At 40.2% G+C, this 72,089-nt stretch overlaps 1 protein-coding gene and 1 long non-coding RNA gene across 2 annotated transcripts; both read right to left on the bottom strand.

Moving 5' to 3' along the window:
• Positions 1–8,434: 8,434 nt before the first annotated feature.
• Positions 8,435–11,664, bottom strand: LOC128609493 (uncharacterized). Its single transcript, XR_008386235.1, has 3 exons — positions 11,118–11,664; positions 10,903–10,958; positions 8,435–9,710 (listed from the first exon to the last, which is right to left on the bottom strand). It is a non-coding gene; the product is annotated as an uncharacterized LOC128609493 (long non-coding RNA).
• A 26,187-nt stretch (positions 11,665–37,851) lies between these two features.
• Positions 37,852–51,543, bottom strand: LOC128610653 (uncharacterized). The gene is made up of 11 exons (XM_053630072.1): positions 51,375–51,543; positions 49,104–49,289; positions 48,196–48,387; positions 47,876–47,934; positions 46,592–46,739; positions 44,233–44,337; positions 44,024–44,062; positions 43,826–43,900; positions 42,157–42,234; positions 41,950–42,005; positions 37,852–39,044 (listed from the first exon to the last, which is right to left on the bottom strand). Exons 1-10 carry the CDS (start codon positions 51,541–51,543, stop codon positions 41,950–41,952), a joined length of 1,107 nt encoding a protein of 368 aa, XP_053486047.1. The 3' UTR covers positions 37,852–39,044.
• Between the last annotated feature and the right edge of the window lie 20,546 nt (positions 51,544–72,089).

Below are 72,089 nucleotides of genomic sequence, written 5' to 3'. Positions count from 1 at the left end.
CATAACTTTATTCAACTCCTGAACTTGTACAGTTCCTCTGCTACTTCACTCAGGTTCATGATTGATCTCAACAAGACATCCAGTGGACCTTCTGTAAAGCTTTTTATCTCGTTTGATTGAATAAGCAAGCTAACTCTTTTAAAAGAACGAGGTCTTTCCTAAATCAAGAAACATTTCTATTCTGTCAGATTTACTTCAGGTTTTGGGTTTGATGCATTCCATAAAGATCAGAAAAGTTCACTGGACATGATGTCAGAACCTCCTATGAAGCTGGGAGGCAGGGCTTCTGCTAGTCACAAAATGGGGTTCTTAAATGTACAACCTAGATGTGATCAGTGAAAGGGATTCTAAGATTTAGATTTTTCCAATAAATCTGTGTGTATTTTCATCCATTATATTTGGATAATAATAATAATAATATTAATAATAATAATAATAATAATAATAATAATAATAATAATTCCTTAGATCAGTGTAAGGCTTTTCTAGGCACTCAAAGTGTTTTGTATTGTATGGGGGGGGGGTGTTACCTCCTCAACCTCTACCAGTGTGTAGCATCCACCTGGATACACCAGAACACCCAATACACCCAGAACACCCAGAACAGCCAGCTATTGGTGGAGAGGAGAGTGATGTATCCAATTCAGGGATGGGGATTATTAGGGGGCCATGATGGGGGCCAATGGGGGAATTTCACCAGGACACCAGGGTTATACAGAAAAATAAGTGTTCTGGGATTTTTAATGACCATAGGACCTTGGTTTAATGTCTCATCCCAAAGACTGTGCATTAGGACCCACACTGAGCACCCCACAGAGTGAGCACCCCATGCTCTCTTTGCTGCTTCCAGCAGCAAGCTTAGTTTTCCCCAGAGAGTCTTCCATGAAGGTAATGGCCAAACTCACCCCTGCTTAACTGCAGTGGGAAACCAGACGAGATCTACAAGGGGATATGGCTCGAGCAAATGATAAGATAACAATCTGTAAAGCTTCATGTGAAAGTAGGAGGTGTTTTTCTGGAGATGAACAAGTACTGAGTAATGCTGATGACAGGTACTGAATAAATAGGCTTGAGAAATAAAATGCTATTGAAATCTAAAAAAGTTTTAAATGAAAACAAATTAAATGGAAAAAGTGAAAAGAGTCTGATATGTACTCTGGTAAAAGTCTGGAAAAGCATCACAAAAGAAGGAATTAATAATTTGGTGATGTCACTGAGCTGCAGGCTTGATGAAGTTATTGCAAGCAAGAGATATGCAACCAAATATTAAGTGTTATTTACTTCAGTTTACTTCAACTTATCTGTTCCTACACTTTTGCTCACCTAAAAATTGTTTGGTCTGATACAAAAGGTTCTATGTTTTATGATGTTTAACACCAAGATGTAAATACCAAGAAATAAAAACTCTAAACTCTTGTCTCATATCCATCTTTTGATATTAAATCCAAAGGTCTACAGGTGTACAGCAGAAACAAATGAATTGGCCTTGCTGTTCCAATAGTTTCAGAGGGGACTGTATGTACTAATCCCATAAACAAGTGTTTAGATCTTTTATATTTATTAATCCCCATAGTTAATGTGTGTTTAGATCTTTTATATTTATTAATCCCCATCACTAATTCATGTTTAGGTCTTTAATGTATGCTGCAGTGACATCTAACATTATGTTTTCAATTCAATTTAATTCAATTTTATTTGTATAGCACTTTTTACAATAGACATTGTCTCAAAGCAGCTTTACAGAAATATCAACACGGTATACAGATATTAAAGGTGTGAATTTATCCCAACTGAGCAAGCCACTGAGTGGCGACGGTGGCAAGGAAAAACTCCCTAAGATGTTTTAAGAGGAAGAAACCTTGAGAGGAACCCGACTCAGAAGGGAACCCATCATCATCTGGGTAACAACACATAGTGTGAAAAAGTTCATTATGGATTCATATGAAGTCTGTATGGCGTTAGGAGCAGCCGTAGTCCCAGCAATCTGGAATTAGAGAAGATTTGAGCTCCATCCAGAGGCAGAAAGGATCTGGATCTCTAGTATCTCCATAAATTCGTGTGGGGCTCGGCAAAAAGAGAGGGGGAGAACAAAGATTATTATGACTGCGAAGTAGTAAAATAGAATCTAGTCAGGGTAGGCTTGAGTAAACAAATACGTTTTAAGCCTAGACTTAAACACTGAGACTGTGTCTGAGTCCCGAACACTAATAGGAAGACTGTTCCATAACTGTGGGGCTCTATAAGCGAAGGATCTTCCCCCTGCTGTAGCCTTCACTATTCGAGGTACCGTCAAATAGCCTGCATCTTTTGATCTAAGTAGGCGTGGCGGATCATATAAAACCAAAAGGTCGCTTAGATATTGTGGCGCGAGACCGTTTAGTGCTTTATAGGTTAATAAAAGTATTTTATAGTTAATGCGAGATTTTATTGGGAGCCAATGCAGTACTGATAATATTGGTGTGATATGGTCGTATCTTCTAGTTCTAGTTAGGACTCTAGCAGCTGCATTCTGGACTAACTGGAGCTTATTTATATTCCTACTGGAACATCCAGACAGTAAGGCATTACAGTAATCTAATCTAGAGGTGACGAATGCATGAACTAGTATTTCCGCATCATGTAGTGACAATATGTTTCTTATCTTAGAAATATTTCTGAGATGAAAGAAAGCTATCCTAGTAATATTATCTACATGAGCATCAGATGATAATATTATCTACATGAGCATCAGATGATCAGATGATATCACATGATGAAACAGAAAGACCATCCAGAGTAACCATGTGATCAGAAAGATTACTTCTAGCTACACGTGGGCCTAATAAAAGTATTTCTGTTTTATCAGAATTAAGTAAAAGGAAGTTAGTCAACATCCAACGTCTAATGTCCTTTACACAAAGTGTTTATCTTTTATTTTTAGCTCAGCTCACTGAGTGCTGTTGGTGTTTACCACAGAAACTAGAGTGAGAACATGCATGTGTGGCTGTTTTAATTTTGGCTTTACTGAGAATGTGAATGGCAGCATTTCCTCATTTCTCACACAGCTCAACTAGAATAGAAACCAAACCACAATAATGTTTCATGTCTTAACTGCTAATCATTTAAAATGAAAGTCGCATATCTGCTGAAGAACAAATAAACTCTTTGTATAATAACGTCAATTAATCACATTCATTACTAGATATGAATGTTTTTTTTTTAAAATGTAAATCAGATCTGAAATGACTGACGTGAGATAATGCGCAGTTGTGTACAGTTTTCAGATAAGACTACATAATGAATCAGGAAGTCTTAAACTGTATCACTGCTGCCATTTAAATGAAAACATTCATAGATTAGCATCTGTACATCTGAGCTCGGCTATGCTGTGTGAACCTACTGGCTCTACAAGGTACTGCAAGTAAAAACATGATATACAGTGCCCTCCACTAATATTGGCACCTTTGGTAAATATGAGCAAAGAAGGCTGTGAAAAATTGCATTTATTGTTTAACCTTTTGATATTTTGTTAAAAAAAAAATCACAAAAATTCTCATGGATATCAAACAATTGTAAACAAAACACAGGTTTATCCAAAATATTTATTTTTTAAATATAGGTGTGTAACAATTATTGGCACGCTTTTAGTCTATACTTCCCTTAGCCAAGATAACAGCTCTGAGTTTTCTCCTATAGTGTCTGATGAGGTTGGAGAATACATGGCAAGGGATCTGAGGACGTTCCTCTATACAGAATCTCTCCAGATCCTTCAAATTTTGCGGCCCACGTTAGTGGACTCTCCTCTTCAGTTCACCGCACAGGTTTTCTATGGGTTTCAAGTCAGGGGACTGGGATGGTCATGGCAGGGCAGTCAGGTTTTCATTTAATATCTGTTGATACTTGATAGAGTCCATGATGCCATGTATCCTAACTAAATGTCCAGGTCCTCTGACAGAAAAACAGCCCCAAAACATTAAAGAGCCACCACCATATTTAACCGTGGGCATGAGGTACTTTTCCATAAGTCTACCTCCCTGTGTGTGCCAAAACCACCTCTGGTTTTATTACCAAAAAGCTCTATTTTGGTTTCATCTGACCATAGAACCCGATCCCATTTGAAGTTCCAGTAGTGTCTGGCAAACTGAAGACGCTTGAGTTTGTTTTTGGATGAGAGTAGAGAATTTTTTCTTGAAACCCTTCCAAACAACTCGTGGTGATGTAGGTGACTTCAGATTGTAGTTTTGGAGACTTTCTGACCCCAAAGATGCAACTAACTTCTGCAGTTCTCCAGCTGTGATCCTTGGAGATTTTTTGGCCACTCGAACCGTCCTCTTCACAGTGCGTTGAGACGATACAGACACACGTCCTCTTCCAGGTTGATTCATAACATTTCCAGTTTACTGGAACTTATTAATTATTGCTCAGATGGTGGAAATGGGCATTTTCAATGCTTGTGCTATTTTCTTATAGACACTTCCCATTTTGTGATGGTCCACAACCTTTTGCCGCACATCCCAGCTATGTTGCTTGGTCTTACCAATTGTTATGAATGACTAATTGAATTTGGCCTATGTGTTACCTCATATTTATCTTGGTTGAACAATTTCCTGTTCGTAGTCACCCAGGTGTACTAAAAATGTAAAATATAAATGGGAATACACTTCACATATCATTTTCTTACATGAATTCATAAGGGTGGCAATAATTGTTGCACACCTATATTTAACACAGATATATTTTGGATAAACCTGTGCTGTGTTTGCAATTCTTTGATATCCATGAGAGCAGAGTATTTTCGTGATTTTAGTTTTTTAACAAAAGATCAAAAGGTTGAAAAATAAAGACAATTGTTCACAGCCTTCTTTGTTCATATTTACCAAGGCTGCCAATATTAATGGAGGGCACTGTAACTGCAATGAATGTGGCTTTACTGAGGTACTGAGCTTCAAATATGAACCGAGAGTTATCATTATGTTTTTTATTAAATATACTATATACTCATGAAATCATAGTAAATGTGTATGATGTCTAATAATCTAACCCAGGGGTGCCCACACTTTTTTGACTTGTGAGCTACTTGTAACATGACCAGTCAAAGAGATCTACCTACGCTAAAAATGCGAAACATATATTTACTCATATATATACTGAGTATACTTCAAATATGTATACACACACAATATATGTTCATGTACCTTGCATAACTGCATGAGCCCTTATGGCACACTACAATCCAGTACATTTTTGGTCATTACCTTACTCTGATGACTTGCACTGAATAGAATCAGCCAGGGTTGCATAGTCCGGACAGTAGCTGCTGGTAGCCAGCCTCAAGCAGGCCTCCAAATGATGATCAGTCATTGTGGAACGGTATTTGGACTTAATAATTTTCATGTGGGAAAAGGCTGACTCACATAAATAAGTAGAGCCAAATAATGCAGTCAAGGAGGTTGCACATTTCCTCATGTTTGGGTACTTTTCCCCTGTGAGGAAGTTCCAAAACTGTCCATGAGCCCCGGACTTCAGCTGAATGTCAGTCTGTAGTTTCAAAATCTCATCCTCCACTTCAGACGAGTTCAGGTGAAACAGCGTTGCAATTTTCGATGCGAGTGAATCAACCTCAACATTGTCCCTGAATGGGTAGCACATGAATGTAGCGACTGGCTCCAGTAAAGCAAAGTCTTGAAAGCGTCTGTCAAACTCTGACCGACAGCTGTCAATCTGCTCCGTGTAGCGTGCAATGTTCAACTGCGCACAAGCCGCAATTCCGCTGCGTCTCCAGATCTGACGCGAGGTTTTGGAAGTTCCCAGAATCATGGCGCTGCAGCTTTGAGGACAGAAGTTCCATTTTCCGTTTAAAGGCATTAACTGAGCCGATCATATTGACCACGGTTTTGTCTTTTCCTTGCAGCTCCGAATTAAGCTCATTTAACATGTTGGTCAGATCGTTTAAAAATGCTGGACTTGGGTCCAGCAGCCACTGATCATCATTGAGTTGGGTGCATTCTGCATGTTTAACAGCAAAAAGAAACTCGCTTATCTCCGGACAGAGCTCTCGAAATCTCTGCAGGAATTTACCCCTACTAAGCCATCTCACGTCAGTGTGTAGCAGGAGCTCAGAGTGGTCGCAGTCTGCCTTCTCCAGATGCGCACGAACAGCCGTATTTGAAGTGATCTAGCACGTATAGAACAGGCGATCTTTGTTGCCACATCCACGATCTCTTTCATGTTTAGCATTTTTGCTAAATAATCCACTCTTAGCCCGATTAAGACATACTTTGATTAAGAAACTACCATGTAAACAGCTATTTTTACTTACCTTAATCTAATTAAGGTCACACTCGAATTAAGCTCTAATCGAATTAAGACAGGTGGAGTACTGCTGTTTTAGTCGCATTACGGACGAGTATTACAGACATGTAAACACCTTAATCACATTATGAACGTCGTGTGAGAGTTTTCACCGCATTTTGCGACAGGACACGATCACACACGGCAGTTTTACGTTTTACGGCGAACAAGAGAGTTCGGCCGCGTCCCAAACCGCATACTTTCTTACTATAGGCCTGTAATGTATCTCGGCTACTATATAGACGGTAAGTACGCGGTTTGAGACGCAGCCCACGGCTTCAAGCAGTTGTCTATTAGCACGTATAGCATGACGATACGTGAAATTCTGGAGGGACGTCGGACGGCGTGTCGCGGTGACGTATTGACGTGTGACGTTAATGTAATTATGTTCTAAAACATGTAAAACGGGAACAAGACAGGAGTATTCTAAAAGCGATTCACGTAAACACCTTAATCACATTATTATCTTACTCAGAGTAAGGTCAATAATTAGATTACTGCTGTCCATGTAAAAGTAGTCAGTATCGTAGTTTTTATGAACAGTCCTAAAGTGCCGCTCCACATTTCCCTTTTTCGGAATAGCAATGGTAGCTTGGCAGATCAGACAAACGCACTTCGAATATGACATCGTGAAAAAAAATCATCCTCCCATTCCGCATGGAAGTGATAAGTCTTCGGTTTCTTGCTTGATCCCGCTACCTCACTCATTTTGTACCCCTTCTTCAGTAGGAATAAATTGGAAAGTTAACTCAGTGATTTCGCTCGATAGCCTTTAGCGCTGGCGCGTTTGATCGCACACGCATGGTGAGAGAAAAGACGAGATCTCAGACTGGCTGCCCTCTACATCATCGCTAACATCTATTTTTTTGAATGGGGATCTACCAGCACTTCCTTTGCGATCGACCGGACGTATTGGGCACCCCTGATCTAACCCTTTTATTTATTACAGTATTTGGTGAAATGAACTTGACTGGTTTATATCTGTGTGAAGCTGCTTCATTCACAATAATATTATATTCTCTTTTTCTTATTTCATTATTCATTACAAGTCATCTGGACCTCCCATAGAAGTTTGTGTGACAGAAGACAAAACAGCACTCACACTCCGCCCATCTAGTTAACTTCACACCATCTCCCCACACACGCAGTAGTTTAGTCATTGTCTAGACTGCACACTTGGGTCTGCGCTACAGCTCCATTTCACACACACACACACACACACACACAGGTTTTTATCACATATTACTTCTCCCTGCTGATCCACATCCCCAATAATCATACGACACACACCAGATAAGTTTAAAACAGAACATCTTTATTTACGTGTCTGTATATTTGTATAGTCTGTCTTTGTTTGTGCTGTAGATTGTCCGTCTTCCGGGTCCAGTCCGCCGAGACTACAGCAAGAGGGAGGAGATAAACTCCTGTCCTATTTCTGCACCAGTGTTTATGTGTCTGGGGGAAAAGGGGGACTTTTATTGAAATGAACATGAGGAAGGTGGTTAATATGTGTGTATGTTCACATTATGATCATATTATATGTTTATATCTATATGTTTATGATGATGTATACTTATCTTTATGTGTGAGGTTGTTGTGTTCATACTTACCTGATATTTATTCTTTATAATGGTTCATGCCGAATGGGCGGAGCTTCAGCTTAATAAGCGGGCTGCTTCCCTACATGCGGGGGCTGATGGAAAGTCCGATTCATTTCCACGAACCGGTTCTTTCGGACAGTTTGTTTCAATGAACCGGTTCATCGGTTCCTTTACGTCATCAGACAATGGCGTCACTACATATATCTTTTCTAACAACTCAGTGTCATGTTGCATCAATGAAACCTTCAGATAAAGTCATTTGTGTGAACGCATATTGCTGATTATTGCCTTTTATTCACTTAAGTTAAAGGTGTTTGTGGTCATTAACCATTAGTATTTCCAAAAAAAAAAAAACAACAAAAAAAACAAAAACAAATTAAAAACAAATGTAAAATGTACATTTTCAAAGACATAGAATTTAATAATGCGTTGACTTTTCTGAAATGAATTATACCCAGAAGATGGCACTGTTGTAATCTTTTGACAAGTGCGTAAAGGTAATAAAATGACCCCTTTATACAGAAAACACGTGTTTTTTTTTTTTTGGTGTTGTTTGATTGTTTTGTCTTTAAATTTGCAATATCTTACAGTAGACTTTATTCACAGTCTGTGTGATGCAGGATTGATAAAATATTTCCTCATCTGAAATTTTTCATGCGCTCTGTTTAGCTTTAGCCACTTTTTAAACATAATATTAATGAGAAACAGAGCTGATGATTTCTACTGCAATGCAGGTATTTTTCTTGTAGAGTACAACAATAATGATGCATGAGAATGAATTTATGCATTGTTTCATAGGACGTCATCACTTGTAAAGCAACTGGAGGTTAATCAGTGAATAACGCCCCTTAATAAAATACAGCTGCTTTGTATACATGTATATTTTAATGCAGGGTATCATTTGTGTGACCTAAAAGTACAACTGTAATTGCTGAAATGCTTACAAATTTAAACCAAAGAAAAAAAAATACATTCAAATACCAAGTAAATAAATTGAGAGATTGCACTGTACTGAGCACCTCTAACTTTACATATACTGATACTGCTTATGTCCACATGGATGGAGATGAGTACAAACGTTTGCTGGAGATAAAACTGTACACTCTATGCACATGACTTTTCTAACAGGCTTGTTACAGTGCAATAAAAATACATTAAAATAATAGTTTCTGGAAGACGTGTGACATTACAGACACATTTGGTGCACACAGTTTAGGGCTTGTGATAGATATTCATCTTGTTGTGGTTTGTGATATCTGCATGCATTTATTTAAAGTGTTGCTTAATACAATGAAACCATGAAATGATATTTGTTATGATGAAATGATACATGATCTTTTTAACTGTAGGCTGCAGATTGTGGTTGTACCGTGTGGTGGAAAATACATCAGTGTATCTCTGTATGTGATCGTAACGACTTTCAGTTCTGTAGGTGTGAACTGCACACAGATGACATGATGAAGCCCCTCACATGAGTGAAAAAACATTTTCAAGAATAAAAGTTCAGTCACATTGACTTATTACTCTTACTATTACTACTAAATCCTTTTGCTTTACAACCAGTCCTAATAGTGGCACAAGCAATCAATAAAATACACCCTGTAAATACTTCTTAATGCTGTCCATACACACGTTCTTAATCCCCCCCACACACATTTTAAACCAAATAAGTGCAAAGAACCTGTACAAAACAATCTCACTCCAATTTTACTGTCACTGCACACATGATGAACTTCTCTCTCTCTCGTCTGTTCAGTTGTGTATTCACTCCTCCAGCACCTGTAAATGAACATTTACAGCTGTTTTAGATTTTAGTTCCTGAAATAGTTAAACTTGTGTTTTAAGCCAACAGCAAATCATTAAGGAACATTTAAAAGGCAATGTAAATTTATATTTCAGTATATACAGTAATTATTAAATATAAAGCAGTAAATAGTGATGGCTTATTTAAGGAGAAACTGTCACGTATGTTATTACACTGCAATATTTGCACTTCTTATAGTAGAATTTCTCTTAACTTCACTGACACTATAGGAGTGTCAGTGTACTATACGAGGAGGAAATTTCATGAAAATGCATCAAAGATGTGATTTTAAACCACTTTATCTTTTATTAACAGAAATGTTACTAGGGTATTTTCCAAAAAAATTGGATTGGCAGTAGAGTCAACAATTGATGATTGTTTGATGTCGTCTTGAACAAGAGACACGGGCTTGTTTAATCCACACACTGTATTCCACAGTAGCTAATGATACATCAGCAAAAACGAGTCTTTGTGAATGTAAAATTATAGGGCCAGGTAGTGGTGGGAGATATATACATATAGTACAAATAAAAAGTGTATTAAATCCAGTTTCTACTGTGAAAAACTGTGAAAGCAGCTGATTTATTTGTCATAATATGCATTATACGTTCAGCTGTGGGATCTGGTTGCCATAGGGTTGTTTATTTTTTTTCTATAGACTGAGGTTTATTTGCTTTCCTAAATTTGTTTAGAAGTTTTCTTTAAAAGTAAAGTTCAACCCCAGGAAATGAAAGTACTAGAGGACTCTCTCACTTTGTTTACTGAGTGTTTGAGCTGTGTGAGGAACCAGAATGCACATCTCTATTTTCTACTGCTAAGAGCTATAGAGCATTTCTACAGTTGACTCACTTCTGCTGTGATTACATCATGATACCCAGCAGCTGGTAAGGCTTGCAGCAACAGGAAGAGAGGATGCTGGAGCTGCTTTTTGACATTATTTGCTATTAGAATTGCTTTAGGTGTAGTAATTTAGGAAGTTGTTAGGAATCTAACTGAGGCTGTAGCATTTATATTACACTATTTATATTTATAACTGTTTATAACTCCGAATGAACTCCTACTGAGCAAGGCACAAAACTTGAACTAGGGTTTCTATACAATTCTAAGATCTCTCTAAGTATTTCTATCTCAATTTGAGATTTGTAAATAGAACAGATTTTGTCTTACCTATGTGCTCTGCTTCAGCTGTGAGTAAACAGTTCCATACTCTACACTGACCTTCACTAGATGTAAACAAGAAACGCCGAATTAATGTCCACAATCAACTGCAACTAATCTAAATAGCTAAACAGTCAATAATGAAATGAATTGGTTAATAAATTAGAAAACAATAAAAAGTAATGTACATGCAGATTTATATAAATATGTACAGATAGCTTTACCTTGATTTTTCTTTGATTTTTCTGTGGCTTGATTTCAAGCTCAGTGTAAATCACATCGCTGGGTCCAGCATCATCATCTGCAGTGACAGTGAACAGAACAAAACAAACACAGCTACAGCTTTAACCTGAATCAACCTGTGTAAAAAAATCAGTGTGGGGTTACAGGTATATGATGGGATGTAGCTGAACACAAATGTGGAGCTTATAGTCACTTCTACATGTTCCATCCATCTTCTATACTGCTTATCCTCTTCAGGGTCAAGGGGGAACCTGGAGCCTATCCCAGGAAGCATCGGGCACCAGGCAGGATACACCCTGGACAGGATGCCAATCCATCACCTTTTACATGTTATGGTTTTGAAATACATGTGTTCTCTTTGCATTTTTTTGTTGAAAAATGCTAACTTTATATGCACATTAACTGAAGCTTGATATGTATAGCATTAAAACCACTGACAGGTGAAGGGAGCATTGATTATTTCGTCACAATGACATCAAGGGGTGGGAAATATATGGCAGCAAGTGAACAATTAGTTCTTGAAGTCGATGTGTTGAAAGCAGGAAAAATGGGCAAATGTAAGGATCTGAGTGACTTTGACAAGGACCAAATTGCGATGGCTAGATGACTGGGTCCGAAGGACAGGTCTTGTGGTGTGTTCCCGGAATGCGGTGGTAAGGAGTAGAGATTGACCGATAATCGGTTTAAACGATAATTTTCTGATGCATGTGGGAAGGGAAGGCTAGCTCGTCTGATCTGATCCCACAGAAGAACTACTGTAGTGAAAAACTAATGCTGGCTGTGATAGAAAGGTGTCAGAACACACAGTGCATCACAGCTTGCTGCGTATGGGGCTGCATACTCACAGACCAATCACAGTGTCATGGAAGAAGGTGGGATAAATTACTTTTTCTTTTAGATCATGGGGACGGCCGGGTGCGTGTACGTTGTTTACTTAGGGAAAAGATGACACCAGGATGCAGTATGGAATGAAGGCAAGCCAGCAAAGGTAGTGTGATGTGTTGGCCAATGTTCTGCTGTGAAACCTTGAGTTCTGGCATTCATGTGGATGTTATTGTTGTATCCATGGAAGCAGAGTATTTTTGTGAATTTTGTAACAAAAGATCAAAAAGTTATCATATTTACCAAGGGTGCCAATATTAGCGGAGGGCACTAATATATATATATATATGTATATATATATATATATATATATATATATATATATATATATATATATACATATATATATATACATATGAGTGCTGCCAGCATTGCTATATATATATATATATATGATGCATGCAGATTTTTAGTATAGTAGATGATTGAATGTACTGTAGACTGTAAGTGTTTTTATATATAAAATGTGAAGTTGCAGTATAAAAATACTCCACTTTTATTCTTGTATGACTCCTTTTTCTTCATGACCTGTGCATAAATGGCCCCACTGGGTTCAGCTGCAGAGTCACCTAATCACAGTGAAATGTGATAGTCACTACAGGAGATGTATTTACTGTATGGTGTTAATCTGAGATTTATTCCTTCTAGTGTAAGTGGAAATATTTGACATGAAATAAAGAAATCTCTCTCACTTTTACTTGCGTTCACAGTGGCATAAATGTGCACATCTACAGAAAAGAGTGCAAATAAAGAATAAACAGGAGAAATTTTCAGACAATTTTGAAAATAATTCCACTGAAATTAACATTGTTAAATTAGCTTGTTAGTAAGAACACAATCTTATATTGAATTACTGTATACATAAGGAAAGTATTCATTATGTGACACATTGTCTGACCGGTCTGAAGTGGAGTGTGTCTTGATTGAGAATCCTCGGCTCCTGACTGACTCGGGTTCTGGCCTGGTGTCTGATTGCTGTTCTGCTGTATGTCTCTGTCCTTTCCTATATGAGAAGACAGAAATTCTTCATTTGCTCAATTTATAAATCATACAAACTTTATTTTAGAGAACGCTTATACGTTAGTGTATAGATAAAATGTACCAGTAAATAAAGAGCAATTACAAGCTATTAAATGTGTAAGCAACAATTTGTCTCATTTATCAAGCTGGATATGAACACATTTATTTGTAAATCATTCACAGGAGCGTTTACATACATAATGTGTTATTCATGAATATCCAGTTAGTTTAGAAAACAATAGTGTATCCTATAAGAGCTCTTGGGTGTGGGCTAATTCACTTATAAGGAGAATCACTAATGTGAACCAATTAGGAGAAGAATAATGGTGCCCCATATTGCAACACATTGTGGTTGTCACTAAATGTAAATCTGCTGTGTCATAAATGCACTTGATGCAATTTACAGCTGATTGGAATTTATCAACATACATGAGTATGAAGAAAATCAGTGATACTAAAACTTGTGTAAATCTAGTGAGAATTATTTTTTGTTTAGTTTGGCCTATGAAAACATTTAGACACAAGTTGATAATGATTAATAAACGAGGACCAAATTATGTAATTGCAAGTACAATGTGTAATAATTAGTATTTTATTCATATTTTTTATTACCTTGTAACTATTTCTTATTTAATAGAAGCTATGTACAGTAGTTGTGTGTTAAATCATGTGTAATGAGAGTAATCATTAAAAAAAGTATTAGATACAGTGGGGGAAATAAGTATTGAACGTGTCAACATTTTTGTTCAGTAAATATATTTCCAATGAGGCTATTCACATTAAATTTTCAACAGACATACAGTGAGGGAAAAAAGTATTTGATCCCCTGCTGATTTTGTACGTTTGCCCCCTGACAAAGAAATGATCATTCTATAATTTTAATGGTAGATTCATTTGAACAGTGAGAGACAGAATAACAACAAGAAAATCCAGAAAAACGCATGTCAAAAATGTTATAAATTGATTTGCATTTTAATGAGGGAAATAAGTATTTGACCCCTCTGCAAAACATGACTTAGTACTTGGTGGCAAAATCCTTGTTGGCATTCACAGAGGTCAGACGTTTCTTGTAGCTGGCCACCAGGTTTGCACACATCTCAGGAGGGATTTTGTCCCACTCCTCTTTGCAGATCTTCTCCAAGTCATTAAGGTTTCGAGGCTGACGTTTGGCAACTCGAACCTTCAGCTCCCTCCACAGATTTTCTATGGGATTAAGGTCTGGAGACTGGCTAGGCCACTCCAGGACCTTAATGTGCTTCTTCTTGAGCCACTCCTTTGTTGCCTTGGCCGTGTGTTTTGGGTCATTGTCATGCTGGAATACCCCTCCACGACCCATTTTCAATGCCCTGGCTGAGGGAAGGAGGTTCTCACCCGAGATTTGAGGATCCATCGTCCCTTTGATGCGGTGAAGTTGTCCTGTCCCCTTAGCAGAAAAACACCCCAAAGCATAATGTTTCCACCTCCATGTTTGACGGTGGGGATGGTGTTCTTGGGGTCATAGGCGGCATTCCTCCTACTACAAACACGGCTAGTTGAGTTGATGCCAAAGAACTCCATTTTGGTCTCATCTGACCACAACACTTTCACCCAGATCCTCCGAATCATTCAGATATTCACTGGCAAACTTCAGACGGGCATGTATATGTGCTTTCTTGAGCAGCGGACCTTGCGGGCGCTGCAGGATTTCAGTCCTTCACGGCGTAGTGTGTTACCAATTGTTTTCTTGGTGACTATGGTCCCAGCTGCCTTGAGATCATTGACAAGATCCTCCTGTGTAGTTCTGGGCTGATTCCTCACTGTTCTCATGATCATTGCAACTCCACGAGGTGAGATCTTGCATGGAGCCCCAGGCCAAGGGAGATTGACAGTTCTTTTGTGTTTCTTCCATTTGCGAATAATCGCACCAACTGTTGTCACCTTCTCACCTTAGCTGCTTGGCAATGGTCTTGTAGCCCATTCCAGACTTGTGTAGGTCTACAGTCTTGTCCCTGACATCCTTGGAGAGCTCTTTGGTCTTGGCCATGGTGGAGAGTTTGGAATCTGATTGATTGATTGCTTCTGTGGACAGGTGTCTTTTATACAGGTAACGAGCTGAGATTAGGAGCACTCCCTTTAAGATTGTGCTCCTAATCTCAGCTCGTTACATGTATAAAAGACACCTGGGAGCCAGAAATCTTTCTGATTGAGAGGGGGTCAAATACTTATTTCCCTCATTAAAATGCAAATCAATTTATAAAATTTTTGACATGCGTTTGTCTGGATTTTCTTGTAGTTATTCTGTCTCTCACTGTTCAAATAAATCTACCATTAAAATTATAGACTGATCATTTCTTTGTCAGTGGGCAAACGTACAAAATCAGCAGGGGATCAAATACTTTTTTCCCTCACTGTAAGTATTAACTCAAGAAATCCAGAAATATAAAGAATTACATTAAAGTAGAGAACATTAAAGTCCATAAATGAAGTTATGTGTAATAAAGTGGAATAACACAGGAAAATAGTATTGAACACACTAACTGAAATGTATTTAATACTTAGTGGAGGAGCCTTTGTTTGTAATGACAGCTTCAAGCTGCTTCCTGTATGAAGAAATTAATCGGCCAAAGTATTCGGGTGTGATTTTGGCCCGTTCTTCTAAACATAACTAAACACTGTAAATACCAGTCATATACCATTTTGTTAACATGTTTGTTATTTCCATGTTCGTGTAGCTTATACTATTTCATGTTTTGTACACCATGCTTTGTAGAAGTACTGATTATATTATAAGCAATTTAGTGAAAACTAGTTATCAGACCTTTGTTGGATTTGTGCCACCAATGCAGGATCAGTAAAAGGATGATGAACAGAAAGGCCAAACTCAGTCCCACAGCCACAAATACTATAACAGTATTGTATGTTGAACCTGAGACAGAGGAAAGAAAAAGACACAAATGATAAAAAACCCGCTGTCACAAATAATAGCCCAATTTCTAATTCTCCATTTCTGTCCAAACTGTTTTAAAGAGTGTTTAGCAGCAATCTCTCTGAGCCTTTCTAATCAGATCCACATTCTCTACTGAGACTGCTCTTCAAGGAGTCAATCATAATCTACTCCTTTCTGCTGATGCTGGTGCCTTTCCTCGATCAGTATTTCTAGCTTGGATCATATTTCCTTTTTTCTCCTGCCCCTGACACACAAAGTATCCCTCAATGATCAATCCTTGGCCCTCTCCTTTTAACTACAGGTACAGTATATGCATCCACTTGCTCAGATCACTCAAAAACATCTGAGTTTCCACTGTTAAGCAGATAACACTGATTTATCTCATCATGAGCTATGTCTTCCATATCATTAACTGTATAAATTCATGATCTAGAATAATGGATGGACTCCAACGTTCTTAAATTGAACTCTGAAAAAACAGATATTTTATTTGCACCCAAAACTCATTTGTTTTAAAATTCCAGATATTCAGTAGATATTGATGGCATTAACGTTAAACCTTCTACAAATGTTCACAATTTATTCATAATTTTTGACAACACAGTTTCATTTGAACTCTGTATTAGGTCACTCACAACAATCTCTTTATCAGCTCTGCATGACCCTTACTTAGTTTGAAAGAACTCTTGCTTCAGGATTTCATCATTTCACAGTTACATTTTTGAAGATCTCTTCATTCCCATTTCTGGTATAACTCCTAATCGACTACAACATGTTTGAAAATATGTTTGTTGGAGTCTTTACTCATACCAAACACACATTAAATGTGTACACTATCATGAACACTGGTTACCCATCTCACAGAGAATCAAATAAACAAACTCTTAATTCTAACACACATGGCCTCGCTGTAACACTCTACACCCTGGAGTCTTAGATCCACCAGTACTGATCTACAAGTGGTTCCTAATGAGCAGACTGACAAGAATGGGCAGAATATTTAATGCCATAATCCACCCCCAGGCCTTTAACTGCACATCCATGAACTCAAAACACATGTTTTGTACCAACAGCTTTCCTTTTTTTTCTTCCTGCTAGTAATTTTCCTACTGTTTTTTTTTTTTTTTTACAGTCCGTTTGAGTGTTAGGTGCTACAGAAATTGAATGTATTTGTGTTCTCCTTCTTCCTCTTATTATTATTATTATTATTATTAGTAGTAGTAGTAGTAGTAGTAGTAGTAGTAGCAGTAGTCACAGTCTCTCCTTTGAACACATATTTATCAGGCTTTATGGTCACCACAGATATAGGAATCTCTACAGAAACAATTTTAACATCCCAGATACAAACACACTTCAATAATATACGGTTCTACTTCTATTAACTGCTATATACCTAAGTGATTAGTGATGATGCAGTTTATACGTATGTAATAATATCTCAAATCTGTTAAGAAGTGCCAGTGTTTTGCAGTGATTTGTAAACTTTTCACTCACCAGTAACATTTACCCAGAGTGCATCACTGTAGTGTGTGTAGTAGACTGGGTTTCCTCTTCCAGCTCTGCACCTGTACTGACCTCCATCAGAGTCTCTAACGGAGCTGATGTTGTAGTAGTCTGTTTCAGTCTCAGTCTCAGTGCTCTGAGTGGGTTTGATCCAGTAAAACTTCCATGCAGCAGACTGCAGCTTCAGTGTACAGGACAGAGTCACTGAGTTTCCTTTCAGTACAGCTCCTTCACGACTTGACGTGAGTTCAGGTTTAGGTTTTTCTGCAGTTGGAGATGAAACACACAGTTCAGGATGTTAACTGTTCATGTTCTGCTGTCAGAGTGTTTAACACACTAATCACTACTACAGACAAACACACTATTACTGATACACTGTAAAGACTCCTGTCATAGTGAAATTATTCATGAATATCTATCAAAATATTTTGTGGTATTTATGAAAGTAATTTAGCTTTTGTGAGAGTAGATTTAATGTGAAGTACATTGTTCTCTTAGTCAAGAAAAAGTGTAAAGACAAAATGTACTGCATTATGTTTGACTGTTATTTAAAACATCCTTCAATATAAAATGTTTGAACCAGCAGAATGCATTTTATTATTTGATTTTACACTTAATGCAGTAATAATAAAAGAAGAGATATTTTGCCATTAATATTATTTATTATTGGATAAACCTGGGACATTTTCATTTTCAGCATTTTGCAGCACATTGAGTCAGCAAATAAATAAAAATCACATCTTTAGTCTTCATCGACTGCATTTCACATCATCTCAAAGTCCAACATCTTTACTGCATATCACACTTTGTGTGCATATTGTGCAGCTCTATGACTATAATTATGAACAAAATAAATTGTTCCTAATTGAACAAACACACTGAAGTTTAAAAGGTTTTTCATTTTTTCAAAATGTACTTTATGCATAAATACACACTCTTAATGAATTCATCTTCATAAGTGTGTTCACTATTACGAATGTTGAACACAGTGAATGTACAACTACACCATTCATCATTACTAGACACAGGATAAGTAACTAAATGTTGTTTTTTTTCCGGATCTGTGACATTTTAAATAAATCTTGTGAACTTAATCCACACTGCATGTAGTGATGTGATGCTGAAGTTAATAAATATTGGTGTGAGGAAGAGATTAACACACACACACACACACACACACACACACCTGACACAGTGAGTGTAACAGTGTTACTGGTCTCTGAGGTCTGAGAGTCGCTTCTTCTCCGTCCGCTGCAGGTGTATTTAGCGCTCTGAGACTCTACAGGAGTGAATGAATATTTCCTGCTCTTAGTGTAGGAGAATATTTGGACACCATCTTTATTCCAGTTGTACATCCACTCAGTGTCTGCATGTCCTCGTATTTCACATGTGAAAGTGACTTCCTGTCCACTGAATATCTGTCCATCAGGCTGCAGAGTCAGAACGGCTTTTGGTCTCTCTGTACAGTTACAACAAATACATCAAATCCGTCAAACACACCCTTCTCTGACCATCTGATATTTAATCAGTGTGTTTTGTAATGATTATGTGTCTCAGTGCATGTTACAGGAGTGTAAGATCAGACATGTACCTATCACTGAGAGGATCACTTCATTACTCCATGGCGTTGACCATCCATCAATAGACACGTAACAGCTGTATTTGTGACTCTGATCTACTTTTATAGTGTAGTAATTTTCAGCAGATCTGTGACTATAACCACCATCTTTGTACCAGTTGTACGGTCCACTTCCTCCTGAAATCCTACATGTGAGTGTAACCGTCTCTCCTCTGAATACTTGAGGTGAATTCGGCTCCACAGACAGAACTGGTTTAATCTCTGCTGGAAAAGTCAAAAAGCAAACACACACTGTCAATGTAAACAACTTACATTCTGCATGACAATGTACAAACAATCTTCTCCACCTTAATACAAATCCAACATGTACACAACATAGGCAATAAAATATGTATAAATCACCTTGAGCTTGTCCGACTCGGATAAGTGAAATAAGCACTAAAAAGGGAAGAGGAACAGAGAATATGATGTAACGCTGACTTGTTTCTTTTCTTTAAGAAGACAAATGAGAACAATGTCATATACTGCAAAAAATCTATATTTAGTTTCACTTCAGCTATAAGAAATGCAATATATCGACCTGTTTCAATAATGAATGGTGTTTAGAAAAAGCTATTTTCACTCAGGTCACTATGCTGCTCATTACTGTCTCATGTTTAATCTGATCCACATCTGCTAATCTGAAACTGGATTACACACTTCCTTCTCTGTGTATCACATGAGAAAGGTGCTCCTGTGCACTAAAGCTGTGGTGTAATACATACAGCCTGCAGGACGATGTCATATATGAGGAAAAACCTGATCTCAGTAGCACACACAGGCTAATAAACACACACAGGCTAATAAACACATTCAGACTAGGATTGTGCAATGTACGGAAAAATTTCTCTCCCAGAAACATCTGTGAGGATGACTGTCGAGTGTAAAACTGAAAACTGGCATGGCTTTTAAAGTTCAAAGATGTTCTCTTAAAGCTAAGACAATATAGAAGGTTCATTCAGTCTTCACTTTCTTCTGAAACAGGTGATCCTATCACAGAGCAGGACAGAGTCAAAAGGGAAATGAAGATCTGCAAGGCTGGATTACATGGTCAAAGTAGAAGTAGAAGATCTTGCTGTTGCAGATTCGGCAATCATCAGATTTTCTCAACAAGAAACGCACAAGGGAGAGATTGCTGCCTTGCAAAATGGAAGATCTGGAGTAAAGAGCAGCTGTGATATTCATAACCTTCATCCAGTGTTGATGGATGGTGTGCTCAAAGTTGGTGGAGGACTTAGTAGAGCAGCGATGCCAGAAGAGATGAAACGTCCTGTTATCTTGTCAAAGGAACACCATGTATCCAAACTCATCTGGCCACATGTTCATAAAAACTAGGTCATGCTGGAGGAAACCACATGTCAACACTTCAAAAATAGGTAATGAGTTATAAATGCAAACTCTGCCTGTAGAAATAAATTTTCAGAATGCGTTGTTTGTCAACGTCTACAGGGCAAGATGGGAGAACAAACAATGGCTGAGACTCATGCATTAAAGTTTGATAATGGCACAAATTTCATTGGAGCAGAAAGAGAGCTCCAGACAGCTTTGAACACACTGGATCGTGACTAAATCCTGCGTACATGTTTCTATCTGAGGGACTCAAATGGACTTTACTCCTCCTGCTGCATCGCATCACGGTGGCGTGTGGGAGCGGCTCATTCATCTGGTAAAGAAGGTCCTGTACTCCACTCTCCAACAACAATCGTTGGATGATGAGAATTTTCACACCATCCTTTGTGAAATTGAAGCTATTCTTAATGACCTCCCCATCACAAAGCTTCTGATGATTTAAACAACTTGGAAGCTCTTACGCCCAATCACATTTTACAGCTGAGATCAAAACCACTTCATGGCTTTTTAAAGACAGTGATCTGTACATAAACACCTAAAGAGCGACAAGTCCAATACTTGTCTGATCTTTTTGGAAAAGGTGGGTCAGAGAATACCTTCCACTGCAGAATCAGAAGGTCATCCGGGTATTTCTCGCCTACTGTTTTATGAATACTGAGAATTCTGACATGCTACTACTTTGGTGTACAGCTTTTCACCTACTGTGTAGTAGGGTAGTAGGGATATTCAGCCTATGGTAGTACACCAAAAATAATAGCACTGGACACTGTGCTATCCCATAATGCAGTGGTTTTCAACCAGGGGCTCCACTGGGGAGGTGGGAAGAGATCGGAAGGGAGGCGTAAAAAAACACAGACAGGGCATCAGTTGTGTACTTTGTGTATTTTATTGATTTTCAAATAGAATGAGTATAAATGAAAAACTCAGTGTTTTCTCTCCCTCTGTATTTTCTCTTTGCTGGGGAGAGGTGTAGTTTAGCTGCCTTTTATCTAGCTGTCACTGCAGACCAGTGTTGCCAACTTAGCGACTTTTCAGACCCCTTTAGCGACATTCTTTTTGCAAAAAAATAAGCAACTAGTGACAAATTTAGCGACTTTTTGAACAAACCTTAGCAACTTTACAATTGTGGCCAGTACTGTCCTGCAAGCGCGAGGACTTGCTTTCCCACCTCACTCACACCTCCCTCTGAATCTGCTCTGTTCAGTGAGGGGCCGAGAGCTGGAGATTTAACAATGTCATGGATAACGAGACATGCCCTTCTTCCCAATGTGAATGTTTTTAGAATGTAAGACGAGGGGAATGCAACATGTTTTACATAGTTCTCTTGTTCGAAGTATTCATAGTGTTCAGGAACACTTTATATCATTCATGTTCAATACCTGTCCATTATATAGCTTTATAAATGTCATAAAAGTTATGAATAGTAATAAAAAAAGTATAAAAACACGAAAGCAAAAATAAAATAATCTATCTATTGTAAGGGATTTAGCCCAGGGAAGGGCGGAGCACAGACCCACAAGAGACAGGTTTTAGTCAAAATGGGGGTTTTATTTGTCTTTGTGGGAGCTGTCTGTAGTGAGGAGGTGAGTGTGTGTGAGTGTGAGGGGTTTTGTGGGGGTGTGGCTGGCGTTGTGACGTTCTCGAGGGCGTGTCGGGGTTCCCGAGAGGTGTGTGTGCGTTTCCCGTGCCATCATCCACCGTCGAACGCGATCTCACCACCCGGTGGTCTCGTCCGCACTCGCACCTTCGGGGAGAGAAGGAGAGAGAGAGAGAAAGAGATTAGCAAGAGGATATCGTCGTGCTAAAGGTTGGAGTGCCTCTATGCTGCTGAAGAGCGTGCACGTAGTCTGTCTCTTAGCCGTTCTCCTCGCACGGGCGGAAGAGCGTCCTTTTATCCTCTTCCGCCGTCGCCTGAGTGGTGGAATTTCCCTGACGGACTCCCCCATCGCCGGCCGGTGCCGGCTTCGTGCCGGCGCGGCAGTCGGGGAAGGAACGACTTTCTTATTATGCGCGCCGGCTGTCGGTCCGTCGCGACAGTACCCCCCCCCAGCTCCGAGCCTACTGCTGCTCGGTGGTGGGCCCAGAGTGCGTCTCGCCGCGAGAGCCCATCTGCATTACCATGTTGGGCCCCCGCCCGGTGCTGGACCTGATACGAGAAGTCCTGTAAGGCGAGGAACGAGCGGGTTACCCGGGCGTTCGTGTCTTTGGCCTTGGCCATCCACTGTAGGGGGGCGTGGTCCGTTACGAGGACGAAGTTCCGGACAGCCAGGTAGTACCGCAGCTCCTCGATGGCCCATTTTATTGCCAGGGCCTCTCGCTCGCATATTTCCTCTCAGAGGGGGACAACTTCCGGCTGATATAGAGGACCGGGTGTTCTTCTCCGTCAAAGGTTTGTGAGAGGACTGCGCCAAGCCCAGTCTCGGACGCATCGGTGTGCACCATGAATGGGAGGGCAAAGTCCGGGTTGCGCAGTACCGGCGCGCTGGTGAGGGCACATTTCAGGGCTTGGAAGGCCCTCTCTGCGTCGGCCGACCACCTAACCCAGTCTAGCTGGCCCTTCTTTGTGAGATCGGAGAGGGGGGAAGCTACAGCAGAGTAGCCAACCCCAAGAAGGCACGTACCTGTTTCTTTGACGTGGGTCGAGGGTAGTCCTTTACGGCCTCGATTTTCTTTGTTTGTGGCTTCAGCATCCCCCGGCCAATGCGGTATCCCAGGTACTGGGCCTCAGTCAGCCCTAGGTGGCATTTCTTGGGGTTGGCTGTCAGGCCGGCCTCCTGGAGCGCCTTCAGGACCTCCCCTAGATGAAACAGGTGGTCTGCCCATGTGGAGGAGTGGATGACTACGTCGTCCAGGTAGGCAGCCGCAAACATGCGGTGGGGCCGCAGGAGGATGTCCATCAACTTCTGGAACGTTGCGGGTGCCCCGTGTAGCCCAAAGGGGAGAACCTGGTACTGCCAGTGGCCGGTGGCCATGCTAAAGGCCGTCTTGGGTCTTGTGTCTGGCGCTAGCGCAACTTGCCAGTAACCTTTGGTCAGGTCCAAGGTAGATATGAACCGGGCCCTCCCCAGTCGCTCCACGAGGTCGTCCACTCGGGGGAGGGGGTAGCTGTCGAACTCTGATACCTGGTTCAGCTTCCGGAAGTCGTTGCAAAGCCGCATGCTCCCATCCGGCTTCGGCATGACGACGATGGGACTAGACCAGGGGCTGCTGGACTCCTCTATGATGTGATCCCGCAGCATTCGGCCAATTTCTTCCTCGATGGCTTTGCGCCGGGCCTCTGGAACACGGTAGGGCCTTTGTCTCACCACTACACCGGGAGGAATTTTGATCTCGTGGTGGACCAGCTGTGTCATCCCTGGGGAGGCCGAAAACACATCAGAGAATTGGTCTACCAACTCGGTGAGCTCCTGTCTCTGGGCGGGGGTAAGGTCCTCCCCAAAACCGACCAAGGTACGCTTGCCATGGTCTGTGTCCCGGGTCGCGTACGCCGACACTACCGGTGCCGGTTCCACCCACTTCTTTAGAAGGTTCACGTGGTAGAGCTTCTCCTCCGCGCACTTACCGGGCTGTTGCAGGTGGTAGTTGACAGGGCCCCGGCACTCGAGGACTGTATATGGGCCTTGCCACCGGGCCAGGAACTTACAGGCGCTGCTGGGTACTAACAGGAGGACTCGATCCCCCGGCTGGAATTCTCGGGGCTGCGCTGGGCATTTGTATACCCTTTGTTGCTCCTCCTGCGTGGCGCGCATGTGCTCCCGGACTATTGGAGCTACCCGGTTGATCTTTGCTTGCATCTCCTGCACATATTCGACAACTGAGCGGAAGGGGGATGGTTGCTCCTCCCAGGCTTCGTGGGCCACGTCCAACAGTCCCCGCGGGCACCGTCCGAACAGGAGCTCAAAGGGGGTGAAGCCCGTGGTCGCCTGGGGGCACTCTCGGGCGGCGAAAAGCACGTAGGGGCGGAGGAGGTCCCAATTCCTCCCCTCCTCGTCCACCACCCAGCGCAGCATCCGTTTGAGCGTCTGGTTGAACCGCTCGACCAGCCCGTCGGTTTGCGGGTGGTAGACCAACGTCTTAAGGTGCTTCACCTGTAACAGTCGACACAGATCGGACATTAGTTTAGACACAAAAGGCGTACCTTGGTCAGTCAGCACGTCCTTTGGGATCCCCACCCGACTGAACAGGAGTACCAGCTCCCTGGCGATGTTCTGGGAGGTGGCTTTGCGCAGCGGCACCGCCTCGGGGTACCGGGTGGCGTAGTCAACAATGACCAGGATGTACTCATGGCCCCGGGCAGACTTGGGAAGGAGGCTCACAAGGTCCATGCCCACTCGCTCGAACGGGACGCTGATAATGGGCAGAGGGATAAGGGGCGCCGGCGGGGGCCTCCGTGGGGCAGTGCACTGGCACTGCGGGCATTGCTGGCAGAAGGTCCGGACCTCCGGGTCTATCCCGGGCCACACAAAGCGATCCCTCAGCTTCTCCAGGGTGTTTCATGGCCCCAGGTGGCCGCCGAGGGGATGGGTATGAGCCAAATGCATTACTGTTTGAGTCTTTGGTTTGGGCACCACCAGTAGGTCCACCTGCTCCCCACGGTAGCAGGCCCGCTGATAGAGGAGACCGCTCCGGATGAGAAAGTACGAGGTAGGGAGTCTCAGGTCAGGGCTCTGGTCGACTGCCTCTATCACTCGCACCTGTGCCCAGCAGTGCTTCAGGCGGTCGTCCTCCTTCTGCTCCCGTCCAAACTTCCCCTCCCGGTTCACCTGGTAAAAGACAGAAGACAGAGGGTTAGTGTGTTGGGGGGCCTTACTTTCCGTGGCGGCGTCTCCGTCGTCCTGGGCCAGATAGGCCTGCCGGGCCCGGGTCCTCTTCGTGCGTCGCCGCGGCCTGCCGGACTCGGCCGCCAGGCCCATCGGGAATCCTGGCCAGTCCCTTCCAAGGAGCAGGGGCACCGGGAGCTTGGGGACCAGGCCCACCTGGAGGGGCCAGACCCCGGCTTCGCCCCGGATCTGGACCTCGGCTGCGGGAACTTCCCGGGTGTCCCCATGGACGCAGGTTACGGTGAGAACCCGGAGGCCCCCCCCGGGCAACGTCCTTTGGGTAGAATGGTGGGCCGGGCGAGGGTCACCGTGCTCCCGGTGTCCAGCAGGGCGGTTACCAGGCTCCCCTCGACCCACACCGTCAGGGTGGGGCCCTCCGGCGGCTGTTGTAAATGGAGGGCGCAGCCCGCTAACCATGGCTTCGGAAGCGGCCGGGCAGGTCCCATCTCCGGCTCCGTAGGCATGGGCTTGTCCACGGGGTTACACGAACGGGCGAACTCCGGCGAGTCCTCCAGGTGCTGGGATGGGGTTGGCGGTCGGGCCGGGGGCCAGGGGCACCAAAGGGCATGAGCCGCTGCTCACCTTGGCCGAGCTCAAGGGTGGCCATGGTTTGCTCAAGGGCGGTTAGGAGCTTCTGGGGCGTTGTCGGTGCTTGCGCCCCTATGGCCTGGCGTTCTGTGCGGGGTAGTGCCCTCAGGAAACGGTCTGTGGCCACTTTTTCCGCCACCTCCGCGGCAGTATGCCGGTCTGGCCGGAGCCACCTTTTGGTTATCCGAACGAGTGTGTTCAGCTGTCCGGGTGGTCGGGCCCCCGGTCGATAAGCCCAGCAATGGAACTCTGTCGCTGCCTGGTAGGGGGTTCGCCCACACCATGCCAGGACTCCCTCCTTCATCGCCGCGTAGTCGGCAGCCTCCTCCGGCTCGAGGGCATAGTAGGCCATGCGTGCCTCTCCCGTGAGCAGTGGGCCGAGGGCACGAGGCCAGTCGTCACGGTCCCATCCTTCCCGGTGGACAATACCCTCGAAGGCCTCGAAGTACACCTCGAGATCTTCTTCGGGGGCGAGGGGGGGAAGCAGGCGGCGGATCTCGCGTCGCGGGTCGGGGAGGGGTATGGAGGCGGCGGGGGTCTCGGTCCTCAGGTCAATCAATGTCTGGGTTGCAACCTGAAGGCTTTCGGCGAGCTGCTGTGTCACTGCTTGCTGCTGGATGCTAGTCTCCAGCAGGTGTTTCAGTCCATAGTTTTTTTTTTTTTTCACTCTCTCGTGTTTTTTATTTTTTTGATTTTTTTTTTTTTTTTTTTTGGCTGTTGTTGTTGTTGTAAGCGAGTCTGTACTCTATGTCTGCATCCTCCACCAGTGTAAGGGGATTAGCCCAGGGAAAGGCGGAGCACAGACCCACAAGAGACAGGTTTTAGTCAAAATGGGGGTTTTATTTGTCTTTGTGGGAGCTGTCTGTAGTGAAGAGGTGAGTGTGTGAGTGTGAGGGGTTTTGTGGGGGTGTGGCTGGCGTTGTGACGTTCTCGAGGGCGTGTCGGGGTTCCCCACAGGTGTGTGTGGGTTTCCCGTGCTGTCATCCACCGTCGAACACGATCTCACCACCCGACGGTCTCGTCCGCACTCGCACCTTCGGGGAGAGAAGGAGAGAGAGACAGAAAGAGATTAGCGAGAGGATACCGTCGTGCTAAAGGTTGGAGTGCCTCTATGCTGCTGAAGAGCGCGCACGTAGTCTGTCTCTTAGCCCTTCTCCTCGCACGGGCGGAAGAGCGTCCGTTTATCCTCTTCCACCGTCGCCTGAGTGGTGGAATTTCCCCAACGGACTCCCCAATCGCCGGCCGGTGTAGCGTCGACGGTCCCGCCCCACCGTGACAGTCCTTCCGGCTGATGGTGTGTTTGGCACGAGGCTGTCCGCTTCGTGCCGGTGCGGCAGTCGGGGAAGGAGCGACTTTCTTATTATGCACGCCGGCTGTCGGTCCGTTGCGACAGTATCTATCTATCAAATCATATTATATATATATATATATATATATATATCTCACAAAAGTGAGTACACCCCTCACATTTTTGTAAATATTTGATTATATCTTTTCATGTGACAACACTGAAGAAATGACACTTTGCTACAATGTAAAGTAGTGAGTGTACAGCTTGTGTAACAGTGTAAATTTGCTGTCCCCTCAAAATAACTCAACACACAGCCATTAATGTCTAAACCGTTTGCAACAAAAGTGAGTACACCCCTAAGTGAAAATGTCCAAAATGTTCCCAATTAGCCATTTTCCCTCGCTGGTGTCATGTGACTTGTTAGTGTTACAAGGTCTCAGGTGTGAATGGGGACCAGGTGTGTTAAATTTGGTGTCATCGCTCTCACACTCCCTCATACTGGTCACTGGAAGTTCAACATGGCACCTCATGGCAAAGAACTCTCTGAGGATCTGAAAAAAAAGAACTGTTGCTCTACATGAAGATGGCCTAAGCCATACGAAGATTGCCAAGACCCTGACACTGAGCTGCAGCACGGTGGCCAAGACAATACAACGGTTTAACAGGACAGGTTCCACTCAGAACAGGCCTCGCTATGGTCGACCAAAGAAGTTGAGTGTACGTGCTCAGCATCACATCCAGAGGTTGTTTTTGGGAAATAGACGTATGAGTGCTGCCAGCATTGCTGCAGAGGTTGAAGGGGTGGGGGGTCAGCCTGTCAGTGCTCAGACCATACGCCGCACACTGCATCAAATTGGTCTGCATGGCTGTCGTCCCAGAAGGAAGCCTCTTCTAAAGATGATGCACAAGAAAGCCCGAAACAGTTTGCTGAAAACAAGCAGACTAAGGACATGGATTACAGGAACCATGTCCTGTGGTCTGAAGAGACCAAGATAAATTTATTCAGATGGTGTCAAGCGTGTGTGGCAGCAACCAGGTGAGGAGTACAAAGACAAGTGTGTCTTGCCTACAGTCAAGCATGGTGGTGGGAGTGTCATGGTCTGGGGCTGCATGAGTGCTGCCGGCACTGGGGAGCTACAGTTCATTGAGGGAACCATGAATGCCAACATGTACTGTGACACACTGAAGCAGAGCATGATCAGTATGCAGTACTCCAGCATGATAACAACCCCAAACACACCTCCAAGACGACCACTGCCTTGCTAAACAAGCTGAGAGTGAAGGTGATGGGCTGGCCAAGCATGTCTCCAGACCTAAACCCTATTGAGCATCTGTTGGGCATCCTCAAATGGAAGGTGGAGGAGCACAAGGTCTCTAACATCCACCAGCTCCGTGATGTCTTCATGGAGGAGTGGAAGAGGACTCCAGTGGCAAGCTGTGAAGCTCTGGCAAAATCCATGCCCAAGAGGGTTAAGGCAGTGCTGGAAAATAATGGTGGCCACAAAAAATATTGACACTTTTGGTCCAATTTGGACATTTTCACTTAGGGCTGTACTCACTTTTGTTGCCAGCGGTTTAGACATTAATGGCTGTGTGTTGAGTTATTTTGAGGGGACAGAAAATTTACACTGTTACACAAGCTGTACACTCACTACTTTACATTGTAGCAAAGTGTCATTTCTTCAGTGTTGTTGTCACATGAAAAGATATAATCAAATATTTACAAAAATGTGAGGGGTGTACTCACTTTTGTGAGATACTGTGTATATATATATATATATATATATATATATATATATATATATATATATATATATATATATATAGATGTCTAAATCGCTAGCAACAAAAGTGAGTACAATATATATATATATATATATATATATATATATATATATATATATATATATATATATATATATAGTGTAGAATAGATCATAATTATACCTGGTCTCCTCTAATATGGGGGATGTCACATGATAGGGAAGGCTTGGGGGGGCTTTAGTTACAAAAGGTTGAGAACGTCTGCCGTAATGCAACAAGGCTGGCACGGACGAGCTGTCAGAATCGGCACCAAATAGTATGTCCCATTTGTATTCATGCTTACCATTTACTACTGATCAGTACTGTACTGTATCAACGGCCGAGCAGTAGGCACTGAATCTAATGTAGCAGGTATTGAATCTAATGCAGTAGGTACTGAATCTAATGTAGCAGGTACTGAATCTAATGCAGTAGGTACTGAATCTAATGCAGCAGGTAGGCTACTGAATCTAATGCAGTAGACCTGTCACAGTATGCCATTTCGGATGCAGTCGCAGTTCTTACCACACAAACACGCTCACACACAACTTATCAACGCTATCTTTAATTTATTTATTTATTTATTTATTTATTTAAAACTAACCACATAACACTCTGATCATGTACTCTCCCTTTCATACCTTCTAAGAAACAGAAAATGTTCATCCATGATAAAAGCCTGCCAAAATATCATGAACTAAAATCTGATTCATGCTCAGAAAAAAACTCCATGCCACCTCAGACACTCTACAACCCAAAATAACACCCAAATCCTGAAGATTTTAGATTCTACACACATGCACTAAAATGAACCAAAAGGTCACTGCAGTCTGTAGTGTGATTAGATTAGATTAGATTAGATTGGATTAGATCCACTAGGTACTGTATGTTGTAACACGTATGCGCCAATGGCAGAAACAGTATGTCACTGTTATCCATCTATGGTTAGGGTTGGGGTTAGTGTTAAGGTTAGAACATCCAGTACGTAGTACATCTAATCTAATGTCATTACACTACAGGCTGCAGTGAGGACACATCCAATTAACAGCAATCCATATAAACTATGCTGAAAACAAAAAATATTTAGTCCGCTCTGACACCATTGGAACAGCAGGCCAAGTTATTGTTATTGCTGTAGACTGTAGACATTTGGGTTTGTGATCAAAAGATGAAAAGGAGAAGAGAGGTTAGAATTTCAGCTTCTGTTTCCTGGTATTTATATGTAGACGTGTTAAACGACATAGAACATAGCACATTTCTTTCAGACCACCCAATTGGTAGATACTAGGAAATAAAAGCTGAATTCCTAAACTCTTGTCTCATATCCATCTTTTGATCGCAAACCCAAATGTCTTTGGTGTACTGCACAAACAAATGAATAGGCCTTGCCATTCCAATAGTTTCAGAGGGGACTGTACTGTACCCTCCCACTGATATCATTATTAATGCAACTAACTAACACTATTCTACATATAAATGTAACCCTTACCTTAACCTCAGTAACCAAATAATAATAAAAATTCTCACAAGGGCTCAACTCAAATGAACTAACTCACACAACTGATATGGATGTACACTGACCCAACAATCATATCAGAGACTCTTACGAAAATGTTCTAATCACATATTAACCTCATCACACAGGACATTAGACTTCATCTTAACATACTGTTTTAAGCCGCCACTCACTAACCCAAAGAAGACACAAAGGAAACATTTACTCACAGATCATCACACGGAGTGGACGGAGCTCCATCCTGTCACACTGATGAAGGACTGACTGATCAGTAGACTGTGTTAAAGCCACTACACTTCCTGTGTTCTTACACACAGAGAGAAAGAGAGAAAGACTTCTGTTCTGGTCAAAGTTGATGTGCTCTTTTCATGTGAACCCAGAAATTATAACAACAATTTGCAGAACATAACTTTATTCAACTCCTGAACTTGTACAGTTCCTCTGCTACTTCACTCAGGTTCATAATTGATCTCAACAAGACATCCAGTGGACCTTTCTGTAAAGCTTTCTATCTCGTTTGATTGAGTAAGCAAGCTAACTCTTTTAAAAGAACGAGGTCTTTCCTAAATCAAGAAACTTTTCTATTCTGTCAGATATACTTCAGGTTTTGGGTTTGATGCATTCCATAAAGATCAGAAAAGTTCACTGGACATGATGTCAGAACCTCCTATGAAGCTGGGAGGCAGAGCTTCTGCTAGTCACAAAATGGGGTTCTTAAATGTACAACCTAGATGTGATTATCTCACAGTCAGCAAGCTTAGTTTTCCCCAGAGAGTCTTCCATGAAGGTAATGGCCAAACTCACCCCTGCTTAGCTGCAGTGAGAAACCAGACGAGATCTACAGGGGGATATGGCTCGAGCAAATGATAAGATAACAATCTGTAAAGCTTCATGTGAAAGTAGGAGGTGTTTTTCTGGAGATGAACAAGTACTGAGTAATGCTGATGACAGGTACTGAATAAATAGGCTTGAGAAATAAAATGCTATTGAAATCTAAAAAAGTTTTAAATGAAAACAAATTAAATGGAAAACGTGAAAAGAGTCTGATATGTACTCTGGTAAAAGTCTGGAATAGCATCACAAAAGAAGGAATTAATAATTCGGTGATGTCAGTGAGCTGCAGGCTTGATGAAGTTATTGCAAGCAAGAGATATGCAACCAAATATTAAGTGTTATTTACTTCAGTTTACTTCAACTTATCTGTTCCTACACTTTTGCTCACCTAAAAATTGTTTGGTCTCATACAAAAGGTTCTATGTTTTATGATGTTTAACACCAAGATGTAAATACCAAGAAATAAAAACTCTAAACTCTTGTCTCATATCCATCTTTTGATATTAAATCCAAAGGTCTACAGGTGTACAGCAGAAACAAATGAATTGGCCTTGCTGTTCCAATAGTTTCAGAGGGGACTGTATGTACTAATCCCATAAACAAGTGTTTAGATCTTTTATATTTATTAATCCCCATAGTTAATGTGTGTTTAGATCTTTTATATTTATTAATCCCCATCACTAATTCATGTTTAGGTCTTTAATGTATGCTGCAGTGACATCTAACATTATGTTTTCAATTCAATTTCAATTCAATTTTATTTGTATAGCGCTTTTTACAATAGACATTGTCTCAAAGCAGCTTTACAGAAATATCAACACGGTATATAGATATTAAAGGTGTGAATTTATCCCAACTGAGCAAGCCACTGAGTGGCGACGGTGGCAAGGAAAAACTCCCTAAGATGTTTTAAGAGGAAGAAACCTTGAGAGGAACCCGACTCAGAAGGGAACCCGTCCTCATCTGGGTAACAACAGTTAGTGTGAAAAAGTTCATTATGGATTCATATGAAGTCTGTATGGCCTTAGGAGCAGCCATAGTCCCAGCAGTCTGGAATTAGAGAAGATTTGAGCTCCATCCAGAGGCAGAAAGGATCTGGATCTCTAGTATCTCCATAAATTCGTGTGGGGCTCGGCAAAAAAAGAGAGGGAGAAAAAAGATTATTATGACTGCGAAGTAGTAAAATAGAATCTAGTCAGGGTAGGCTTGAGTAAACAAATACGCTTTAAGCCTAGACTTAAACACTGAGACTGTGTCTTAGTCCCGAACACTAATAGGAAGACTGTTCCATAACTGTGGGGCTCTATAAGCGAAGGCTCTTCCCCCTGCTGTAGCCTTCACTATTCGAGATACCGTCAAATAGCCTGCATCTTTTGATCTAAGTAGGCGTGGCAGATCATAGAAAACCAAAAGGTCGCTTAGATATTGTGGCGCGAGACCGTTTAGTGCTTTATAGGTTAATAAAAGTATTTTATAGTTAATGCGAGATTTTACTGGGAGCCAATGCAGTATTGATAATATTGGTGTTATATGGTCGTATCTTCTAGTTCTAGTTAGGACTCTAGCAGCTGCATTCTGGACTAACTGGAGCTTATTTATATTCCTACTGGAACATCCAGACAGTAAGGCATTACAGTAATCTAATCTAGAGGTGACGAATGCATGAACTAGTATTTCCGCATCATGTAGTGACAATATGTTTCGTATCTTAGAAATATTTCTGAGATGAAAGAAAGCTATCCTAGTAATATTATCTACATGAGCATCAGATGATAGACTGGAGTCAATAATCACTCCAAGGTCTTTACATGATGAAACAGAAAGACCATCCAGAGTAATCATGTGATCAGAAAGATTACTTCTAGCTACACGTGGGCCTAATAAAAGTTTTATCAGAATTAAGTAAAAGGAAGATAGTTAACATCCAACGTCTAATGTCCTTTACACAAAGTGTTTATCTTTTATTTTTAGCTCAGCTCACTGAGTGCTGTTAGTGTTTACCACAGAAACTAGAGTGAGAACATGCATGTGTGGCTGTTTTAATTTTGGCATTACTGAGAATGTGAATGGCAGCATTTCCTCATTTCTCACACAGCTCAACTAGAATAGAAACCAAACCACAATAATGTTTCATGTCTTAACTGCTAATCATTTAAAATGAAAGTCGCATATCTGCTGAAGAACAAATAAACTCTTTGTATAATAACGTCAATTAATCACATTCATTACTAGATATGAATGTTGTTGTTTTTTTTTAATGTAAATCAGATCTGAAATGACTGACGTGAGATAATTTGCAGTTGTGTACAGTTTTCAGATAAGACTACATAATGAAGCAGGAAGTCTTAAACTGTATCACTGCTCCCATTTAAATGAAAACATTCATAGATTAGCATCTGTACATCTGATCTCGGCTTTGCTGTGTGAACCTACTGGCTCTACAAGGTACTGCAAGTAAAAACATGATATACAGTGCCCTCCACTAATATTGGCACCCTTGGTAAATATGAGCAAAGAAGGCTGTGAAAAATTGCATTTATTGTTTAACCTTTTGATATTTTGTTAAAAAAAATTCACAAAAATTCTCTGCTCTCATGGATATCAAACAATTGTAAACAAAACACAGGTTTATCCAAAATATTTATTTTTTAAATATAGGTGTGTAACAATTATTGGCACGCTTTTAGTCTATACTTCCCTTAGCCAAGATAACAGCTCTGAGTTTTCTCCTATAGTGTCTGATGAGGTTGGAGAATACATGGCAAGGGATCTGAGGACGTTCCTCTATACAGAATCTCTTCAGATCCTTCAAATTTTGCGGTCCACGTTAGTGGACTCTCCTCTTCAGTTCACCGCACAGGTTTTCTGTGGGTTTCAAGTCAGGGGACTGGGATGGTCATGGCAGGGCAGTCAGGTTTTCATTTAATATCTGTTGATACTTGATAGAGTCCATGATGCCATGTATCCTAACAAAATGTCCAGGTCCTCTGACAGAAAAACAGCCCCAAAACATTAAAGAGCCACCACCATATTTAACTGTGGGCATGAGGTACTGTTCAGTATGGCTACGTCTCTGTGTGTGCTAAAACCACCTCTGGTGTTTATTGCCAAAAAGCTCAATTTTGGTTTCATCTGACCATAGAACCCAATCCCATTTGAAGTTCCCGTCATGTCTGGCAAACTGAAGACGCTTGAGTTTGTTTTTGGATGAGAGTAGAGGCTTTTTTCTTGAAACCCTTCCAAACAATTTGTGGTGATGTAGGTGACTTCAGATTGTAGTTTTGGAGACTTTCTGACCCCAAGACGCAACTAAGTTCTGCAATTCTCCAGCTGTGACCCTTGGAGATTCTTGGCCACTAGAACCATCCTCTTCACATTGCGGTGAGACAATATAGACACACGTGCAATTCCAGCATTTCCAGTTGACTGGAACTTCTTAAATATTGCCCTGATGGTGGAAATGGGCATTTTCAATGCTCATATTACCAGTGGTGCCAATATTAGTGGAGGGCACTGTAACTGCAATGAATGTGGCTTTACTGAGGTACTGAGCTTCACATATGAAAAGAAAGTTATCATTATGTTTTTTATTAAATATACTATATACTCATGAAGTCAGGGTAAATGTGTATAATGTCTAATAATCTAACTCTTTTATTTATTACAGTATTTGGTGAAATGAACTTGACTGGTTTATATCTGTGTGAAGCTGCTTCATTCACAATAATATTATATTCTCTTTTTCTTATTTCATTATTCATTACAAGTCATCTGGACCTCCCATAGAAGTTTGTGTGACAGAAGACAAGACAGCACTCACACTCCGCCCCATCTAGTTAACTTCACATCATCTCCCCACACACGCAGTAGTTTAGTCATTGTCTAGATCAGCGTTTCCCAACCATTTTTCAGTCAATGCACCCTTTGAAAATGTAAAAAAAAAATTGTGGCTCCCTACACAAGCACTAATGCTAGACAGCGTTAAGCCTGGTTTATACTCGACGCATCCACAATAGCGCGAGGGAGGGTGAGGCAAAAATTACGTCATCACGGAGTGGGCGGTCGAACGTGTTGAGTGCACGAGGCCTCGTTTCTCATGCCGGTTTGCACGGCATTTTTTGTAACTTGCTGGATCAGAAAATTAATGACTTTGAGGCGACTCTTACCAAAAGGTACAATTGTACAGGCTTCTCTATGATCCATCCATGCAGGACCATAGAGAGAGCCAGATGGCACAAAATTCATGGAAAGGTTTTTAAAAATAGTGATTTCAATGTGCTTTGTACATACTGTTGATAGAATAAAACCAATGCTGAAAGTTTTTTTTTTGGGGAGTGCACCATGTTTTCATTCATCAGTATCTTCACAAATAAACTCAGTCACTACACTACACCTTCAGACACAGTGATTAAACCTCATTCTCTTGTCTTTATACACAGAGACGTTTAGACTGATGGGTGAACATACAGAGTGATCATTCTGTAATAACTTTCTTTTGTCTCTATAAATAAAGAGACGTTTACACTCATGGGTGAACATAATAATCACCTGATTTTGTAAATATGAGAAATGAAATTAGCAGGATGCTCCCACTTTTTGCTGATATCTACAGTAATTGCTAACATTTACAAAATGAGCCTACAATAAATAATAAATAAGTCTATATAATGAAAGTAAAGGTCGATGTTAAATAAAAATCTTAATGAAATGAATAAAATTAAAAAAATTGAGGTTGTTCAATTTAGTTTTATACATGTTCTCATATTTATAGCTATATATTTTGTTGTAATGTGATGTGATAATCTCGAGGTTTACTGGGTTTTATATGATTCTTATATGATTCTTTGTTCTTTTTTTCCACACTGTGGGTTTTAGTGAAGTTTACTGAAAACAAACATCAACAACAACAAACACAACAATTCCTCCTCAGCATTCAGCAACTCCACGCGAAACGCCATGTTTGTAAACGTTGCTATGGTTGTTCAGACAAACTACTTCTTCTCTCACCTACTTCCTGTTGGTTTATAGGACGATTACTCAGAGTCGCCCCCTTTCGTTTAAAATAATATTACAACCGCGAGCGCGTCAAGTATAAACGTCTCGTGCGTTTGTGGAGGCTCGCGCTGCGGAGTCAGGCGGAAGTATGAACAGGGCTTTATCTCTATGAGGATGAAGTTGATGGACCAGAAGCACCTGGAGCTTTTCTTTTAAGAAATCTGTCCATATTCTTTTGCACTACACACGCATCGTCACACGCTAATTATTAGGATAAAACACATAGACTGAAGTTGACGTGCTGCTGACAGGTCAGAGAGGGGGAGGGAATTATTATTATTTATATATATTTTTTATTATTATTGTTATGCACGTGTGTCTGTCTTATTATTTCTGTGTCTGTGTTATTATTTCAGACATCAGATATTTTTCATATATCGGCTATTAAATGTTTTATAGCTACACAATTTAGCATTTTAGAAATGTTTGAAGGATTTCTACACGGCACCCTGCTCTCATCAGATGGTTCACCAGCTGGAAAACACTGAAACAGACTGCACACGTGGGTCTGCGCTACAGCTCCATTTCACACACACACACACACACACAGGTTTTTATCACATATTACTTCTCCCTGCTGATCCACATCCCCAATAATCACACTACACACACCAGATAAGTTTAAAACAGAACATCTTTATTTACGTGTCTGTATATTTGTATAGTCTGTCTTTGTTTGTGCTGTAGATTGTCCGCGTCCGTCTTCCGGGTCCAGTCCGCCGAGACTACAGCAAGAGGGAGGAGATAAACTCCTGTCCTATTTCTGCACCAGTGTTTATGTGTCTGGGGGAAAAGGGGGACTTTTATTGAAATGAACATGAGGAAGGTGGTTAATATGTGTGTATGTTCACATTATGATCATATTATATGTTTATATCTATATGTTTATGATGATGTATACTTATCTTTATGTGTGAGGTTGTTGTGTTCATACTTACCTGATATTTATTCTTTATAATGGTTCATGCCGAATGGGCGGAGCTTCCGCTTTATAAGCGGGCTGCTTCCCTACATGCGGCGGCTGATGGAAAGTCTGATTCATTTTCACGAACCGGTTCTTTCGGACAGTTTGTTTCAATGAACCGGTTCATCGGTTCCTTTACGTTATCAGACAATGGCGTCACTACATATATCTTTTCTAACAACTCAGTATCATGTTGCATCAATGAAACCTTCAAATAAAGTCATGTGTGTGAACGCATATTGCTGATTATTGCCTTTTATTCACTTAAGTTAATGGTGTTTGTGGTCATTAACCATTAGTATTTCAAAAAAACAAACAAACAAACAAAAAAGAAAAACAATTAAAAACAAATGTAAAATGTACATTTTCAAAGACATAGAATTTAATAATGCGTAGACTTTTCTAAAATGAATTATACCCAGAAGATGGCACTGTTGTAATCTTTTGACAAGTGCGTAAAGGTAATAAAATGACCCCTTTATACAGAAAACACATAAATGCATTTTTTTTTGATTGTTTTGTTTTTAAATTTGCAATATCTTACAGTAGACTTTATTCACAGTCTGCGTGATGCAGGATTGATAAAATATTTCCTCATCTGAAATTTTTCATGCTCTCTGTTTAGCTTTAGCCACTTTTTAAACATAATATTAATGAGAAACAGAGCTGATGATTTCTACTACAGTGCAGGTATTTTTCTTGTAGAGTACAACAATAATGATGCATGAGAATGAATATATGCATTGTTTCATAGGATGTCATCACTTGTAAAGCAACTGGAGGTTAATCAGTGAATAACGCCCCTTAATAAAATACAGCTGCTTTGTATACATGTATATTTTAATGCAGGGTATCATTTGTGTGACCTAAAAGTACAACTGTTATCGCTGAAATGCTTACAAATTTAAACCAAAGAAAAAAAATACATTAAAATACCAAGTAAATAAATGGAGAGATTGCACTGTACTGAGCACCTCTAACTTTACATATACTGATACTGCTTATGTCCACATGGATGGAGATGAGTACAAACGTTTGCTGGAGATAAAACTGTACACTCTATGCACATGACTTTTCTAACAGGCTTGTTACAGTGCAATAAAAATACATTAAAACGATAGTTTCTGGAAGATGTGTGACATTACAGACACATTTGGTGCACACAGTTTAGGGCTTGTGATAGATATTCATCTTCTTGTGGTTTGTGATATCTGCATGCATTTATTTAAAGTGTTGCTTAATACAATGAAACCATGAAGTGATATTTGTTATGATGAAATGATACATGATCTTTTTAACTGTAGGCTGCAGATTGTGGTTGTACCGTGTGGTGGAAAATACATCAGTGTATCTCTGTATGTGATCGTAACGACTTTCAGTTCTGTAGGTGTGAACTGCACACAGATGACATGATGAAGCCCCTCACATGAGTGAAAAAACATTTTCAAGAATAAAAGTTCAGTCACATTGACTTATTACTCTTACTATTACTACTAAATCCTTTTGCTTTACAACCAGTCTTAATAGTGGCACAAGTAATCAATAAAATACACCCTGTAAATACTTCTTAATGCTGTCCATACACACGTTCTTAACCCCCCCACAATTTAAACCAAATAAGTGCAAAGAACCTGTACAAAACAATCTCACTCCGATTTTACTGTCACTGCACACATGATGAACTTCTCTCTCTCTCTTCTCTCTCGTCTGTTCAGTTGTGTATTCACTCCTCCAGCACCTGTAAATGAACATTTACAGCTGTTTTAGATTTTAGTTCCTGAAATGGTTAAACTTTGGTGTTTTAAGCCAACAGCAAATCATTAAGGAACATTTAAAAGGCAATGCAAATTTATATTTCAGTATATTCAGTAATTATTAAATATAAAGCAGTAAATAGTGATGGCTTATTTAAGGAAAAACTGTCATGTATGTTATTACACTGCAATATTTGCACTTCTTATAGTAGAATTTCTCTTAACTGCACTGACACTATAGGATTGAGCAAGAAATTTCATGAAAATGCATAATTTTTTTTAAAATTAATTTTAAACCACTTTATCTTATGTATTTTCCAAAAAATTGGATTGGCAGTAGACTCAACAACTTCGATGTCGTCTTGAACAAAAGACATGGGCTTGTTTAATCCACACACTGTATTCCACAGTAGCTAATGATACATCAGCAAAAACTAGTCTTTGTAAATGTATAGTTATTGGACCAGGTAGTGGTAAAAAGTTTAATACACATAAAAAGTGTATTAAATCCAGTTTCTACTGTGAAAAACTGTGAAACTGATTTACTTGTCATAATACATGTTATACGTTCAGCTGTGGGATCTGGTTGCCTTAGGGTTGTTTATTTTTCTATAGACTGAGGTTTATTTGTTTTCCTAAATTAGTTGAGGGTGTGAACACAGTGAGCTTTAAAAGTAAAGATCAACCCCAGGAATTTAAAGTTCTAGAGGACTCTCTCACTTTGTTTACTGAGTGTTTGAGCTGTGAGAGGAACCAGAATGCACATCTCTATTTTCTACTGCTAAGAGCTATAGAGCATTTCTACAGTTGACTCACTTCCGCTGTGATTACATCATGATACCCAGCAGCTGGTAAGGCTTGCAGCAACAGGAAGAGAGGACGCTGGAGCTGCTTTTTGAAGTAAAGCCTATTTATACATTTACACACTGCAAAGAAGGAATTTGAAGAAAGTAGAAAAAAGCCTTGTTTTTGGGAAATTATTCTTATTTTTTGTGTAAAAAGAAAAAAATAATCTTGTCAAGAATGTTTTGCATTAGAAAAGTAATCTCATTTGAAGAAAATAAAAATATCTAACTTTGTGTTAATAAGATATGCCAGCTAATACTGAGCAAGATTTAACCAGTAACAAGCTACAACAATGGTTTGAATAAAATACCAGCAGAGGAACAACATTATTTTCCTTATTTTAAGACTATCTTTTCAATGAAGCAGCTATGTGTCCCGGGCTGCATCTGAAATGGCGTACCCTGCTACATAGTAGGCGAAAAGCAGTACATCAGAGGGATAGTACGTCAGAATTCTCAGTAGACGAGAAACAGTAGGCACGAAATACCCGAATGGCGTACTGCTTCCGGTGAGTTTTTGCAGTATGCAACCGATGGACACTACACTAGTCAAAAATCCCACAGTGCAACGGGACTGGTGCGCACAAGCTCAGAAAAAAAAAAAAAAAAAATGGTGGAAGACAGCGTATGGGCTCTTTTTAAGTATTAAACCTTGGTTAAACAGGACTTGTTTAATAATACCTGAATAAATTGTTAACTTGTTGAAGGTTTAAACAAGAAAACTGTTGTCACAGCATTTTAAAGCTTTTTTGTGATCTCCATCATGCGTTAGCTGGACAAGATAACTGTAACGAATTTACCTCAGCCTGTTAATCCCGCCCACATTACATTACAAATTCAGTTAACTTTCCTGATGTGCATTTTGCCGTTAGTGCGGTTGCTTTAATCTGGTGGTTTAATCTGGTGATTTTTGTGTTTATGATGACATCGAAGGTCGCATGACAACGCCAACATGGCTGATGTATGTCCAGGATTGTATTCATACTACACACATATACTGATTAGTATGTACTGTTTCAACGGCCATGCAGTAAGTACTGTCACAGTACAAGAGTTCAGACGCAGCCCTGATTATGCTGGAAACCACACTGAACTACTTTATCCATCAGCCACAGCATGTCACATGACCTAGTCACATGTCCAACTGATCACTCACACCTGTTCTGTGTTACCCCTAATAAGCACCCCTGTACAAGTTCTAGTTTTTCAGCACCTAACAGTCAAGCTTTTGTTGTCGTGTTCATGTGTTATCATGTGTCCTACAGCTGCTCTCATAGTCTGCATGTTTTTGCCTTGTGTCCATTGTTACGTTTATGGCTCTTGTTTACACAGATTTGGTTGTTTGTTTTGCACTTCATTCAATAAAACTCTGCGCTTGCATCCGCTGCCTTCTACAATCCCTGACACTATGTTGCAGAGTTTTTCCCTGTTTCAATAAAAATGATAAAAATAACAATGCTTCTGGTGGCTTAATTTAAGACAAAGTCACTTATTTTATTATGCTGTTTGAAGAAATTGTGTGTTATTATAAGCTTGTTTTGTGCTAATTATTAATCTTAGATTAAGGGATAAATTCTTATTAAACTCAAGCAAGAGACCAAAATACTCATTTTAAATAAGTGTATGTTGAATAACTGAGTCTTCATTACTTGCGATAAGCACAACTTGCTTAAATTTGGCATTTTTGTCTAGATTTAATATCCAATAGCATTTTTAGTGACTAGATATTTATGCTATTTTCAGGAATTCTTACCAAGTCAGTTTTGCTTACCCCATTGGCAGATTTTCTTTGCTTGATTTTAGTACATTTTAACTAGATTTAAGTGTGTCTTGCTTGTTTCAAGAAAGGCATTTTTTGCACACTACGAGTGACCTCTGACTGAAATTTGATGCAGCGTACAATTTGCTTTTAAAATTGCTTCAGGTGTAGTACCATTTGATTACACAACACTATTTAACTCCTTGAACAAAACTTGAACTAGGGTTTCTATACAAGATCTCTCCAAGTATTTCTAACTCAATTTGAGAACAAATTTTGTCTTACCTATGTGCTCTGCTTCAGCTGTGAGTAAACAGTTCCATACTCTACACTGACCTTCACTAGATGTAAACAAGAAACGCTGAATTAATGTCCACAATCAACTGCAGCCCATCTCAACTGTTAAATAGACATGAACTAAATGAATTGGTTAATAAATCAGAAAACATTCAAAGTTGATGTACCTGCATACGCATGCAAAGATAGCTTTACCTTGATTTTTCTTTGTTTTTTTCTGTGGCTTGAGTTCAAGCTCAGTGTAAGTCACGTCACTGGGTCCAGCAACATCATCTGCAGTGACAGTGAACGGAACAAAACAAACACAGCTACAGCTTTAACCTGAATCTAGCTTTGCTTAAAAAGAATCAGTGTGGGGAATTACTAGTATATGATGGGATGTAGCTGAACACAAGATACATTTTAAATGTGGAGCTTATTGTCACTTCTACATGTTATGGTTTTGAAATACATGTGTTCCCTTCGCATGTTTTTTTGTTGAAAACTTGCAAACTTTATATGCACAATAACTAAAGCTTCTCATATATATATATATATATATATATATATATATATATATATATATATATATATATATAAAACATTAAAACCACTGACAGGTGAAGGGAGCATTGATTATCTCATCACAATGGCACTTGATCTAATGACACCTATCACAAGGGGTGGGATATATTAGGCAGAAAGTGAACAATTAGTTCTTGAAGTTGATGTGTTGGAAGCAGGGAAAATGGGTAAGTGTAAGTGACTTTGACAAGGAGAAAATTGTGATGGCTAGATGACTGGGTCAGAATGACAGGTCTTGTGGGGTGTTCCCAGAATGCAATGGTTAGTACCTACCAAAAGTGCTCCAAGGAAGGACAAACAGTGAACTGGTGACAGGGTCATGGGCACCCAAGGCTCACTGATGCTTGTGGGAGGGAAGGCTAGCTTGTCTGGTCAAATCCCACAGAAGAGCTACTGTAGTGTAAAAGTTAATGCTGGCTATGATAGAAAGGTGTCAGAACACACAGTGCATCATAGCTTGCTGTGTATAGGGCTGCGTAGTCCCAGAGTGCCATGGAAGAAGGTTTGATGGTCTGATGAATCACTTTTTCTTTTACATCAGGTGAAAGGTCCGGTGTGTGTGTACATCATTTACCTGGGGAAGAGATGGCACCGGGATGCACTTTGGGAAGAAGGCAAGCCGGCGGTTTGATGCTTTGGCCAATGTTCTGCTGTGAAACCTTGGGTTCAAGTGGATGTTATTTTGACACATACCACATACCGAAACATTATTGCAGACCAAGCACACCCCTTCATGGCAACGGTATTCTATAATGGCAGTGGCCTCTTTCAGCAGAATTATGCATGCTGCCATACTGCATAAATTGTTGCTAATCGATATATATACAGTGCCATCCACTAATACTGCTTTACTGACCATAAAATCAAGGTCCTGCCATGGCCATCCCAGTCCCCTGACCTGAACCCCATAGAAAACCTGTGGGGTGAACTGAAGAGAGTCCACCAGCGTGGACCTTGAAATTTTAAGGATCTGGAGAGATTCTGTATGGAGGACTGGTCTCAGAACCCTTGCCATGGGTTTTTCCAACCTCCAACCTCATCAGGCATTATAGGAGAAGACTCAGAGCTGTTATCTTGGCAAAGGGAGGTAGCACAAAGTACTGACTAAAAGTGTGCCAATAACTGTTGCACACCTATATATAACAAAGATTTTTTTTTTTATAAACCTGTGTTTTGTTTGCAATTGCTTGATATTATTATTTTGAAGGCACCTTTGCTCGACAGCATTTCTTTGCATTTGAATAAATATGTAAGTGTTTTTATATATAAAATGTGAAGTTGCAGTATAAAAATACTCCACTTTTATTGTTGTGTGGCTCCTTTTTCTTCATGACCTGTGCGTAAACGGCCCCACTGAGTTCAGCTGCAGCGTCACCTAATCACAGTGCAATGTGATAGTCACTACAGGAGATGTATTTACTGTATGGTGTTAATCTGAGATTTATTCCTTCTAGTGTAAGTGGAAATATTTGACATGAAATAAAGAAATCTCTCTCACTTTTACTTGCGTTCTCCACAGTGGCATAAATGTGCACATCTACAGAAAAGAGTGCAAATAAAGAATAAACAGGAGAAATTTTCAGACAATTTTGAAAACAATTCCACTGAAATTAACATTGTTAAATTAGCTTGTTAGTAAGAACACAATCTTATATTGAATTACTGTATACATAAGGAAAGTATTCATTATGTGACACATTGTCTGACCGGTCTGAAGTGGAGTGTGTCTTGATTGAGAATCCTCAGCTCCTGACTGACTCGGGTTCTGGCCTGGTGTCTGATTGCTGTTCTGCTGTATGTCTCTGTCCTTTCCTAGGACCAAATTATGTAATTGCAAGTACAATGTGTAATAATTAGTATTCTATTCATATTTTTTATTACCTTGTAACTATTTCTTATTTAATAGAAGCTATGTACAGTAGTTGTGTGTTAAATCATGTGTAATGAGAGTAATTATTAAAAAAAGTATTAGATACAGTGGGGGAAATAAGTATTGAATGTGTCAACATTTTTGTTCAGTAAATATATTTCCAATGAGGCTATTCACATTAAATTTTCAACAGACATACAGTGAGGGAAAAAAGTATTTGATCCCCTGCTGATTTTGTACGTTTGCCCCCTGACAAAGAAATGATCAGTCTATAATTTTAATGGTAGATTTATTTGAACAGTGAGAGACAGAATAACAACAAGAAAATCCAGAAAAACGCATGTCAAAAATGTTATAAATTGATTTGCATTTTAATGAGGGAAATAAGTATTTGACCCCTCTGCAAAACATGACTTATTACTTGGTGGCAAAATCCTTGTTGGCATTCACAGAGGTCAGACGTTTCTTGTAGCTGGCCACCAGGTTTGCACACATCTCAGGAGGGATTTTGTCCCACTCCACTTTGCAGATCTTCTCCAAGTCATTAAGGTTTCGAGGCTGACGTTTGGCAACTCGAACCTTCAGCTCCCTCCACAGATTTTCTATGGGATTAAGGTCTGGAGACTGGCTAGGCCACTCCAGGACCTTAATGTGCTTCTTCTTGAGCCACTCCTTTGTTAGCTTGGCCGTGTGTTTTGGGTCATTGTCATGCTGGAATACCCCTCCACGACCCATTTTCAATGCCCTGGCTGAGGGAAGGAGGTTCTCACCCGAGATTTGAGGGTCCATCGTCCCTTTGATGCGGTGAAGTTGTCCTGTCCCCTTAGCAGAAAAACACCCCAAAGCATAATGTTTCCACCTCCATGTTTGACGGTGGGGATGGTGTTCTTGGGGTCATAGGCGGCATTCCTCCTACTACAAACACGGCTAGTTGAGTTGATGCCAAAGAACTCCATTTTGGTCTCATCTGACCACAACACTTTCACCCAGATCCTCCGAATCATTCAGATGTTCACTGGCAAACTTCAGACGGGCATGTATATGTGCTTTCTTGAGCAGCGGACCTTGCGGGCGCTGCAGGATTTCAGTCCTTCACGGCGTAGTGTGTTACCAATTGTTTTCTTGGTGACTATGGTCCCAGCTGCCTTGAGATCATTGACAAGATCCTCCTGTGTAGTTCTGGGCTGATTCCTCACTGTTCTCATGATCATTGCAACTCCACGAGGTGAGATCTTGCATGGAGCCCCAGGCCGAGGGAGATTGACAGTTCTTTTGTGTTTCTTCCATTTGCGAATAATCGCACCAACTGTTGTCACCTTCTCACCAAGCTGCTTGGCAATGGTCTTGTAGCCCATTCCAGACTTGTGTAGGTCTACAATCTTGTCCCTGACATCCTTGGAGAGCTCTTTGGTCTTGGCCATGGTGGAGAGTTTGGAATCTGATTGATTGATTGCTTCTGTGGACAGGTGTCTTTTATACAGGTAACGAGCTGAGATTAGGAGCACTCCCTTTAAGATTGTGCTCCTAATCTCAGCTCATTACATGTATAAAAGACACCTGGGAGCCAGAAATCTTTCTGATTGAGAGGGGGTCAAATACTTTTTTCCCTCATTAAAATGCAAATAAATTTATAACATTTTTGACATGCGTTTTTCTGGATTTTCTTGTAGTTATTCTGTCTCTCACTGTTCAAATAAATCTACCATTAAAATTATAGACTGATCATTTCTTTGTCAGTGGGCAAACGTACAAAATCAGCAGGGGATCAAATACTTTTTTCCCCTCACTGTAAGTATTAACTCAAGAAATCCAGAAATATAAAGAATTACATTAAAGTAGAGAACATTAAAGTCCATAAATGAAGTTATGTGTAATAAAGTGGAATAACACAGGAAAATAGTATTGAACACACTAACTGAAATGTATTTAATACTTAGTGGAGAAGCCTTTGTTTGTAATGACAGCTTCAAGCTGCTTCCTGTATGAAGAAATTAATCGGCCAAAGTATTCGGGTGTGATTTTGGCCCGTTCTTCTAAACATAACTAAACACTGTAAATACCAGTCATATACCATTTTGTTAACATGTTTGTTATTTCCATGTTCGTGTAGCTTATACTATTTCATGTTTTGTACACCATGCTTTGTAGAAGTACTGATTATATTATAAGCAATTTAGTGAAAACTAGTTATCAGACCTGTGTTGGATTTGTGCCACCAATGCAGGATCAGTAAAAGGATGATGAACAGAAAGGCCAAACTCAGTCCCACAGACACAAATACTATAACAGTATTGTATGTTGAACCTGAGACGGAGGAAAGAAAAAGACACAAATGATAAAAAACCTGCTGTCACTAATAATAGCCCAATTTCTAATTCTCCATTTCTGTCCAAACTGTTTTAAAGAGTGTTTACCAGCAATCTCTCTGAGCCTTTCTAATCAGATCCACATTCTCTACTGAGACTGCTCTTCAAGGAGTCACTCATAATCTACTCCTTTCTGCTGATGCTGGTGCCTTTCCTCCATCAGTATTTCTAGCTTGGATCATGTTTCCTTTTTTCTCCTGCCCCTGACACACAAGGTATCCCTCAGTGATCAATCCTTGGCCCTCTCCTTTTAACTACAGGTACAGTATATGCATCCACTTGCTCAGATCACTCAAAAACATCTGAGTTTCCACTGTTAAGCAGATAACACTGATTTATCTCATCATGAGCTATGTCTTCCACATCATTAACTGTATACATTCATGATCTAGAATAATGGATGGACTCCAACGTTCTTAAATTGAACTCTGAAAAAACAGATATTTTATTTGCACCCAAAACTCCTTTGTTCTAAAATTCCAGATATTCAGTAGATATTGATGGCATTAACGTTAAACTTTCTACAAATTTTCACAATTTATTCATAATTTTTGACAACACAGTTTCATTTGAACTCTGTATTAGGTCACTCACAACAATCTCTTTATCAGCTCTACATGACCCTTACTTAGTTTGAAAGAACTCTTGCTTCATGCTTTCATCATTTCACAGTTACATTTTTGAAGATCTCTTCATTCTCATTTCTGGTATAACTCCTAATCGACTACAACATGTTTGAAAATATGTTTGTATGGCCTCGCTGGCCTTGCTGTAGCACTCTACACCCTGGAGTCTTAGATCCACCAGTACTGATCTACAAGTGGCTCCTAACGAGCAGACTGACAAGAATGGGCAGAATATTTAATGCCATAATCCACCCCAGGCCTTTAACTGCACGTCCATGAACTCAAAACACATGTTTTGTACCAACAGTTTTCCTTTTTTTTCTCTTCCTGCTAGTAATTCTCCTACTGTTTGTTTTTTTTTTTTTTTTTTTTACAGTCAGTTTGAGTGTTAGGTGCTACGTGCTACAGAAATTGAATGTATTTGTGTTCTCCTTCCTCCTCTTATTATTATTATTATTAGTAGTAGTAGTAGTAGCAGTAGTAGTCACAGTCTCTCCTTTGAACACATGTTTATCAGGCTTTATGGTCACCACAGATATAGGAATCTCTACAGAAACAATTTTAACATCCCAGATACAAACACACTTCAATAATATACAGATCTACTTCTATTAACTGCTATATACCCAAGTGGTTAGTGATGATGCAGTTTATACGTATGTAATAATATCTAAAGTCTGTTAAGAAGTGCCAGTGTTTTGCAGTGATTTGTAAATTTTTCACTCACCAGTAACATTTACCCAGAATGCATCACTGTAGTGTGTGTAGTAGACTGGGTTTCCTCTTCCAGCTCTGCACCTGTACTGACCTCCATCAGAGACTCTAACGGAGCTGATGTTGTAGTAGTCTGTTTCAGTCTCAGTCTCAGTGCTCTGTGTGGGTTTGATCCAGTAAAACTTCCATCCAGCAGACTGCAGCTTCAGTGTACAGGACAGAGTCACGGCGTTTCCTTTCAGTACAGCTCCTTCACGACTTGGTGTGAGTTCAGGTTTAGGTTTTTCTGCAGTTGGAGATGAAACACACAGTTCAGGATGTTAACTGTTCATGTTCTGCTGTCAGAGTGTTTAACACACTAATCACTACTACAGACAAACACACTATTACTGATACACTGTAAAGACTCCTGTCATAGAGAAATTATTCATGAATATCTATCAAACTATTTTGTGGTATTTATGAAAGTAATTTAGTTTTTGTGAGAGTAGATTTAATGTGAAGTACATTGTTCTCTTATTCAAGAAAAAGTGTACAGACAAAATGTACTGCATTATGTTAGACTGTTATTTAAAACATCCTTCAATATAAAATGTTTGAACCAGCAGAATGCATTTTATTATTTCATTTTACCCTTAATGCAATAATAATAAAAGAAGAGATATTTTGCTATTAATATTATTTATTATTGGATAAACCTGGGACATTTTCATGTTCAGCATTTTGCAGCACATTGAGTCAGCAAATAAATAAAAATCACATCTTTAGTCTTCATCGACTGCATTTCACATCATCTCAAAGTCCAACATCTTTACTGCATATCACACTTTGTATGCATATTGTGCAGCTCTAATCTACACCAGTACTGAGTGCTGAGGTGAACCTGAGGTTAATGAGTACTGAGGAGATGATCACACTCACCTGATACAGTCAGTGTAACAGCATCACTGGTGTGTGAGGAGTGTGAGCCTCCTCTCTCTCTTCCTCTACAGGTGTATTTACCTGCATGAGATGTTTCAGCACTACTGATTCTGTACTCCTGTTCACTACTGACACCAGAACCATCTTTATTCCAGCTGTAGATCCAGTCAGAGTCCTCTTCATCCTGTATGTCACATCTGAGAGTGACAGTCTCTCCTCTGTACACCTGTTCATCAGGATTTATGGACACCACAGGTTTTGGGAGCACTGTACAAAGATAGTAAAATATTTCCTGAAATAATTAGTATACTTTTGATTGATTGGTTTTCATGAGTGTGTAGAGTTTAGAAGATTTTGGAGAAGAATGTAACATTACACATGTAAATGTTTTGGACAAGTTATAACCACTTGCACCAAAATGTCCAGCGTATTCAACAGATCCTGATTCTAATCATTTGGTATTGTGTTAGATGTATTTATAGTAAAGTATTGTTCAGATTTGTTTCATAAAATGAACAGGTGATTCATTTAATCCATTTATTTGACATCACATTTTATTCTGTATAATTCCATGTTTTGGTCATTGGTAAGGAAGCAGAGTGGAGCAAAAGAAAAAAAAATCCTACAATTACTCGAGATCCTGATGTCATCTCGCTCCAGGTCTCTTATGTATGATTTCCAAAGTGATTAGTCAGCACTTATAGAGACAAAGCAGGTGATTTATTTACAGTGTAGCTTTAAGGCCTCTGGTATCAGACACACACTGTACATTCTTTCTATATTGATCATAATTTAATATTCTGTAGTGAGTGTTTCAGCACTAATGTCTGTGTTTCAGTTACAGTTATAAACACCATCATGAGTCTGATTAACATGAGTGCTGTGTAATTATAATTTCCATCTTTCTACTACCATGAGATTTATTATCCCTACATAACACTGATATCTGATAGTCTGGATCTCTTATAACAGAGATTCTCTTCCTGATGAACACACACTCAGCGGTACTTTAACTTTTGCTCTACTGTTCATGAATGACAGGCTTTATAAATATCTAAAATATAATAAGAAATAACTTAAAACATGCAGTGAGAGAGTAGAAAGCATGACGAACCTCTAACTGTAACTGTATCACTGAGCTCTGAGTCGTAGTTTCCTCTGCGTGCTTTACACTGATACACTGTTTCTCCTGCATTAGAGACTGTATCATGGAGTGTGTTGGTGTCTTCAGCTACTTGGACTCGATCTTTGTACCAGAGAAAAGTCCATCCATTAGACAGCAGATTACAGTTCAGAGTAACTCTGTCTCCAGTGTAGACGGAGCTCTGAGGATTCACTCTCACAGTCGGTTTGGGTTTTTCTGTTGATATGAAATGATGATGATATTAAAGTTTTCCTCTTTACAACATCAAGAAGAGTTTTATCATCTTAATCAGATGATTTGTGTATAATAATGTATTTATATTCAGCATTTGTTAAACGGTTACAGTTGTGTGACTTTATTACATGGACAACATGGTCTTATAATATCTGTCAGGAACCTCGAGTCGGCACGGAAGCAGGAGCGGGCGGCAGGTGTAGAGCGTGGTATCGGGAAGTTCAAGAAACGTAGTCGTAAGACAGGCAAAGGTCAAGCGATCGGACGAACAACACAAACGGGGTCAGGCAGAGAGCGTAGTCGAAACCGGAGACAGGGGTCGAGGATAACGAGAAGACTAACTAACTAGATCGGCTTGGTAACGCAGAGAAACGAGTTGACTGAACATATACTTCGCATTGACTCTAGGTGAATGACATCCCTAAGTACTAGCGGTGAGAGTGTGTGTCTGTGTGTGTGTGTGTGTGTGTGATTGGTGCCAGGTGTGTCTGATCAGAACTCCGGGGATGGTGAGCGCATGCGTGCATGAGAAGTGAGTGTTGCATCTTGGGAAATTAAGTTCTGATCTGACTGAGCTGTGACAATATCATTATACTTTATATATACTGTACATGGAATTAATTGAATACATTTTTTCATAACTGAACAAACACACTGAAGTTTAAAAGGTTTTTCATTTTTTTTTCAAAATGCACTTTATGAGTGGTGCATAAATACACACTCTTAATGAATTCATCTTCATCAGTGTGTTCACTATTATGAATGTTGAACACAGTGAATGTACAACTACACCATTAATCATTACTAGACACAGGATAAGTAACTAAACGTTGTTTTTTTTTCCCGGATCTGTGACATTTTAAATAAATCTTGTGACTTTAATCCACACTGCATGTAGTGATGTGATGCTGAAGTTAATAAATATTGGTGTGAGGAAGAGATTAACACACACACACACACACACACACACACACCTGACACAGTGAGTGTAACAGTGTTGCTGGTCTCTGAGGTCTGAGAGTCGCTTCTTCTCCGTCCGCTGCAGGTGTATTTAGCGCTGAGAGACTCTACAGGAGTGAATGAATATTTCCTGCTCTCAGTGTAGGAGGATATTTGGACACCATCTTTATTCCAGTTGTACATCCACTCAGTGTCTGCATGTCCTCGTATTTCACATGTGAAAGTGACTTCCTGTCCACTGAATATCTGTCCATCAGGCTGCAGAGTCAGAACGGCTTTTGGTCTCTCTGTACAGTTACAACAAATACATCAAATCCGTCAAACACACCCTTCTCTGACCATCTGATATTTAATCAGTGTGTTTTGTAATGATTATGTGTATCAGTGCATGTTACAGGAGTGTAAGATCAGACATGTACCGATCACTGAGAGAGTCACTTCATTACTCCCTGTCGTGAACCATCCATCAATAGACCCGTAACAGCTGTATTTGTGACTCTGATCTACTTTTATAGTGTAGTAATTTTCAGCAGAACCGTGACTATAAACACCATCTTTGTACCAGTGGTACGGTCCATTTCCTCCTGAAAACCTACATGTGAGTGTAACCGTCTCTCCTCTGAATATTTGAGGTGAATTGGGCTCCACAGACAGAACTGGTGAAAAAGTCAAAAAGCAAACACACACTGTCAATGTAAACAACTTAAATTCTGCATGACAATGTACAAACAATCTTCTCCACCTTAATACAAATCCAACATGTACACAACATAGGCAATAAAATATGTATAAATCACCTTGAGCTTGTCCGACTCGGATAAGTGAAATAAGCACTAAAAAGGGAAGAGGAACAGAGAATATGATGTAACGCTGACTTGTTTCTTTTCTTTAAGAAGACAAATGAGAACCATGTCATATACTGCAAAAAAATCTGTATTTAGTTTCACTTCAGCTGTAGAAATGCAATATATCGACCTGTTTCAATAATGAATGGTGTTTAGAAAAAGCTATTTTCACTCAGGTCACTATGCTGCTCATTACTGTCTCATGTTTAATGTCACGTCTCGTGACGTAAGGGAGATAGGGACGGATGCAAGTGCAGTAGGAACAGTTTTATTTAATGAGAAACACAGGCAGGTAAATCCAAAACGTGATCCAAAACATGCGAGAGGTCAGGCGATCGGAAAACAGGCCTACACGGGGCAAGGCAGGAAACTATGTTGTGGTCACAGAAAACAGGTCGAGATACAAAACATGACACATAAACTATGACTATGAACTGGGAGCGGAGAAACCAGCGTGAACTACACAAACGAATCTAAACATGAAACCTGACATGAAGACTGACTGACTGACTGACTGACTGACTGACAGACAATCTAATACAATCTAATACAATCTAATACAATCTAATACAATCTAATACAATCTAATCTAATCCAAGCTAACATTCCGCGCCGTGTGCTGGGAGGCGCGCGGTATATACACACAAACATAATCAGCCTCGTAATGTCTGACGGCTGAGGGCAATTCAGACACACGTGAAACAATAGCCAATGACAGAACAGGGAGGAGACATAACAAAACATAACAAATGCACGTGTCCAAATGTCACGAATGTCACCAAAGGAAAACCAGGTGCTCGCGCACCTTGCTCGTCCACGCGCGCTCACACGTTCTAACGCGCGCGCTGCGCTGCGTTTCCTATGAGGAAAAAAACCCGATCTCAGTAGCACGTACAGGTAAATGAACACATTCAGGCTTGGACTGTGCAACGTACTGAAACATTTCTCTGAAAAAATGTCTATGAGGATGACTGTCGAGTGTAAAACTGAAAACTGGCATGGCTTTTAAAGTTCAAAGATGTTCTCTTAAAGCTAAGACAATATAGAAGGTTCATTCAGTCTTCACTTTCTTCTGAAACAGGTGATCCTATCACAGAGCAGGACAGAGTCAAAAGGGAAATGAAGATCTGCAAGGCTGGATTACATGGTCAAAGTAGAAGTAGCAGATCTTGCTGTTGCAGATTCGGCAATCATCAGATTTTCTCAACAAGAAACGCACAAGGGAGAGATTGCTGCCTTGCAAAATGGAAGATCTGGAGTAAAGAGCAGCTGTGATATTCATAACCTTCATCCAGTGTTGATGGATGCTGTGCCCAAAGTTGGTGGAGGACTTAGTAGAGCAGCGATGCCAGAAGAGATGAAACGTCCTGTTATCTTGTCAAAGGAACACCATGTATCCAAACTCATCTGGCCACATGTTCATAAAAACTAGGTCATGCTGGAGGAAACCACATGTCAACACTTCAAAAAAGGTAATGAGTTATAAATTGAAACTCTGCCTGTAGAAAAATCATTTCAGAATGTTTGTTTGTCAACGTCTACAGGGCAAGATGGGAGAATAAAAAATGGCTGAGACTTATGCATTAAAGTTTGATAATGGCACAAATTTCATTGGAGCAGAAAGAGAGCTCCAGACAGCTTTGAACACACTGGATCATGACTAAATCCAGCATACATGTTTCTATCTGAGGGACTCAAATGGACTTTAATCCCCCTGCTGCATCGCATCACGGTGGCGTGTGGGAGCAGCTCATTCATCTGGTAAAGAAGGTCCTGTACTCCACTCTCCAACAACAATCGTTGGATGATGAGAATTTTCACACCATCCTTTGTGAAATTGAAGCTATTCTTAATGACCTCCCCATCACAAAGCTTCTGATGATTTAAACAACTTGGAAGCTCTTACGCCCAATCACATTTTACAGCTGAGATCAAAACCACCTCTTCCACCAAGGCTTTTTAAAGACAGTGATCTGTACATAAACACGTAAAGAACGACAAGTCCAATACTTGTCTGATCTTTTTTGGAAAAGGTGGGCCAGAGAATACCTTCCACTGCTCCAGGAATATCAGAAGTGGACGAAACCACACAGAAGCTTCGCTGTTGGTGATATTGTGATCATCATGGATCCAGCAGCTCCACAAAGTTCTTGGCTACTTGACAAAATATCTCAAACATATCGTGACAGTAGAGGACTAGTACGAGCTGCACAACTCAAAACTAAAACAGGATTACTGGACAGACCTGTGATTAAAATCTGCCTGTTTTTAGAAGACACTGAGGACTGATCTCTAAAGTAGATATACACACATACATATTCCGGCTCCTTTGATAATTTAATGGATTGTAGTTGCACACCAGCAATTATGGGGTCGGTGTGTAGGAGCCATTGTAGATACAGGTGTATCTAAAAAAAATTTAATATGGTAGAAAAGTTTTTTTTTTCTTTCCATAATTTAATTCAAAAAGTGATACTTTCATATTTTTTAGATTCATTACACAAAGTGAAATATTTCAAGCCTTTTGTTCCTTTTAATCTCAATGAATACGGCGAATATGAATCAAAAATCCAGTATCTTAGAATATTAGAAAAAAAAATTATAATACAGAAATTCGACCATCTGAAAGGTATGTTCATTTATGCACTCAATACACGGTCAGAGCTTTAATCCTTTTGCACAAATTACTGTATCAATGTGCCGTGGCATGGAGGCAATCAGCCTGTGGCACTGCTGAGGTGTTCTGGAAGCCATGGTTTCTTTGATTATTGTATTATAAGTTCGTTATTCTAATATTTTGAGATTTTTGCTTTCCGTGAGCTGTAATCCAAAATCATCGAGATTAAAACAACAACAAAAAAAGGCTTGAAATATTTCACTTTATGTGTAATGAATATAAAACATACGTAAAAATAAATTTTTCCACAATGTAAAATTTTTTTTAGATGCACTTGTAAATGTATGTGTAATGCATGTATTTTGAGGCTGTCACCACTGGGGGGCAGTATATGCATGTTAAGGGGTATTATCAGGTGATTATATGATATCAGGTATACCCAGCTAACAATTTTTGGTTCTCAGAACATACATTTTTAAGGTTTGTTTTTTGTTATCCAGGAACGTTTTCTTTATGGAAATATAAAGATGTGGTTTGGAAAGATAGGTTTGCAGTATGTTCCCCTAATGTTCTCTTAAGGCTCCCATGATGTTTTGTTAATGTCCCCATAATTTCATGAATGAGAATTGAAAACTACTCAAAGTGTCTGCATAAACTTTCATAATCTGTTTGTAAAAACCTTGCTGATGGACCTACATGATATGAATCACAATTCCCAACTCAGTGGTACAGGTCGTAAAACTTGAGGTAAAGTTCTCCAGTTCTCCAGCTCAACGTTCTCAACTCAGCTATTAGTCTATTTTTTTATTGAAGGCTGTGGTAATTTACCTGCCAATGTATGACTTGATCAGATAAAAAGCTGGATTTATCATAATACTTGCCTCAGGTGTTTTCATTGTTTGAAGGACTACCAGACCATAAAATATAAAACTTTTTGGCTAACATGAGACTAGGCTAGTTTGGTGTCAAGCTAAGCTAACTAAGCTATCATTGTATGGGTTTAGCTGCTACAAAACCATGCAGAGTACATTATCTGTCCTTGAGTAGCTGCTCCCAAACTTATTCTTCTGGTCAGATTAAAACGTACGCTTCAACTGATGTTTGTCGTTTCTTTTATTGCATTCCTCCACAACTTAAGCGCATTCAATCACTGTCAAACACCATCAATCACCGTGAAAAACTGAAATAAAGTACATAACACATTCTCACATGAGCATATTGTAAATAAGCATGTTCTTAAGAGTCCATGAGTATTCATTCATCTTGCTCACATATTAAACTAGCATTAATGGCCTTAGGAAACATTTGCACTACTACACTACAATACAAACCAACATACCGTGTGCGCCTTCCGACCAGAAATCTAGCAGTGCTGTAACGCTTTACTGTTTAATTATTCTCTTCTTTAGCATCTAACTCCGTGTACAGCGTAGCACCAAAAACTGCATGCACATTTTTGCACTGCTATTAGTTAGGCTAATCACATGACCACAGTAACTTAAATTCAATGCAGCTCACTAGTTTAACCTGTAGGTGTCACTATTTTTGCAACCCTTGTAAAACAAAACTCACATAGGCTAATTATTATTAATATTTACATTGCATTATTGTAATAACAACATAACAAATAAATACTTTAAAGGCTTAAAGAAAGAAAAGACCCATACATGTTTTCAGCGACAGCTACATCATGTTCACGTAAACTGGAACTCATATAGACATTTACACATCAGAGGATGTTAGTGATTCAGTTTCAGTGTCTTTACTGGCTAAAAATAAATAAAAAAATCTGTGTATATCCATTTTTCCCTCACACTGACTGTGAGATGGCTTTTGGCAGAATTGAGAGCTGTCAGCAAATAAGACACAAGAATTTCCACGTATTTTCCTGTAAACCTTGTCTGATTGGTCTCACCTTCATTTACTGAAGATAAAATTACAACACTTTAGTCAGTTGGTCTGGTGGTGGCGAGGGCGTTGGGGCGCTCATCGGTGTCTCCAAGCTGGTGTCGCCCTAAGGACTGCCTGGTTCACCTATGTCTAGAAACGGCCCTGTCGCATGCCATGACAGTACGTACTGCATTAGATTCAGTACCTACAGATCGTTGATACAGTGTGTACTGATCAGTATGTGTGTAGTCTGAATACAACCTGGACATACTACATCCGACATGTTGGTGCAGACAGCTCTTCGTGGCAGTTCCGTTATATTATGGGATAGTGCAGTATCCACAGTGTCCACTGGATCCATACTGCAGAATCAGAAGGTCATCCGGGTATTTCTCGCCTACTGTTTTATTAATACTGAGAATTCTGACATGCTACGACTTTGGTGTACTGCTTTTCACCTACTGTGTAGTAGGGTAGTAGGGATATTCAGCCTATGGTAGTACACCAAAAGTAATAGCACTGGACACTGTGCTATCCCATAATGCAGTGGTTCTCAACCAGGGGCTCCACTGGGGAGGCGCGAAAAAAACACAGACAGGGCATCAGTTGTGTACTCTGTGTATTTTATTGATTTTCAAATAGAATGAGTATAAATGAAAAACTCAGTCTTTTCTCTCCGTCTGTATTTTCTCTTTGCTGGGGAGAGGTGTAGTTTAGCTGACTTTTATCTAGCTGTCACTGCAGACCAGTGTTGCCAACTTAGTGACTTTTCAGACCCCTTTAGCGACATTCTTTTTGCAAAAAAATAAGCACCTAGTGACAAATTTAGCGACTTTTTGGACAAACCTTAGCAACTTTCCATTTGTGGCCAGTATTGTCCTGCAAGCACGAGGTCTTGCTTTCATGCTGTACTCACACCTCCCTCTGAATCTGCTCTGTTCAGTGAGGGGCTGAGAGCCGGAGATTTAACAATGTCATGGATAACGAGACATGCCCTTCTTCCCAATGTGAATGTTTTCAGAATGCGAGACAACTGGAATGCAACATGTTTTACATAGTTCTCTTGTTCAAAGTATTCATAGTGTTCAGGAACACTTTATATCATTCTTGTTCAATACCTGTCCGTTATATAGCTTTATAAATGTAAAAGTAATAAAAAAGTACAAAAACACAAAAGCAAAAATAAAATAATCTATCTATCTATCTATCTATCTATCTATCTATCTATCTATCAAAAACACACACACACACACACACACACACACACACACACACACACACACACATATATATATATATATATATATATATATATATATATATATATATATATATATTTAGTATAGAATAGATCATAATTATACCTGGTCTCCTCTAATATGGGGGGTACCACATGATAGGGGAGGCTTGGGGGGGCTTTAGTTACAAAAGCTTGAGAACCTCTGCCATAATGCAACAAGACTGGCACAGACGAGCTGTCAGAATCGGCACCAAGTAGTATGTCTGGTTTGTATTCATGCTTACCACTTACTACTAATCAGTACTGTACTGTATCAACGACCTAATCTAATGTAGTAGGTACTGAATCTAATACAGAAGGTACTGAATCTAATGTAGCAAGTACTGAATCTAATGCAATAGGTACTGAATCTAGTGTAGCAGGTACTGAATCTAATGCAGCACGTACTGAACTAATGCAGCACGTAGGCTACTGAATCTAATGAAGTAGGTACTGAATCTAATGCAGTAGACCTGTCACAGTATGCCATTTCTAAACTCTTGTCTCATATCCATCTTTTGATCACAAACCCAAATGTCTTTGGTGTACAGCAGAAACAAATGAATAGGCCTTGCCGTTCCAATAGTTTCAGAGGGGACTGTACTGTACGCTCCCACTGATATCATTATTCACGCAACTAATTAATACTATTCTACATATAAATGTAACCCTTATCTTAACCTCAGTAACCAAATAATAAAAAAAAGTTCTCACATGGGCTCAACTCAAATGAACTAACTCACACAACTGATATGGATGTGCACTGATCCAACAATCATATCAGAGACTCTTACGAAAATGTTCTAATCACATATTAACCTCATCACACAGGACATTAGACTTCATCTGAACATATTGTTTTAAGCCACCACTCAATCTAATAAAGACACAAAGAAAACATTTACTCACAGATCATCACACGGAGTGGACGGAGCTCCATCCTGTCACACTGATGAAGGACTGACTGATCAGTGGCCTGTGTTAAAGACACTACACTTCCTGTGTTCTTACACACAGAGAGAAAGAGAGAAAGACTTCCGTTCTGGTCAAAGTTGATGTGCTCTTTTCATGTGAACCCAGAAATTATAACAACAATTTGCAGAACATAACTTTATTCAACTCCTGAACTTGTGCAGTTCCTCTGCTACTTCACTCAGGTTCATGATTGATCTCAACAAGACATCCAGTGGACCTTTCTGGAAAGCTTTTTATCTCGTTTGATTGAATAAGCAAGCTAACTCTTTTAAAAGAACGAGGTCTTTCCTAAATCAAGAAACTTTTATATTCTGTCAGATTTACTTCAGGTTTTGGGTTTGATGCATTCCATAAAGATCAGAAAAGTTCACTGGACATGATGTCAGAACCTCCTATGAAGCTGGGAAGCAGGGCTTCTGCTAGTCACAAAATGGGGTTCTTAAATGTACAACCGAGATGTGATTAGTAAAAGGGATTCCAAGACTTAGATTTTTCCAGTAAATCTGTACGTATTTTCATCCATTTTATTTGTATATAATAATAATAATAATAATAATAATAATAATTCCTTAGATCAATATAGCGCTTTTATAGGCACTCAAAGCACTTTACATTGAACGGGCGGTGGGGGGGGGGGGTCTTCTCAACCACCACCAGTGTGTATGATGCGACAGAACACCCACTACACACCATCCATTGGTGGAGAGGAGAGGAGAGTGATGTAGCCAATTCAGAGATGGAGATTATTAGGGTGTCATGACATAGAAGGGCCAATGAGGGAATTTCGCCAGGACACCAGGGTTACACCCCTACTCCTTACAAGAAGTGTCCTGGGATTTTTAATGACCATAGTGAACCAGGACCTTGAGCTCACTGAGTGCTGTTAGTGTTTACCACAGAAACTAGAGTGAGAACATGCAGGTGTGGTTGTTTTAATTTTGGCATTACTGAGAATGTGAATGACAGCATTTCCTCATTTCTCACACAGCTCAACTAGAATAGAAACCAAACCACAATAATGTTTCATGTCTTAACTGCTATTCATTTAAACAGTGTAATCATTAAAATCATTTAAAATCACATATTTGCTGACGAACAAATAAGAATAAATAAACTTTTTGTGTAATAATGTCAATTAATCACAACATTCATTGAATGGTTATTTATTTTTTTTGATCAAGGTTTCTTTATTAACATTTTTCAAATTAAACATACAACACCAACCAAACAGACAGAAACCCCCCCACCCCCCCACCCCCCCCACCCCTCTTGCCAGACACAGAACATACATATTACATATTATAAAGCCAGATCACCATAGAAGAGAGCAAAAGAAATAAAATTATAAACAATGATCACATAACAATACTGTCAGCATCCACGTCTCTGACAAAGAACAGAAAAGGTTGCCAGATTCTGTAAAATTTCCCAGTCGCCCCCATGACAGTGTACCTAATCTTTTCCAACTTAAGAGGAGATATGACTTCCCTGACCCAATGACCATACACTTGTGGAGCAGGATCCTTCCATCTAAACAATATTAATCTCCTGGCCAGGAGAGTGCAGAAGGACATCATGCTGGTCTCGCACGATCTGAAAGGAGTATTCTCCGGGGTCACCCCAAACATCGCAATAAGAGGGGACGGCTGTACTACTCTTCCCAATATCGTAGTAAAGGTCTCAAATATAGATTGCCAGAATGTGTACAGCTTTGGACATGTCCAGAACATATGCAACAGAGTGTCTGGGGCCTGTCTGCATCGATCACATGTGGGATCTATGCCGGAATTAATCTTCGAGAGTCTAGCTTTGGACCAATGCAGACGGTGAACAATTTTAAATCGGACAACCGCATGTCTGAGACATATGGAGGAGGAGAAAATCCCCCGGATTACCTTGCACCAAGCAGCATCAGAAATTGATTCGCCTAAGTCCGCCTCCTATTTATTCTTAAGGAGATCTAGGGACGACAAATCATGCATGCTGAGTAGGTCATAGATAACCCTTATTGTCTGCTTCCTGGCCAGTTTACAGTTAAAAATTGCATGTAATAGCGAATTGGAAGGGCACAACGGGAAGGTGTCCGAATTTAAGGCCACAAAGCTTCTAAGCTGCAAATATTTATAAAAATGCGATCTGGGAATGTCATATTTCTGCATGAGCTGCTCGAATGAGACAAAAACGCCCTCAAAATAGAGATCAGACAGTAAGACAGCTCCCTTTCTAGACCAAGTAACGAAAGTCTTATCCAACAAAGATGGGAGAAACAGATGATTATTTGCAATTGGCCCCATGAGTGACAAGTCCCCAAGAGAGAAAGATCTTCTAAATGGATTCCTAATTTTGATTGAGTGTACAACAACTGGATTAGAGGTAAAGCTAGACTGAGGTTGTGCGAATGGTAATTTAGCACACAGTAGGGCCGCCGGGGAGGTGAACGCGATGGACGCCCCCTCCATAATTGTCCATACAGGGGCTGCCACACTCTCCCCCATCCAGTACAACAATGATCTTATATTAGCTGCCCAGTAGTAGTACATAAAGTTTGGGAGTGCCATCCCTCCCTTCGCTCGAGGTCTCTGCAATATATGCCTTTTGATCCGTGATGGCTTTTTGTTCCAGATAAAGGCTGATATCTGATTGTTCAGATTTGAAAAGAAGGATTTCGTAAGAAACACTGGGAAACACTGAAAAACATATAAAAATTTAGGCAGCACATTCATCTTTATAGTATTGATTCTGCCCCCCAGGCAGAGAGGCAGGGGATCCCACCGCTCAATATCTTGCTTCAGATTAGATAACAGGGGCTGATGCATAACCCACATATACTTGAATTTCTTTAGACTAATTTTGAAAGGGAATGAGTCCAGGGGTACCTGGATTGCCCCCTCCCCAACAGTCATCAGTTCACTTTTTTGAAAATTACCTTATAGCCCGATATTCTACCAAAAACCTTCGAGTAGGGTCATTAGTTCAGGGAGACTCTCCAAGGGCTGTGAGATGAACAATAGCATGTCATCCGCGTACAAAGAAACTTCATGCTCTATCCCCGCACGCCGGATCCCCCTAATGTTAGCATTCTGTCTTAGCGCCACAGCAAGTGGCTCCATTGCAATGGCAAATAGCAGTGGTGATAGAGGACATCCCTGTCTTGTACCCCGCTGGAGCTCGAAGTAGGTGGACAAATTATTATTAGTGCGAACAGCAGTCCTCGGAGACGTATATTGAAGTTTGATCCATGATATGAACCTGGGACCAAACCCATACCTCTCCAGCACGGTGAAAAGATAGCCCCACTCCAGCCGGTCAAATGCCTTTTCAGCGTCAAGTGAAAGCACCACTTCTGGGGTACCAGGTGGGGAGGGGCTATAGAGGATATTGAAAAGGCGTCTGATATTGAAAAAAGAGTATCGATTCCTAATAAAACCTGTTTGGTACGGTGATATAATGGATGGAAGAACTCCCTCCAAGCGATGTGCCAGAGTTTTAGCAAGGATTTTAACATCACTATTTAGTAAAGAAATTGGCCGGTAAGAACTGCACTCAAGAGGGCTTTTGTCTTTCTTAAGGAGTAAGGAGATAACTGCTTCACGCATAGTAGATGGCAGGGCTCTCAAGGAGAACGACTCCTTGAAAACCGACGATAACAAACGGGAGAGTTGCCTTGAAAACTTTTTATAGAAATCGTTTGGATAACCATCTGGTCCTGGGGACTTGCCGCTCTGCATAGAGCCAATCGCTGATGCTATCTCTCCAACCGAGAGGTCCTCCTCTAACCCTGCGGCTTCCCCTGGATCTAAGGACAGAACATGCAGGGTCTTAAAAAAGTCTTCCAATGCAGAAGGGTCTACAGATGGGCCGGAGCTGTATAGTGACATATAAAAAGTTTGAAAACTGGAGTTAATCTTATGATTATCTGTGCATTTTGAGCCCTGCTCATCATATATTTCAGAGATGGTCAGATTAGCAGTCCTCTGTCTTAGTTGGTGGGCGAGAATTCGTCCAGCATTCTCCCCATGCTCATAAAACCCGTATCGTGATTTGGAGATAAGATACTCAGCCTGTTTCGTCAATAAAAGGTCAAACTCTGTCTGCAGTGACAAACACCTCTTCATAAAATCTGCAGAAGGTAGTTGGCTATGTGCCCTATCCAGCTCAAGAATCTCTTCCGCCAGTTCTTTAAGTCGAGCCATATTCACTCTCTTCTGATTAGCACAGTATGAGATGACCTGACCTCGTAAATATGCCTTCAGTGACTCCAAATCGTCAAGGAGGACATTCCAGGTGTTTGATTAATATCCCAAAAAAAAAGAAAAGAAATTTCAGATGCAATAAAACATCATCATGAACTGAGGAGAAAAAGGAGTAACTCCTAGAAGCAGGGTTGCGAAAACGCCATACGTCCACCACTCCGTACGACTCGAGGAAGAGCTGGATAGAACGCGCCACCCCCGACAGGGATGAGGATCTAGGTGAGCTACGATCCAACATGGGGGAAACTGTACAGTTTATGTCACCGCCGAGGATAAGGTAATGCGATGACATATTCGGTAGGCGTGAAAAAAAATTCGTGAAGAACATTGAATCATCCCAGTTTGGTGCGTAAACACTGGCCAAAATGACCGGAAAAGTATAAATTCGCCCAACGACAATAACATAGCGCCCAGCGGGGTCAGCTTCCACACTTGTCATCGTAAATGGTGTATTTCTATCAATTAATATAGCTGCCCCCCTAGCCTTCGAATGGAAATTTGAATGAAATATCTGTCCTGACCACTCCCCTCCCAATCTAGCGTGGTCTGATGACCGTAGATGTGTCTCCTGAAGAAATGCAATATTTATATTAAGCCGTTTCAGATGTGCAAATACCTTCTTCCGCTTCAAAGGATGATTAAGCGCCTTAACATTCCAGCTCACGAAATTAACCATACTACCATCCGATCCTCTGGGAATACTGAAGTCAGTCATAATGAGAGAAGAAAAAAAAAGAAAGGTTAGATATCTGAGCCCTGCAGGGAACGTAGAATGACCGCAGATGGGCCACAATACAGATGTCTGGCAAATTAAACACAATAAATGACAAAGTCTGGCACACCCTCCCCTTAACCCCACCCCACCCCCCACAGCACCTACAGGAACAGGGTGCTCACCATACCCACCCAAAACAAATCCATACATTCAGTGCTTGTGTGGGGGAACTCTATAGAGCCTACAGCCAAAGCTCCCACCGAACCCCTGGTACGAAAAATAAATTGAAAAAGTGCATCCTATCACAGTGTAGAAGCATGCACCCTATCATAGCTTATATAACAGAAAATAAGACAGCGGAGTTGACCATCTTCCTTGTTACAGTAAAAGTCTGATCAAACAGTTATCATCCAGTCAGAGTTCAGTGTGAATGAATTAGCCGGGGCAACGTTACATACTCAGCCCTCTACAGTAGTAACGATATTCTTCTTGACGTAGCTCATCACTTTGCTTGCGTCTATGAACTCCTTTTCTTCTCCGTTGAATGTAATACGGAGACGGGCTGGAAACACGATGCCATACCGAACCCCCTGCCGGTTACGGAGCAACTTCCTGACCTCATTGAAGGCCGCCCTGGCCTTAGCGACACTCGCAGTATAATCCAGAAAGATAGCAATCGTCTCACTGTTACGCCGGAGTGGCGCTCGAGAGCGCGCCACGCTCAGTACCTCAACGCAGTCCTGGTAGTAGTGGAGTTTGGCTATGATGGCGTGTGGTTTCCCATCCTTCCTCACAGGACCCAGGCTTCTATGAGAGCGGTCCACAAGCACATCTTTATCCAGCTGTAGTATTTCTTTCAGTAGCTCTGAGACCGATGTTGTGGAGCTGGATCCATTCGCTTCCACCACCCCCAGAATTCTGATATTACAACTCCTCAGTCTGCCCTCCATGTCCTCACAACTGTTTCTGAGTCCACTCACCTCCACTGCCAGGTCCTTCACCCTAGTCTGTAAGACTGCCACTTCATCCGACCAGGTCGTTAGCCCACCTTCCACCTCTTTAATTGTGGCTTTCATCAGGTCGATTTCGGAGTGAATTGCGGCCGTACTGTTCTGTATTTCCGCTTTCATCGCTTGCAACTCGCTCTTAAGAAAGTCGAAGCCTTCAGCAAGTGCACTTTTCAGCTCAGTTTTTATCACCGCAGCAATGTCAGCCCTAAGTGAAAGTAGGATATCCGTCTTCAATGATTCAGCATCTAACTCCTGGCTGTTCGGCCGGGGCGGGGGCTCCGAACCAGGAGAGGCAGCAGAACTCGCGGCCAAGGCGGTGCTGGGCCTAGATTTGGTTGACTCGGTGAATTTATACTTCCGCAAGTTTGTCTCCATCTTCACGCAAATGTACGCACAATCAAATTGGAAAGATGTGTTAGAAACAGGGTTTGCTAGTATTTAACTATGAAAAAACACTTATTAACTTAAAAAAAAAACATAAGTTCGACGGGAGCTCAAACGAAACCCGACCTACTCCATTTCCCACTCGACAGCGCCCCCTGAATGGTTATTTTTAATGTAAATCAGATTTGAAATGAATGATGTGAGCTAATTTGCAGTTGTGTACAGTTTTCAGATAAGACTACATAATGAAGCAGGTAGTCTCAAACTGTATCACTGCTGCCATTTGCAAAAACTTCAACGCTCATAGATTAGCATCTGCACATCTGAGCTCGGCTGTGCTGTGTGAACCTACTGGCTCTACAAGGTACTGCAAGTAAAAACATGAGAGCAAAGTAGGCTGTGAAAAACCTTCATATTTTGTTCAAAAAATTCACAAAAATTCTCTGGATATCATGGATAAACAATTGCAGACAAAACACAGGTTTATAAAAAAAATATATCTTTGTTAAATATAGGTGTGCACCAATTACTGGCACCCTTTAAGTCGATACATTGGGCTACCTCACTTTGACAAGATAACAGACAAGAGTCTTCTCCTATAATGCCTGATGAGTTTGGAGAATACATGGTAAGGGATCTGAGACCATTCCTGCATACAGAATCACACCAGATCCTTCAAACGCTGGTGGATGCTCCTCTTCAGTTCACCCCACAGGTTAATTTTTTGATATTTGCATTGAATCATTGTCCTGCTGGAAGATCCAACCACGACCCATTTGAAGCTTTCTGGCAGAGGCAGTCAGGTTTTCATTTAATATCTGTTGATATTTGATAGAGTCCATGATGCCATGTATACTAACAAAATGTGCAATTCTTCTGGCAGAAAAACTACCCCAAAACATTAAAGAGCCTCCACCATATTTAACCGTGGGCATGAGGCAGTTTTCCAAATGGCTACCTCTCTGTTTGCGCCAAAACCACCTCTGGTGATTATTGCCAAAACACTCTATTTTCTGACATCTGACCATAGAACTCGATCCCATTTGAAGTTCCAGTAGTGTCTGGCAGACTGAACATGCTTGAGTTTGTTTTTGGATGAGAGTAGAGGCTTTTTTCTTTAAACCCTACCAAGCAACTTGTGGTGATGGAGGTGACTTCAGTTTTGGAGACTTTCTGACCCCAAGACGCAACTAACTTCTGCAATTCTCCAGCTGTGATCCTTGGAGATTTTTTGGCCACTCGAACCATCCTCTTCACACAAGAGATGATATAGACACACAACCAATTCTAGGTTGATTCATAACATTTCCAGTTGACTGGAATTTCATAATTATTACCCTGATGGTGGACATGGACATTTTCAATGCTTGTGCTATTTTCTTATTGCCACTTCCCATTTTGTGAAGCTCCACAACCTTTTGCCACACATCCCAGCTATGTTCCTTGGTCTTACCCATTATTATGAATGAGTAAGGGAATTTGGCCTATGTGTTACCTCATATTTATCTTGGTTGAACAATTTCTCCAGGTGTACTAAAAATAAAATATCAATGGGAATATACTTCAAATATAATTTTCTTAAATGAATTCATAGGGGTGCCAATAATTGTTTCACACCTATATTTAACAAAGATATTTTTGGATAAACCTGTGATGTGTTTGCAATTGTTTGATATCCATGAGAACAGAGTAGTTTTGTGACTTTTTTAAACAAAAGATGAAAAGGTTAAACAATAAAGACAACACACAGCCTTTTCACAGCCTTCTTTGCTCATATTTACCAAGGGTGCCAGTATTAATGGAGGGCACTATAATTGCAATAAATGTGGCTTTACTGAGGTACTGAGCTTCAAATATGAACAGAGAGTTATCATTATGTTTTTTTTTAAATATACTATATACTCATGAAGTCAGGGTAAATGTGTATAATGTCTAATAATCTAACCCTTTTATTTATTACAGTATTTGGTGAAATGAATTTGACTGGTTTATATCTGTGTGAAGCTGCTTCATTCACAATAATATTATATTCTCTTTTTCTTATTTCATTATTCATTACAAGTCATCTGGACCTCCCATAGAAGTTTGTGTGACAGAAGACAAGACAGCACTCACACTCCGCCCATCTAGTTAACTTCACATCATCTCCCCACACACGCAGTAGTTTAGTCATTGTCTAGATCAGCGTTTCCCAACCATTTTTCAGTCAAGCCACCCTTTGAAAATTAAAAAAAGATTGTGGCTCCCTACACAAGCACTAATGCTACACAGCGTTAAGCCTGGTTTATACTCGACACATCCACAATAGCACGAGGGAGAGTGAGGCAAAAATTATGTCATCACGGAGTGGGCGGTCGAGCGTGTTGAGTGCACGAGGCCTCGTTTCTCATGCCGGTTTGCACGGCATTTTTTGTAACTTGCTGGATCCGAAAATGAATGACTTTGAGGCGACTCTTACCAAAAGGTACAACTGTACAGGCTTCTCTATGATCCATCCATGCAGGACCATAGAGAGAGCCAGATGGCACAAAATTCATGGAAAGGTTTTTAAAAAATAGTGATTTCGATTTGCTTTGTACATACTGTTGATAGAATAAAGTTAATGTTTTTTTTGGGAGTGCACCATGTTTTCATTCATCAGTATCTTCACAAATAAACACAGTCACTACACTAAACTTCAGACACAGTGATTAAACCTCATTCTCTTGTCTTTATATACAGAGATGTTTAGACTGATGGGTGAACATACAGAGTGATCATTCTGTAATAACTTTCTTTTGTCTCTATAAATAAAGAGGCATTTACACTGATGGGTGAACATAATAATCACCTGATTTTGTAAATATGAGAAATTACATTTGCAGGAAGCTCCCACTTTTTGCTGATATCTACTGTAATTGCTAACATTTACAAAATGAGCCTACAATAAATAATAAATAAGTCTATATAATGAAAGTAAAGGTCGATGTTAAATAAAAAATCTTAATGAAATTAATGAAATTAAAAAATTATAAAAATAGTTTTATACATATTCTCATTTTTGTAGCTATATTTTTGTTGTTGTAATGTGATAAATGATAATCTCAAGGTTTACTGGGTTTTATATGATTCTTATATGATTCTTTGTTCTTTTTTTCACACTGTGGGTTTTAGTGAAGTTTACTGAAAACAAACATCAACAACAACAAACACAACAATTCCTCCTCAGCATTCAGCAACTCCACGCGAGACGCCATGTTTGTAAACGTTGCTATGGTTGTTCAGACAAACTACTTCTTCTCTCACCTACTTCCTGTTGGTTTATAGGACGATTACTCAGAGTCGCCCCCTTTCGTTTAAAATAATATTACAACCGCGAGCTCGTCAAGTATAAACGCCTCGTGCGTTTGTGGAGGTGCGCGCGCAGGCACTGGAGGCTCGTGCTGCGGAGTCAGGCGGAAGTATGAACAGGGCTTTAGCTCCATGAGGATGAAGTTTGATGGTCCAGAAGCATCTGGAGCTTTTCTTTTAAGAAATCTGTCCATATTCTTTTGCACTACACACGCATCGTCACACGCTAATTATTAGGATAAAACACATAGACTGATGTTGACAGGTCAGAGAGGGGGAGGGAATTATTATTATTTATATATATTTTTTATTATTATTGTTATGCACGTGTGTCTGTCTTATTAGTTCTGTGTCTGTGTTATTATTTCAGACATCAGATATTGATCATATATCGGCTATTAAATGTTTTATAGCTGCACAATTTAGCATTTTAGAAATGTTTGAAGGATTTCTACACGGCACCCTGCTCTCATCAGATGGTACACCAGTTGGGAAACACTGAAACAGACTGCACACGTGGGTCTGCGCTACAGCTCCATTTCACACACACACACACACACACAGGTTTTTATCACATATTACTTCTCCCTGCTGATCCACATCCCCAATAATCACACTACACACACTAGATAAGTTTAAAACAGAACATCTTTATTTACGTGTCTGTATATTTGTATAGTCTGTCTTTGTTTGTGCTGTAGATTGTCCGCGTCCGTCTTCCGGGTCCAGTCCGCCGAGACTACAGCAAGAGGGAGGAGATAAACTCCTGTCCTATTTCTGCACCAGTGTTTATGTGTCTGGGGGAAAAGGGGGACTTTTATTGAAATGAACATGAGGAAGGTGGTTAATATGTGTGTATGTTCGTATTATGATCATATTATATGTTAATGATGATGTATACTTATTTTTATGTGTGAGGTTGTTGTATTCATAATAATAATAATAATAATAATAATAATAATAATAATAATAATAATAATAAACTTTGATAGAGTGCCTTTAAAAGCAGCTTCTCAAAGCGCTGTACGCACAATAAGCAGTACACAGAAAAAAATGAAATAAATAAAAGTTAATAATAATAATAATAATAATAATAATAATAATAATAATAATAATGAAAAAGTAGACATCAGCAGTCAAATGCAAGTTTAAAAAGTAAGTCTTAAGTTGAGCTTTAAAAATGCCAAAGGTCTGAGCTTCCCTAAGTTCGAGAGGAAGAGAGTTCCAAAGGGAAGGAACATAGACAGAAAAAGCCCCGTCACCCATAGATTTTAAGCAGGTTTGTGGAACAGTTAACAGATTACACTGTGGGGAGCGCAGTCTGTGATTTGGGGTGTAAGGAATTAATAAAGCAGACAAGTAATGAAGAGCCAAACCATGTAATGCTTTGTATGTCAGCATCATAATTTTAAAATCAACACGGAACCTGACCGGGAGCCAGTGCAAGGACTCCAGAACAGGAGTAATATGATTGTATTTCCTGGTCCCAGTCGGGATCCTCGCAGCAGAGTTTTGAACATATTGGAGTTTATTGATTGTGGATTTAGAAACTCTGACGGTAATCCAGCCGAGTGACAACAAATGAGTTTGTCAGTTTTTCAGCTACAGAGAAGTTTAGCATAGGGTGCAGTCTTGCTATGTTTCTGAGGTGAAAAAAAGGATGCTCAAAAGTGCTCTGTACAAAAGAATCAAAAATGTAAGGACGGTATCAAAAATTACTCCAAGGTTCCTCATTTTACTTTGAGTCTCTAGAACAGAGCCATCAACAAATAAAGACAGTGGACCAGCTTTGAGAATTTGCTGACGGGAACCTATAAGCATAACTTTGGTTTTACTGACATTCAGGCACAGAAAATTATTATTCATCCACGTTTTTATCTCAGAAATACAATCAGAAAGAAAACAGACATCAAGGTTTTCACCAGATTTTGAGTGAATGTAGATTTGGCTTTCGTCAGCATAAAAGTGATAACGGAGGCCGAGCGATTGCAGCAAATGCCCAAGTGGAGATAAATAAATATGAAAAAGTAAAGGGCCTAATACTGAAACCTAAGGAACACGAGCGAGCACAGAGCTAGTGTCAGACCTGTAACCACTTATAGAAATAATTCATATTTACCTGATATTTATTCTTTATCATGGCTCATGCCAAATGGGCGGAGCTTCAGCTTTATAAGCGGGCCACTATACTACATGCGGGCGCTGATGGAAAGTCCGATTCATTTCCGCGAACCGGTTCTTTCTGACGGTTTGTTTCAATGAACCGGTTCATCGGTTCCTTTACGTCGTCAAGCAATGGCGTAACTACATATTCCTTTTCTAACAACTCAGTGGCATGTTGTATCAATGAAACTGCTGGCCCAAATTTAGCCTATTACCCAAAGACACTTAAAATTCAACATAGAAGCAAATACTCACATCTGTGAACCCAGTTGGAGATAGAAAAAAAAGACACCAGCCGTGAGTGAGAAGAAGCAAGGGTCCAGACTTATTGGCTCCGTTCCACCACATGAGATCCACACCGATGAGAATTCTCAGAAGTGATCTGACACCTGGAGCTCAAGCTCCAGTATTTATACTGTATTTACACAGTAAATAACCAATATATCTTAGAAAGACTATGATATCAATACCAATAGGGTTAAAAAAAAGAGCTCATCTACATTACCATGATGTTTAAAAAGAGGCTTAACAAATTTACCATTATGTTTTGAACGAGGACTTTCTGACTACCATTAGGATTGAAAGTGGGAGAGAGAGAAAACAATTTAGAGAGACCTTGGTCTCACTTTTATCTCGTGGGGGCAGCTTGACTCAGCTACCCTTCTAAATTGCTCCTCATGGTTTCTCTTAAAATTAAGGCCCCCGTCTACACCACGCCTGACCCTTCCTCGCGAGACAAGAATCTTCACCATCTGAATTATGAGTAAGTTTCTTTTACATTTTTCTGTATTTCTGGTTTATAATTTACTTTCATATTTGCTCTATATCTCTATTTTATATATGGTTATACTGCTTGCAAATGGTTTACTGTACTCCCTACTTCATAATATCATTATATTATCCTTCTAATATCCTACATATCCTACTACTCTTTATATTACCCTTATAATATCTTAATACTCCTTTTTATTATTCTTATAAAGTTATAATGTTATGTGTGTGTGTGTGTGTGTGTGTGTGTGAGAGAGAGAGAGAGAGAGAGAGAGACAGAGAGTGTGTGTGTGTGTGTGTGTGTGTGTGTGTGTGTGTGTGAGTGTTATGTCTGCACGCCTGCCCTTGACTGTACGAGAGTGTGTGTGTTTCTCAGCCTGCACTCCTCAGCTCTTATATTTCTCTGTGACTAATAAACCATAGTGTGTTACTCTTAAAAATCTTAAAGTGTGAATCCAATTCGTCAATATCCGCCTAATACCGCTTCTGTGTGTCTA

The sequence above is a fragment of the Ictalurus furcatus genome, chromosome 7 (assembly GCF_023375685.1).
Source record: "Ictalurus furcatus strain D&B chromosome 7, Billie_1.0, whole genome shotgun sequence".
Lineage (NCBI taxonomy): Eukaryota > Metazoa > Chordata > Actinopteri > Siluriformes > Ictaluridae > Ictalurus > Ictalurus furcatus.
This window is presented reverse-complemented; position numbering and strand designations above follow the sequence as displayed.

Coding starts and splice junctions, on each gene's coding strand:
- LOC128610653 (XM_053630072.1), bottom strand. CDS start 51,543: ATGTACAACTGGAATAAAGATGGTGTCCAAATATCCTCCTACACTGAG. Junction 49,290..51,374: donor TGTTACACTCACTGTGTCAG/GTGTGTGTGTGT, acceptor ATCTTTGTACAG/TGCTCCCAAAACCTGTGGTG. Junction 46,740..47,875: donor ATGTGTTCAAAGGAGAGACT/GTGACTACTACT, acceptor TAGTGACAGCAG/GTTTTTTATCATTTGTGTCT.